Source organism: Scyliorhinus torazame, chromosome 5, assembly GCF_047496885.1.
Source record: "Scyliorhinus torazame isolate Kashiwa2021f chromosome 5, sScyTor2.1, whole genome shotgun sequence".
Taxonomy (NCBI): domain Eukaryota; kingdom Metazoa; phylum Chordata; class Chondrichthyes; order Carcharhiniformes; family Scyliorhinidae; genus Scyliorhinus; species Scyliorhinus torazame.
The window spans coordinates 88,520,091-88,581,038 of record NC_092711.1 but is presented as its reverse complement, the minus strand read 5'-3'; the positions used below and the strand labels follow the sequence as shown (position 1 = coordinate 88,581,038).

The window sequence follows — 60,948 nt, the reverse complement described above, 5'->3', positions numbered from 1 at the left end:
GGACATTCTGAATTCTACTTCACTGTATCCGAACAGGCGCCGGGGATTTTCACAGTAACTTCATTGCAGTGTTAATCTAAGCCTACTCGTGGCAATAATAAAGATTATTATTATCCATTTGTGCCTATAAGAATGGTTTTGTCTATTTATTTCCACTGTGTCTCACAATTTCAGACCAACTCCAAAAGAGAATTGGGGTCGTGCTTTTGCGCTTCTGTATGGTCCTTCAGTCCCAGTCGACATTCAACAACAACAAATAAATCTGAGCCATTATCTTCAATGGCGGGCATTCTGCCCAGCATGCCTCGCGGTAGAGACTGTCCCGGATACGGACAAGAGACCATTGCGCAGGCGCGGAACAGCCCAGTGTAAGGAACATGCGCAGTGGGAGTGATGGCGAAGGGGAGCAGCTTGTTTCTGGTTTCCACAGCGGGTAAGGTAACAGTGTGTCCGAGAGAGCAGTGGGCGCTATGGGTGGGCGGAAAGACTTGATAAACACTCAGTGAAGACCTCAATCCGCGAATAAGACACTCTCACCCCTGCGGCGCGCTTCCCCGGGCCGCTGTACTTCCGGCAGGGGCCAGGCCCAGGTTAATTGCCACCATCCTAAAGGAGCAGCAGGACGCATGCGAGGTGAACCCTGTCCTGTCAGGAGGAGGAGAGAATGTTGTGAATTTCTCTCCCGGACTGACGGCTGGATTCATCACGATCTGGATATTATTGACTTCTAAATTTTAGCATTGAGTTCCAGATCATTACCACTCACTTGGTGAAATGTATTCATCACATCCCCACCACCACCCATACGTCTTGCCCCCAAATCGTAAATCTGTCCTGAAATCATTGTATGGTCGGGTAATGGGGATGTTTCTTTATCTACCTTATCTAAACCTATCATAAACCGGTACACCTCTGTCAAATCTCCCCTCTGCCATTTGCTCCAAGGAGACAACCCTCTTATGGACTGGCTTGATTAACACTACACCCCTGCAAACATCACCCTCTGCCAGTGTTCATGTATAAGACCATAAGACATAGGAGCAGAAGTAAGGCCATTCGGCCCATCGAGTCCACTCCACCATTCAATCATGGCTGATTTCAACTCCATTTACCCGCGCTCTCTCCAGAGCCCTTAATTCCTCGAGAAATCAAGAATTTATCAACTTCTGTCTTAAAGACACTCAACGTCCCGGCCTCCACCGCCCTCTGTGGCAATGAATTCCACAGACCCACCACTCTCTGGCTGAAGACATTTCTCCTCATCTCTGTTCTAAAGTGACTCCCTTTTATTCTAAGGTTGTGCTCCCAGGTCCTAGTCGCCCCTGCTAATGGAAACAACTTCCCTACGTCCACCCTATCTAAGCCATTCATGATCTTGTAAGTTTCTATTAGATCGCCCCTCAACCTCCTAAACTCCAATGAATATAATCCCAGGATCCTCAGACGTTCATCGTATGTTAGGCCTACCATTCCTGGGATCATCCGTGTGAATCTCCGCTGGACCCGCTCCAGTGCCACTATGTCCTTCCTGAGGTGTGGGGCCCAAAATTGCTCACAGTATTCTAAATGGGGCCTAACTAATGCTTTATAAAGCTTCAGAAGTACATCCCTGCTTTTATATTCCAAGCCTCTTGAGATAAATGACAACATTGCATTTGCTTTCTTAATTACGGACTCAACCTGCAAGTTTACCTTTAGAGAATCCTGGACTAGGACTCCCAATTCCCTTTGCACTTATGAATTTTGTCACCGTTTAGAAAGTAGTCCATGCCTCTATTCTTTTTTCCAACGTGCAAGACCTCGCACTTGCCCACGCTGAATTTCATTAGCCATTTCTTGGACCACTCTCCTAAACTGTCTAAATCTTTCTGCAGCCTCCCCACCTCCTCCATACTACCTGCCCCTCCACCTATCTTTGTATCATCGGCAAACTTAGCCAGAATGCCCCCAGTCCCGTCATCTAGATCGTTAATATATAAAGAGAACAGCTGTGGCCCCAACACTGAACCCTGCGGGACACCACACGTCACCGATTGCCATTCCGAAAAAGAACCTTTTATCCCAACTCTCTGCCTTCTGCCTGACAGCCAATCGTCAATCCATGTTAGTACCTTGCCTCGAATACCATGGGCCCTTATTTTACTCAGCAGTCTCCCGTGAGGCACCTTATCAAAGGCCTTTTGGAAGTCAAGATAGATAACATCCATTGGCTCTCCTTGGTCTAACCTATTTGTTATCTCTTCAAAGAACTCTAACAGATTTGTCAGGCACGACCTCCCCTTACTAAATCCAGCACATCTCTAGCACTTTCTCCTTTGTGATGGCTACCATATTCAACTCTGCCCCCTGACTCTCCTGAATTGTTGGGATATTACTCATGTCTTCTACTGTGAAGACTGACGCAATGTACTTATTTAGTTCCTCAGCTATTTCCTTGTCTCCCATCACTAGATTACCATCGTCATTTTGGAGTGGCCCAATGTCTACTTTTGCCTCCCGTTTGTTTTTAATGTATTTAAATAAACTTTTACTATCATTCCTAATGTTACTGGCTAGCCTGCCTTCATAATTGATCCTCTCTTTCCTTATTTCGCTCTTTGTTATCCTCTGTTTGTTTTTGTAGCCTTCCCAATCTTCTGACTTCCCACTACTCTTTGCCACATTATAGGCTTTCTCTTTTGCTTTGATGCATTCCCTAACTTCCTTTGTCAGCCATGGCTGTCTAATCCTCCCTCTGATAACCTTTCTTTTCTTTGGGATGAAGCTCTGTACTGTGTCCTCAATCACTCCCAGAAACTCCTGCCATTGTTGTTCTACTGTCTTTCCCACTAGGCTCTGCTGCCAGTCGATTTTCATCAGTTCCTCCCTCATGCCCCTGTAGTTACCTTTATTTAACTGTAACACCTTTACATCTGATTCTACCTTCTTTCAAATTGGAGATTGAATTCGACCATATTATGATCACTGCCTCCTAAGTGCTCTCTTACTTTAAGATCTTTAATCAAGTCTGGCTCATTACATAACACTAAGTCCAGAATGGCCTGTTCCCTCGTGGGCTCCATCACAAGCTGTTCCAAAAAGCCCTCCTGTAAACATTCAATGAATTCCCTTTCCTTGGGTCCACTGGCAGCATTATTTACCCAGTCCACCTGCATATTGAAGTCCCCCATGATCACTGTGACCTTGCCTTTCTGACATGCACTTTCTATTTCGTGGTGCATCTTGTGCCCCTGGTCCTGACCACTGTTAGGAGGCCTGTACATAACTCCCATTATGGTTTTTTTGCCTTTGTGGTTCCTCAACTCTACCCACACAGACTCCACATCATCTGACCCTATGTCGTTTAGTGCTATTGATTTAATTTCATTCCTAATTAACAAGGCAACCCCACCCCCTCTGCCCACCTCTCTGTCTTTTCGATAGGTTGTGAATCCCTGGATGTTTCAATGCCAGTCCTGAACCCCCTGCAACCACGTCTCTGTGATGTAGTTACCTTGTGTACCTTGTGTCGCCCTATTTATTTATTTTATTTTATATTCATGCACTTAATTATCTGAATACTTTTCATTGTACCTAGGTACATGTGACAATAAACAAAATCCAACTGCAGTTTTTCCAACCTAACATTGCAACTATAATCCCTCAACCCTGGAACCATTCTGGTAAATCTCCTTTGCACTGTCTCAAGGACCCTCACATCCTCCATACTGTGTGGTGATCACTAGTTTGCACCGACCCAAATGTTCTGTCTTGCTGTCTGGTGATGTCATCACACACCCACAATTGCACAGTGACATCACCCCCACTCCCCGGGTGACTCCTCAATGGTGTCACTAACAAGACCAACAGCAAATATTGCCCAACCCCAGTTCGTGAGATTATAACGCTTGACCTTCTTGAACTGCTGCAGTATGTGTGGTGAAGGTGTTACCACACTGCTGTTAGATAAGGAGTTACAGGTTATTCCCCCAGTGATGATGAAGGAACAGCGGTGATATATGTTTAAATCATTATCCGCTACTCTGTTTATATTGAGCCTTTAATGTAATAAAACATTCCTCAATAATTCACAGAAATGTTATCACCGACATTGACACCGAGCTACGTAAGGAGATATTCGGGCCGATGGCCAAAAGTTTGATCAAAGAGGTAGGTTTGAAGGAATATCCTAAAGTAGGAAAGTTGGATTGAGAGGCGGAAAGAGTCAGGGAGGAAATTCCACAATTTATGGCCTTGGGAAAATGAAGGTGCAGCCACAAATGGTGGCACAGTTAGAATCAGAATGTACAGGAATTCGAGGAAGTGCAGATCCCAGAGGGTTGTGAGGCTGGAGGAGATTACAGCGGTCGGTCAGTGAGCATAGGGGTGATGGGTGAACAGGACTTGGTGTGAGTAAGCACACAGGCAGCAGAGTTTTGTTTGACCCCAGGATCACAGGGAGGATGAATCTGGGAGGCTGGCCGGGAGTGTGTAGGATAATATGTTTAGAGGTAACAGGAATGGATCGGAGTTTCAGCAATAGATGAACTGGGTTTAGGGTGCAGTTGGGTGAAGTTCCTGATGTGGAAATGGTGGTCATGGTGATGATGGGGATTTGTGCTTGTACACTCATCTTGGGTCAAATATTATTCTGAAGTTGTGAAGAGTTTGCGTCAACCTCACTCAGTTGCCAGGGAGAGGGTTGGAGTTGGTGTTCAGGGAGTGGAGTTTGTAGCGGGGACTGAAGACAATGACTTCATTTTCCCAGGATTTAAATGGAGGAAATTCCAGTTCCTCTTGTACTGGGTCAGACTAGTCAGGCTGCTGTGTGATTTTGAGGGGAACTTGAAGGTGATGGTGTTAACATACATCACAAAGGGGGACACATTGGCGTAGTTGTATTGTGACTGCACTTGTAATCCATAGACCCAGGCTAATGCTCTGGGGAAATGGGTTTGAATCCCACCAGGGCAGATGGTGGAATTTGAATTCAATAAAAATATGGAATTTAAAAAGTCTAATGACGACCATGAAACTATTGTTGATTGTTGTAAAAACCCATCTGGTAAATATCCTTGAAGGAAATCTGTCATCCTTACCCAGTCTGGCCTCCGTGTGGAAGCACCCACAGCAATGAGGTTGAGTCTTAAATGCCTCTGAATGGCTGAGCACTCAGCTCTTTCTTGGTGGTGGTAGAGCTTCAGAGTTTGGAGATTCTAAGTTCTGTTTGAGTTGAAGACATAAAGGACCGAGTCTTCTGTAGATCCAGACCAGGTGGTAGGTTCTCTTCCCTGAAGGACATCAGTGAACCAGTTGGGTTTTTCTGACAATCCAGCAGTTTTCATGGTCACTTTTCCCCAGAGCCGGCCCCACAAATGACCAGAATAATTCAGCTCAATTTCACAACCTGCCTTTGTGTTCTTGTGGGTTCTCTCTCACTCCCTATTTTCTGTTTAAATCAATTTCACAGGGTATGAGAAGGGGATTTGTTGGGAAACTCAAATCGAACATCGCATCAGGATCTGACAGTCACCCAATTTATTATGACTTTATATCATCGAATTTCGAACATGGAAGGAAAAAGCATCGTTCACAGTGGGGAGAAACCGTACACGTGTTGTGTGTGTGAACGAGGATTCAGTCGATCACCTGGACTGTCAAAACATAAATGCAGTCAGACCAGGCAGAAACCGTGGAAATGTGGGGATTGTGGGAAGGGATTCAGATACCCGTCTGAGTTGGAAACCCATCGACGCAGTCACACTGGAGAGAGGCCGTTCACCTGCTCTGTGTGTGGGAAGGAATTCATGAAGTCAAAGATTCTGGTAAAACACCAGCAAATTCACACTGAAGAGAAACCTTTTAAGTGTGGAGACTGCGGGAAGTGCTTTAAAGGTTCCAGCGAACTGATGTCTCACCAACGCGTTCACACTGACGAGAGACCGTTTAGGTGCTCTCACTGTGGGACTGGGTTCAAATGGTCATCTCAACTCACTGTACACCAACGCGCTCACACTGGGGAGAGACCTTTTAAATGCTCAGACTGTGAGAAGTGCTTTAAAAGTTCCGGGGAACTTATGCGACATCGACGTGTTCACACTGACGAGACACCATACAGGTGCTCTCACTGTGGGACTGGGTTCAGATGGTCCTCTCAACTCACTGTACATCAACGCACCCACACTGGGGAGAGGCCATTCACCTGCTCTGAGTGTGGGAAGGGATTCACTCGGTCATCCCACCTGGTTATACACCAGAGAGTTCACACTGGGGAGAAACCATTCACATGCTCCATGTGTGGGAAGGGATTCATTACCTTATCCAACCAGCTGATACATCAACGCACTCACACTGGGGAGAGGCCATTCACCTGTACCATGTGTGGGAAAGGATTCATTCAGTCACTCGCCCTGTTGATACACCAGCGCACTCACACTGCGTCGGGCCCATTCACCTGCTCCAAGTGTGGGAAGAGAGTCACTACCTTATCCAATCTGCAGACACACCAGCGAGTTCACACGGGAGAGAGGCCATTCACCTGCTTTGTGTGTAAGATGAGATTCACTCACTCATCCGCCCTGCTGAGACACCAGCGACTTCACGAGTAACGACAGTGATTGGAATTTGCTGTTAAACACATCCAGGACTGAACCATGTTCATTGGGGCCTGTTTCTGATGTTGTTAATAAACCCCAGCCCAGTTATAGTAGTTAATATTGTGAATCAAAGTGAAATAAGTAAACTTTCCATTTCACATGCATTGTGTTGAATCTTTTTAATATCTCGAAGACAAATTAGTTCCTGTTGATATGTTCTCCCTCTCCCCTGTCTCCTCCCTCCTCCCCTCCAATAAGTGCGAGACAATCCAAACAGCTGCCTCTGCTAGTTTCCTCACTTCTGCCAATCCACCTGGACAAATATCTCTCCGTGTCCAACTCCTCCCGCCAGCCTCCCCACACACAGTGAGTTCATACTGCAGAGAGAGGGTTTAAATGCTGAGACTGTGACAGGAGCTGTAAAACCCACATTCACTGATGGTTCACCAGTGCATTCACTCCGGTTCCACTCCATTCACCTGCTCTCAGTGCAGGAAGAGGTTCAGTCGATTGTCCATCCTGCAGCAACACCAGTGAGTTCACACCGGGGCGAGGTCATTCACCTGCTCCATGTGTGGGGAGGGATTCACTGCTTCATTCAACCTGTTAACACACTAGTGAGTTCACACTGACGGAAGATATTCTAAATGCCTGGATTGTGGAAAGTATTATAAAATACACTGACAAGAGACTGTTCAGAATCTCTCACAGTGGGACTGATTCAAGTGAACATGTGGATTCAGTGTCCGCCAGCGCACTCACACTGGGCAGAGACAGTGCATCTGTTCCATGTGTGGGAAGAGATTCGCTCAGTCATCCCACCTCAACACACATTCACTTGTCCACACTTTTCAAAGTTCTGAGTGTGGGCAGAGATTTAAAAGCAAATCGGATCTGCTGACAGACAAACACATTCACACGAGTAAGAGGCTGTTCACCCGCTGTGTGTGTGGCAAGAGATTCACTTGGTCATCTCACCCACTGAGACACCAGTGAATTCACGGTGATTACAGGGGTTGGGTTCTGCTGTTATTGCTGCTGTTAATCACATCCAGGACTGAACCAGGTTCATTCTGACAGTTGGAGTTTGTTTTTGCTGATGTTAATAATTCCAGTAACTGGAATGAAGTTTAATATTCTGGATTATTGTCAAATAAATCGGCTTTGTTTAAACCTGTTGTGTATTTTGTCCTTCCTACCTGAGTGGTTAACTTCACCTGTCTGGAGCTCAGAAAGGACAATCTGGGGGAGGATCACACGGCAGGACCAGAACTTCAGCCTGGACACAGTCCTTCAGGGTCACACTGAGAGGGACAAATGGCACTTTGGTCTTTCCCATCTCTCTTCAAAGTCATTTCAGATATAAAATTTATACCAAGTGTGCATAAAATCAGTGCTTAAATGTGAGCAGGGTTTAACTGCTGAGAGAGCAAAATACAGCATGATATATTCAATGAATATATGTTGGTAAGTAATATGAGTTAAAATAACTAAAGAGCTATGAAAACTGATTGGAGAACTTAAACTCTAAACAGTGACAGAAAGTGACTGCTTCTTTCCAGAAACTACAAGTTAAAGGTGAAACTAATTTCAGACACAAGGTTGAAGGATTGAAACCTCTCAGTTTTCTTCACACAAATGCCTCGAACCGAAGTATAACGGTTAATTATCAATGGCTGGTGTTTTTTTAATAAATACTTTTATTCTCCTTTTTCACATTTTCTCCTAAATTTACACTCACCAACAATAAATAATAATCAGTAATGAATGTAATGTCAATCCCCAGATCAACAACAGCAAACCCATCCTCCCACCAAACCCCCAAACATTAGCCCGCATGTGAACATAAACAAATGACAAAAAGGAATCAGGAATCACCCATAGTCACCATTATCACATACAGTCCACCAACCCTCCCAGCAGCCCCCCCTAATGTTCGATGTAATCTAATTCTCGAAAGTGCACAATGAATAACGCCCATGAATTGTCAAACCCCTCCATCCTTTCCCTCTGTTCAAATTTGACCTTCTCAAGAGTCAGGAATTCCAGCAGGTCCCCCCCCCCCCCCCCCCCCCCCCCGCCACGCCACGCCAGGGCACAGGGTGGAGAGGTTGGTCTCCACTCTAACAGTATCTGCCTTCAGGCTATCAATGAGGCAAAGGCTACAACATCTGCCTCCATGCCCACTTCCAACCCCGGCTGGTCCGACACCCCGAATATGGCCTCCCGAGGGCCCGGGTCCAGATTCACGTGCACCACTTTAGAGATTACCCTAAAATCCTCCTTCCAGTAATCCTCCAGCTTTGGACAGGACCAAAACATATGATCGTGGTTTGTGCCACCCCCAGCTCATACTTCGCTCCCAGCTCCTTCAATCCTGGAAACCGACACCCAAGAAACAAATCTTTTAATGTCCTAATTCCTTTCTCCTCCCATCTCTGAAAATTTCCATCCCACTTCCCTGGCTTAAATCTATGTTTCCCCCGAATTGGCACTTCCCTTGATCCTGCCCCCAACCTGAAATGCTGGCGAAACCGCCTCCAAATTCTCAACTAAGCTATTACTACCCGACTCCCTGAGTATTTCCCCAGGGCCGTCAGGAGCAGTGTTGTTGCTAGCGCCTTCAATACCGACCCCCGACCCAAACTCTCCTCCATTCTGACCCACTGGCAGTCAACCAATGGCTGGGGAGCTAATGGTTCCAGACCTTAGTTCATCCAACCTTTATGGGAATCGCAGCAGTTGCTATGTAATTACACCGTTAAAGTATAACTTTGTTCGGGCCATGGGATGGATTTCACTTGTCGACTTTGGCAGGAAGAATAGAAAAAACAATATTCTTGTGACCTTATGAGACAAAGTCCCATCTTCACACTGAGAATACCCTCCATTGTCCTGTGTGACACCATCACTGTGCTAAGTGGGGTCGCTTCAGAACACATCTCGCTAAAAACAGGATATCCATGAGGTGTGGGCCATCAGCAGACTAATATTCAATCACAATCTGTAACCTCATCGGCTGGCATATCCCTCACTCTACCATTACCATCAAGCCAAGGGACCAACCCTGGTTCAACATGGAGTGGAGGAGAACATGTCAGGAGCAGCAGCAGGTATTCCTAAAACAGAATCCATGATAAACAGCGGAAACAACAGGCTCTAGGCAGGGGTAAGCGATCGCAAAAACAACAGATCAGATCAAAGCTGCAGTCATAGAATCCCTACAGAATAGGAAGCCATTCAGCCCATCGAGTCTGCACTGAAACAGCACCCCATCTAAGCCCAAACTCCACCCTATCCCCTAACCCCACCGAGGAGCAATTTACCCAACCTGCACATCTTTGGACTGTGGAGGAAACTGGAGCACCCGGAGGAAACCCACGCACACACGGGGAGAATGTGTAAACTCCACACTGACAGCTGCCCAAGGTCAGAATCGATCCTGATGCCTGGCGCTGTGAGGCAGCAGTGCTAAACACGATGCCATTGTGCTGCTCTGCTACATTCAGTCGTGGATGGTGGTGAACAATTAAACAAATCAGAGGAGCAGGAGGTTCCACAAACAACAACATCGTCAATGATTGGGGAGACAAGCACATCAGTGCAAATGACTCTGTTTTGTGTTCAGTGATCCCCGGTATGTTACTGATAACTTCCCTGGATCCGAAGGCTAAGAGAGAGACTCTGGGAGCAATGGAGAGCTGGAACTAGTCCATGGAGTAACTCAAGGTGTCACAACTGAAATAATCTAGAGTTATAAAGGAGAAAAGTTCCCAAAATGCAGCAGTCTGTATCAGGACATGAATTAATCTCCTCTTATCCTGAAGAAATGAAGGTCTTGACTGTGTGTCTGAAACAATATTAGTTCATCTGACATTTATCCAGAGGATTAAACCCCAGCCCTCTCCCCAGTGTGAACTTGCTGGTGTGTCAGCAAGTGGGATGACTGAGTGAATCCCTTCCCACACTTTGAGCAGGTGAATGGTTTATCCACAGTGTGAACTCGCTGGTGAACCAGCAGGTGAAATGAGCGAGTGAATCCCTTCCCACAGTCAGAGCAGGAGAATGGTCTCTCCCCAGTGTGAACCCACTGGTGACTCAGTAAGTAGGCTGGACAAACGAATCCCTTCCCACATTCATCAGAACATAAGAACTAGGAGCAGGAGATTATAGGGATTCGTTATCAGAAATCAGTTATAGGGATTATTATCAGAAATAAACTCCAACTGTCAGAATGAAGAAGGTTCAGTCCGGGATGAGATTAACAGCAGCAATAACTGCAGAATCCAACCCCTGTGGACACTTGTCAACTTGCTGCTGTGTCAGAAGATGGGCTGTCTGAGTGATTCCCTTCCCACACCGAGAGAAAGTGAACGGTCTCTCCTCGGTGTGGCTGCGTTGCTGTCTCAGCAGGTGGAATGAGTGAGTGAATCCTTTCCCACACTCCGAGCAGGTGAACGGCCTCTCCCCAGTGTGAACTCGCTGGTGTGTCAGTAAATCAGATGTACAAGTGAATCCATTCCCACATTCGCAGCAGATGAATGTTTTATCCCCAGTGTGAACTTGCTGCTGTGTCAGCAAGTGGGATGATCGTGTGAATCCTTTCCCACACACAGAGCAGGTTAATGGTCTCTCCCCAGTGTGAGTACGTTCATGTTCAATGAGTGTCTGCGATCGTTTAAACAGCTTCCCACAGTGACAGCAGCTGAACAGACCCTCAGTGCGAACAACCTGCTGCTTGACCAGGTCCTCGGAGCTTTTAGAGTTCTTATCACAGGCTGACTGGTTAAACAGCTTCTCATCAATGTGAACTTGCTGGTGGGTCAGCAGGTGCGATGACTGAATGTATCGCTTTCCACACACGGAGCAGGTGAACGGCCTCTCCCCAGTGTGAACTTGCTGGTGTGTCAGCAAGTGGGATGATCGTGTGAATCCTTTCCCACACACAGAGCAGGTTAATGGTCTCTCCCCAGTGTGAGTACGTTCATGTTCAATGAGTGTCTGCGATCGTTTAAACAGCTTCCCCGAGTGAGAGCAGCTGAACTGCCCCTCAGTGCGAACAACCTGCTGCTTGGCCAGATCCTCGGAGCTTTTAGAGTTCTTATCACAGTCTGACTGGTTAAACAGCCTCTCACCAATGTGAACTTGCTGGTGGGTCAGCAGGTGCGATGACTGAATGAATCGCTTCCCACAAACGGAGCATGTGAACGGCCTCTCTCCAGTGTGACTCCGTCGATGCATTTCCAGCAGGGATGGGTATTTGAATCCCTTCCCACAGTCCCCACATTTCCACGGTTTTTCCATGGTGTTCATGTCCTTGTGTCTCTCCAGGTTGGATGATCAGTTGAAGCTTTGTCCACACACAGAACACGTGTACGGTTTCTCTCCGCTGTGAATGGTGTGATGTTTTTTCAGGCTGTGTAACTGGTTAAAGCTCTTTTCGCAGTCAGTTCACTTTAACACTCTCACTCAGGGGTGTGGATCTCTGCTTTTCCAGTCACCCTGATGTTTGAAAATGACAGAACCAACAAACATTTCTCCTTCCACATTCAAAGACCGATGATATTCAGATCTTGATGAATTGAGTGACTCTGTCAGATCTTGATGTGATGTCTGGTTTGAGTTTCCCATCTGCAAATCAGTGTCCTCTTTTACCTTATAAAAGACATTGACAGTGTCAGTATTACCATGACCGGGTGGGTCGCGGGCGGGTGTCGGGAGGGTCACTGTTATTAACGGCGGCTGCAAGCGGCCTTCAAAATGCCCGTATACATGTAAAGAAAATGCGACCGCATTGCGCATGCGTGCCAGATCATCGGTGCGTATGCACAAAACTATGCGAATGTGCTCCGATGATCGGGCACGCATGCGCAGTGCGGACGCTTTTGATTTACAAGTTTGGGGGGGGGGTTTATTCATTTTATTCATTTATTTTATTTATTTAATTTTTATTTTTTTCATTTATTTTATTCTTTTTTTTTACAAGTTTGGGAGGGTTTTATTTGATAAAATTTTGCAGGAAAAAAATGAAGAACTTTGAACAGATTGAGACTCCATACTTTCCGACACCGGAAGGCTTCACCTTCATCCAACAGGTTCCATTGGAGGAGCGTGTCTGAGGGCCAAATGGACCCAAAACCATTTCCTCCATTTTTGTCAGCAGCAAACAAAGGAAGAGAAAATGGTGGGTGGCTCAGGTCGGCCGGTTGGTAAAAATGGGTCCCCGTAAAAAGAAATTGAAGAACACTGATCTACAGTTTATAATCAAGAAATTAGGAAAACAAGATCACAGCTTAGAAATAGCTGGATTAGTCAGAAATCAGTTGCAATCGGCCAATATAGCTATGATTAGGAAGTGGGTGATGGGGGGGGGAGGGGGGGGGGGGTTGGTGTGGGAGCAGCTGGAGGTGGCGTCATGTAAAGGTACTAGTCTGGGAGCTTTGATAACAGCTCCTTCGCCGTTCTCAAAGACCCGTTACTCCACAAGTCCGGGGGTGGTGGCGACACTGTGGATTTGGGGACAATGGAGGAGGAAGGTGGAGGGAGCATTGGTTTGGATCCCGATATTCAACAACCACAGGTTTGTTCCGGGTAGTATGGATGGTGGGTTCCAGAGCTGGCAGAGGGCAGGCATCAGAAGGATGGGAGATCTATTCATAGACGGAAGCTTTCCCAGTTTGAAGGCGCTAGAGGACAAATTTAATCTGCCGCCAGGAAACGCCTTTAAATATCTGCAACTATGAGCCTTCCTGAAAAAATAGGTAGTGGCCTTTCCGAGGCTGCCGTCACTGAGGATACAGGACAGGGTGGTCTCCGGCACCTGGGTGGGGAAGGGGAAGGTGTCGGATATCTACCAGGAACTACAGGAGGCGGAGGAAACCCCGGTGGAGGAGCTCAAGGGCAAGTGGGAGGAGGAGCTGGGTGAGGAGTTGGAAGCGGGTCTGTGGGCAGAGGTCCTGGGCAGGGTTAATTCCTCCTCATCATGTGCCAGGCTCAGTCTAATTCAATTTAAGGTGGTCCACTGGGCACACATGACGGCAGTGAGAATGAGCAAGGTTTTTGGGGTAGAAGACAGTTGTATGTGGTGCAAGGCAACCCTGCAAACCATGTCCACATGTTTTGGGCATGCCCGGAGCTTAGAGAGTTCTGGCAAGGGTTCGCGAGGGCAATGTCCAAGGTGTTTAACACACGGGTGGTGCCGAGGCCAGAGATAGCGATCTTTGGAGTGGCAGATGACCCGGGAGTTCAGGGGACGAAAGAGGCCAACATCTTGGCCTTTGCCTCCCTAGTAGCCCAGAGACGGATTTTATTAATGTGGAGGGACTCGAAGCCCCCGAGTGTAGAGACTTGAGTTAATGACGTCTGGGTTTCTCAGCCTCGAGAAAATAAAGTTTGCCTTAAGAGGGTCTTCGCTAGGGTTCTCTCGGAGGTGGCAGCCATTCGTCGACTTCCTCGGGAAAAATTAAAATGTCAGCAGCAGCAGCAATCCGTAGGGGGGGGGGCGGTGAGTGCTTCATTGGGATGGTGTGGGAAGACTGGGTCGCGTGGGGTAATGTCTATTTAATTGTTATTCTATATTCTCCTTTTACACTATGTTAATATTCACACTAGTTTGTTTTGTTATTATTGCTTCTGTTGCTTTATTATGAAAAATTCTGCAAAACCTTAATAAAAATACTTTAAAAATAAAAGAAATCAGTTGTGAGAAGTCAATTATGTTGACAACACAGGACAGTGTCAGCCTGTTATCTCTGCCAAGGACATGTCCAGCACAAAACCTGAATCAAGATAAACTTGATTAGCTGGGGAGGATCTCAGGACCCATATGTAAAGCAGACACCTGGGTAAAGGTTAAAGAAATGAGCCACAAAATGACTTCATGGTTTCTGACTAAACTAGGAAGGATTACCAGTTTCTGATTGGCGATTCTGCGTTTTCGATCAACACGCCAGAGTGAAAAGACGCACCGACCTCCTCAGAAAACAATCACAGGACACAACCAATGAATACCCTTCGTCATTCAGTACTTCCCTGGAGTGGAGAGACTACATCTTCTTCGAAGCGTTCAACATGTCAACGATGACGACGAATATCACGCCAAGGCCATCCCCACACCCCCACTACTTGCCTTCAAACAACCGCCTCACCTCAAACAGACAATTGTTCGCAGCAATAAACCTTCAGGAGAACAGCAACACCACTCAACCCTACCACGGCAACGTCTGCAATTCATGCCGGATCATCGACATGGATATCACCATTACACGCGAGAACACCACCCACCAGGTAACAGTACATACTCATGTGACTCGGCCAACGTTGTCTACCTGATACGCTGCAGGAAAGGATGTCTCGAAGCGTGGTACATTGGCGAGACCATGCAGACGCTACAACAACGGATGAACGGACATCGTGCGACAATCACCAGGCAGGAATGTTCCCTTCCAGTCGGGGAACACTTCAGCAGTCAAGAACATTCAGCGTCTGATCTTCGGGTAAGCGTACTCCAAGGCGGCCTTCAAGACACACAACAATGCAGAATCAGGTAGCCAAGTTCCGCACGCACGAGGAAGGCCTCAACCAGGACTTTGGGTTCATGTCACATTACGTGTGACCTCCATCATACTGCCCGGATTTGCAGAATCTTATTACCTGTCCAGGCTTGAGACAATTGAGACCCAGAATCATCGAATTTACAGTGCAGAAGGAGGCCATCTGGCCCATCAAGTCTGCCTCTTGGAAAGAATCCCTTACCTAAGCCCACACCTCCACCCTATCCCCGTAAACTCACCTCACCTTTTTGGACACTAAGGGCAATTTATCATGGCCAATCCACCTAACGTGCACATCTTGGGACATGGGAGGAAACCGAAGCACCCGGAGGAAACCCATGGAGACACGGGGAGGACATGCAGACTCCGCATATACAGTGACCCAAGCGGGAATCAAACCTGGGACCCTGCCGCTGTGAAGCAGCTGTGCTAACCACTGTGCTACTGTGCCACCCAGAAATTATTGGTTTCTAAAAATGCTTCACTCCAACTACTAAAGGAACAGCTCAACATACAACAGGCCTACAGCGATACCCAGTCTTCCTACACATTCAATTTCCATAATAACAGCTTCAACTTGATCGGTATCTAATTTCTGTGTGTGTATGAGTCAGTGAGTGTGAAAGATACGAGACTGAGATGTTCAAACATCCGGGGAAACAGTATGATAGTAAATAACCTTCTTTCCTTTTAAAAATCACCAGTAAGTCTGCTCTGAAATGTTTCTTAAATTAAGACAAATCACTCTGAGGGTAAGAAAATATCACACAAATATCCTGATAATGGACTGGAAAGGACTACACAAATCCTGTGGGTAACAATGAGAAAATCCCCTGACTCATTCAACGTCCCCAGCCGAGCCTGGGGCTGAAGTGTAACCAAAAGTTGTATAACCCGTTCAGGTAGCGAGGCAGGGCTGCAGCTTCTCACGCTGAATGTATAAATGACTGAGTCCTCCAGGCTGCAAACATCAGCTGCAGCCTGGGTGTGGGAGGGTTAAAAACCAGTTGCGAACGATCAGTTCGCCCCGGCACTAGGACCCGGCTGGGAACAGAAACCTTGATGTTCCGCCCACGCTGTAGCGTCACCAAGACGCCAGCGCATGCGCTCTGCTCCACGCTGAACCAAGACGGCGGATGTTACCCAGGGCTTGGTCCCGGGAGAAAGACTCGGAGCAGCAAACGCGGGATCTGCAGGTTCGTATTCGAGGTTTGAAGCCTTCACCAGACATTTATAAATTTTACCCGTCTATCCGCCGACTGCATGGCTCCCTATACGTTTCCACATCCTTACCAGCTGCTGATGATGTGGAGATACCGGCGTTGGATTGGGGTGAGCTCAGTAAGAAGTCTGACGCCAGGTTAAAGTCCAACAGGTTTGTTTCAAATCACTTGCTTTCGGAGAGCTGCTCCTTCCTCAGGTGAATGAAGAGGTATATATATATGGCAGCACGGTAGCATTGTGGATAGCACAATTGCTTCACAGCTCCAGGGTCCCAGGTTCGATTCCGGCTTGGGTCACTGTCTGCGGAGTCTGCACATCCTCCCCGTTTCTGCGTGGGTTTCCTCCGGGTGCTCCGGTTTCCTCCCACAGTCCAAAGTTGTGCAGGTTTGGTGGCTTGGCCATGATAAATTGCCCTTAGTGTCCAAAATTGCCCTTAGTGTTGGGTGGGGTTACTGGCTTATGGGGATAGAGTGGAGGTGTGTGTTTGGGTAGGGTGCTCTTTCCAAGAGCCGGTGCAGACTCGAAGGGCCGAATGGACTCCTTCTGCACTGTAAATTCTATGATATGATTCTGGAACCTACCTCATCATTCACCTGAGAAAGGAACCGTGCTCCGAAAGCTAGTGATTTGAAACAGACCTGTTGGACTTTAACCTTGTGTAAGACTTCTTACTGAGCTCACCCCAATCCAAGCATCTCCACATCATCTTTGTTCAGGACGCCGGAGGTGGGGGTGTTGTGAATTTCTCTCCTGGACTGCTGTGATAGATTTTAGAAACCCCTTTACTGGGGGTTAGAAGGGGAGGATTTAGATACAGCAAACTCAAACCAAGAGAAATGTTTGTCTCTTTTGCATTTAGTTTCTGGACTGACAGTGATGGTTTTTGTAAACCTCCATTTAGAGCGTATTAGAAGAGGATTTGCAGACACGAAACTTGAACCAAGTTTCACATCAAAATCTGGCCACATTATTTGATTACTCAGCACCTGAATGTAATTGCCCTTTTAGCATAATGATTGAGTTCCAAATCATTGACATTCACTGTGTAAATCTGCCATCCTTAGTTGGGTGATGTTATTGAGGTGGAAATAGTCAATAATGATGATGATGTTGATATCTGGTTGAAAGCTCAAGTTTAAGGTGAAATATTTAGTCTGGTTCGGACTCTGGCAGTTCAGAGGAGAAGGGGTGAAGATAGTGGCTGGCGGGAACTGTAGACAATATGAAAATGGAGGAAATTTCTGTTCATCCAGTATTGGATGTTGAACAAGTCAGGATGGTGTGTATGTTGGAGGAGAACTTGGTGGTGATGGTGTTCACAACCACCTGCTACCCTGGTCCTTCTAGGTGGAGGAAGATGGGAGTTTTTGGAAGTTATATCAAACGTCTTGTTGAGTTGTAGATATATAAAATATCTCTACTTCATTCCTTGCCTGCTCCTCCCCTCTCCTCTCTTGCTCTCTTCTCCCAGCGAGACCAGATAATTGTGTAGGTCCAGACCAAGTGGCAGGTTCCCTTCCTTGAAGGACATATGAACCAGTTCATTCATGGTCACTTTTTCCAAGTGCCAGCCCCACAAATGTCCAGATTCATTCAGCTCAATTTCACAACCTACCGTTGTGTTTTTATTGCTTCTCTCTCACTCCATCTTTTCTGTTTTAAATCAATTTCACAGGATATTAGAAGGGGAGGATTTGCAGTCGGGAAACTGAAACCAGTTTATTGTAACCTGTATACTACCATATTTGAAACATGGAAGGAAAATGCGCCGTTCACAGTGAAAAGAAACCGGACACATGTTCTGTGTATGGACAAGACTTTAGTCCGTCATCTGGTCTGACAAAACATAACTACTGTCACCACAGTGAGAAGCCTTGGAAATGCGGAGACTGTGGGAAGGGCTTTAATTTCCCATCTGAGTTGGGGAATCATCAGCGCAGTCACAGTGGGGAGAGACCATTCACCTGCTCTGAGTGTGGGAAGGGATTCACTTGTTCATCCACTCTGCTGCAACACCGACAAGTTCACACAGACGAGAGACCTTTTAAATGTCCAGTCTGTGGGAAGTGTCATAAAAGTTCCCGGGAACGGACTGGTCATCAACGTGTTCACAGTGACGAGAGACCGTTCAAGTGCTCTCAGTGCGAGACTGGTTTCAAGACATTATCTGTCCTCGCTGTACACCAGCGAATTCACACTGGGGAGAGGCCATTCATCTGCTCCACGTGTGGGAAAGGATTTGCTCACTCATCCCACCTGCGGACACACCAGCGAATTCACACCGGGGAGAGACCTTTTTAAATGTCAGGACTGTGAGAAAGGCTATACAAGTTCCTGGGAACTGATGTTTCATCAACGTGTTCACACTGGGGAGAGGCCGTTCAGATGCTCTCACTGTGGGACTGGGTTCAGGCGATCATCTGATCTGATTGTACATCAGCGAGTTCACACTGGGGAGAGACCCTTCAACTGCTCTGAGTGTGGGAAGGGATTTACTCGGTTATTCACCCTGCTGGAACATCAGCGCATCCACAGTGGAGAGAGGCCGTTCACCTGCTCCAAGTGTGGGAAGGGATTCACTCGGTCATCCCACCTACTGACACATCAGCGAGTTCACACTGGGGAGAGGCCATTCACCTGCTCAGAGTGTGGGAAAGGATTCACTCAATCATCCCACCTGGTAACACATCGGCGCATTCACACTGGGGAAAGACCGTTCACCTGCCCTGGGTGTGGGAAGGGATTCACACAGTCAGCCAACCTGCTGCTACACCAGCAACTTCACAAGTGACTGTGATTGAATTGTTCTGTTAATTGTATCCAGGAGTGAACCATATTCATTGGATCTGTTTCTGCTGGTGTTAATAAACTCCCGTTATAATGGTTAACATTTCACATAAAAGTCAAATAAATCAGCTTTTATGTTAAACACAGGGTGGTAATTTTTAAAATAATCTCTAACAGATTAATTCCCTTTGAAGGGTTCCCCAGTCTCCTCCATCCTCACCTCACCTCCAATAACAAGTGTGAGGAGCTGATGGAGCTTCTTTGTCACTGAGATTGAGACAATCAGATCAGCTGCCTCCGCTGCTTCCCTCCCTCCCACTAACCCACCAGACCAAACCATTTCTCTAAGTCTGAGCCCTGAACCTGCATCTTTCTCCACTTTCACTCCTATCTTCAATCTTCCTCAGAGCTGATCTTGTCAGAGATCTGCCTTCCACTCTTTAGACCCCATTTGCACTCAACATCCTGACCATGTTAGCTTCTCGGTGTTAGCTGATATTGTTAACATTTCTCTCTCTTTTTTGATACTGTCACTCTCACCTTTAAATCCACCATCATCACCTATCCTCTTAAAAAAGAAAAACTTTTCCTACTGTCGTTGCAAAGTACCGTCCATCTCGTATCACTTTCCTCTCCAAGTCCTTGTGCTCTGTGTCCCCCAAGGATCGGTCCTCGGCCCCTCCTATTTCTCATCTACACGCTGCCACAAGGTGACATTATCTCAAAGCACCGTGTTAGTACACTGACAACACCCAGCTCTACCTCACCCCCATCCCTCTCCATTGCTCCACTGTTACTAAATTATCAAACTGCTTATCCCACATCCAGTACTGGATGAGCAGAAATTTCCTCCAATTAATAATTGGGAAGACCAAAGCCATTGTGTTCGGTCACCATTAGAAATTCCGTTCTCAGGGCAGCACGGTGGCAGAGTGGTTGGCATTGCTGCCTCACAACGCCGAGGTCCCAGGTTCGATCCCGGCTCTGGGTCACTGTCCGTGTGGAGTTTGCACATTCTCCCTGTGTCTGCATGGGTTTCACCCCCACAAACTAAAGATGTGCATAGTAGGTGTATTGGCCATGCTAAATTGCCCCTTAATTGGAAAAAATGAATTGGGCACTCTAAATTTATTTTAAAAAAAAGAAATTCTGTTCTCTAACTCCCGAGTCCATCCCTCTCCCTGGGAACTGTCTGAGGCTGAACCACACTCTGCACAATCATAGAATCTCTGCAGTGCAGAAGGAGTCCATTTGGTCCTTCAAGTCTACACTGGCCCTTGAAAAGGGCACCCTACCTATGCCCACTGCCCGCCCTATCTGCGAAACCATCTAACCTGCACATCTTTTGGACCCAAGGGGTAATTTAGCATGGCCAATCCACCTAACCTGCATGTTTGTGGACTGTGGGAGGAAACCAGAGCACCAGGAGGAAGCCCATGCAGACACGGAAAGGATGTGTAAACTCCACACAGACAGTCACCCAAGGCTGGAATTGAATCCGGGTTCTGGTGCTATGAGGCAGCAGTGCTAACCACTGTGTCACCACGCTAAGATGAGATTCCAACCACATATTCACACCATCACTCATACCAGATATTTCAAAATCCATAATGTCGCCTGTATCCACCCCACCCCAGCTCGGCTGCTGCTGAAACCCACATCCATTCGCCAGTTAAAATTCCTGGTCAACCTCACATTCAGTCCGCATTTCCCCCAACTAGAACGTGTCAGCGTTCACTTCTCTACTGCCCATGTGCTCTCTCACGTCAGGTCCTGCTCACTTACTCGCCCTGTGCTGGCTGTAAGATTCCACAACCAGCATCTGACGAGTGACTGATTATCAGGTTGTTTTGGTGGTGTTGAAGCAAAATGTTGCTCCCACTGCACCAGGAGAACTCCGGTGTAAACAGTGTCTGCAGTTGCTGAGCTCTCCTGAGATGGGAATGGAGCTGCCAGGGCTGCACTGAACCTTAAGAACTGCTGTCTGGGTTCATTCCTCTGAATTCACTGACTCCCTGCTGAACCTTAGGAATAGAGTAGACCTGAACAACTTACCAAATGCTCAACAAATTGCAAATGATTTCCCAGTTGTAGAGTAAGAACCAATTTGTACAGGGCAAAAAAGGTAGTAAAGGGAGCAAACACATCCTTTACCCTTCACCGAATTCCCCCACTCACCAGACTCTCGGGGTTACACTCAGTTTGCCAAGGCTGCACTAAAGAACCTTGTATTTATAACCAACTCTTTCTGCAGTAAAATAGTTAAACTTTGACTGTCAATCTTATTTAAATATGCCAGAGCAAAATCTCCAACTTAAGTCAGCTGTAAATGTGATAGAAAATACTGGTGTTCATTTTGCATCTTTTACAAGCTCACAACATCCCAAAGTGATTCAAATCGAGGATGTATTTGGAATGAGACAGCATGGTGGTGCAATGGTTAGCACTGCTGCCTCACGGCACCGATGTCCCAGGTTCAGTCCCGGCTCAGGGTCACTGTCAGTGTGGAGTTTGCACATTCTCCCCGTGTTTGCGTGGGTTTCACCTCCACAACCCAAAGATATGCAGTGTAGGTGGATTGGCCACACTAAATTTCCTTTAATTGGAAAAAATGAATTGGGTACTCAAAATTTATTTTAAGAAAATATTTCAAAACATTTTTTTTAAAAAGGATGTATTTGGAAGGAAGAATGAGGAGAGGCAAAGTAAACTAAATGGTACAATTTTAAACAGAATACAGGTAGAGTGACCCGGGAGTGAATATAAACAAATATTTCAATGCAACAGGACAGGTCCATAAGACAGAAGAGCAGAATTAGGCCATTCGGCCCATCGAACCTGCTCTGCTATTGAACACAATTGTGGCAGATCTTGGTCTTCCATTCCCCTTTCCCGGCAGCTCCCCATGTCCTTGACTTCCTGAGAGACCAAAAATCTCACCATTTCATCCTTAAATATATTCAATGATGGATCATCCACAACCTCTTGGCTAGATAATTCTATGCATGAGAGAAAGTTAAAAGAATGAGGGAAAGGGAGAGAGAGTGAGAACAGAGTGACAGGGGGCAATGGAGAGTCATTTTCTCCACTGACACCTGAATCACAATTTAACAGAATCTCTTAAACCCTTAATCTTCACCACCTGGATGGACCAGGACAGCAGATGTATGTTAACATCATCACCTGCAAGTTCCTTTCCAAGCCACACGCTGTTGATCTTGTCTGACATCCAGTGCTGGATGAACAGAACTTAAATGTTGAGAAGACTGAACCCATTCCCTTTCATCCCCGCTACAAACTCCACTCCCGTGTCACCAATTCCATCCCTGTCCAATGTCTGAGGCTGAAGCAGACTGTTCACAACCATGGTGAAATATTTCACCCCGAGATGAGCTCTTGACCACAGATCCACATCATCACCAAGATTGCCGATTTCCATCTCCGGAACATAGCTCAACTCCACCTTAGTCTCTGTTCATCTGCTGCAGAAACCATCATCCATTCTTCTGTTACCTCAACCAAATTATTCCAACGCACTCGCAGCCAGACTCCAACATTAAACAACCTCCTCCATCCCATCCAAAGCTCTACTGCCAATGTGCTTACTCACACCAGCCCCTGTGCCCACTGATCTACAAATGCTTCCTTTTAAAAGGCACAAAGTTTAAATTTCTCATTGTTAATCCATGGTAATGATCATCCTGATCACTGTAATCTCCTCCACCCCCCTTTGAGATCTCTGCACTCATTTAATTCCAGCCACTTCAGCATTCCTGATTTTAATCCCTCTGCCATTATTGAGTTGCCAAGGTCTCAATTTCTGGAATTTCCTCCTTAAAACTCTCCCACTCTCTAACTCACTTTCCTCCGTAAAGATTGTCCTTAAAATCTAATATCTCCTCATGTGGCTCAGTGTCAATTGTTATTTTGTCACGTTTCTCTGAAAGACGAAAAGGTTGTATTCCGTTCAAGTCATGATATAAATTCGAATTATTGTCACAGCCCTGGACATATATTCTGCCCCATAAATAGGAATTTGTAACTCAGAGTGAAGCAGTTTGCTGTACATTCTGGCATGAAGACACATTTCAAAAACGTTGCCCCCAACAATGATGGCGACTGAGCCTGCGCTCTGCTGCTCGTGCCCCAATAAAGATGGTGGGTGCGCGTGCGCAATGAGCTGTCACTGATCCAAATAAGGTGCCGAGGGCGCATGTGCACTGCTGCGAGGAACCCAATATTGAGACGGCGCATGCGCACCGCTCCCAGTACCAAATAAAGATGGCGGCCGCATAGTCCTGTCTGTGAGAAAGCTCCAGGCCCCGCTCAGATCCCCAGGTACCGGTGATTTATTTTTCCGGATTTTCGGTTTATATAACATGTTTATGAAGCGTGCCTAACGACCCGCATGATCCAGCTCTCCCTCCGTCCCGCCATTCCCACCTTCACGAGTTGCGCATCCGAGAAAGAACCTTTTCTGCGTCGCCATTAATCACACTGCGCATGCTTACTCGGCCAGTCCTGCCCACATTCACTCCGATTGGTTGGAGGACCAGTCACTCCCGAACGGTCCCCCGTACCCGCCCACTCTTCTCCTATTGGTCGCACGTTGCCGTCAATCATTGCCCGAGGATTGTGAGGTGTCAGGTGAGAGGTCAGTGTTGGGTGGGGTTTACAAACCCCAGTGGGGCTCCAGAGCCGAATGTGTAACAATGAACATTCTCCACTCTCACTGTCCGCCGCTTCCGGCTTCTCTCCACAAACAACCTCACAGAGACCAGGAGGGAGACACTGACCCAGTGACAATGTCACTGCATTAGTCACCCAGAGAGACAGGAAAATGTTCTGGGCACATGAGCTCCAATCCATTAAATTAATAAAATCTGGAATTTAAAGTTCGTTTCAGTGATGGTGACTGAGGCTCCACTGAGAAAATCTCCAATGTCACTGGATTATGTCAAAAATGCTAGTGACATCGAAACAAACCTGTTGGACTTTAACCTGGTGTTGTAAGACTTCGTACTGTGCTCACCCCAGTCCAACGCTGGCATCTCCACATTATGTCAAAAAGGCAGAAAGTAGGAAATTAGTTAGTTTAAAGCCTGTTTTGGGAAACTGTTGGAATCCATGATTGAAGAAGTAGTAACTGGACATTTGGAAGGTCAAACTGCAATCCATCAGAGTCAGCGTGGTTTTGTGAAGGGTAAATTGTGTTTGACTCATTTCTTGGAAGATGTGGGCAGCACGGTAGCATTGTGGATAGCACAATTGCTTCACAGCTCCAGGGTCCCAGGTTCGATTCCGACTTGGGTCCTTGTCTGTGCGGATTCTGCACATCCTCCCTGTGTGTACGTGGGTTTCCTCCAGGTGCTCCGGTTTCCTCCCACAGTCCAAAGATGTGCAGGTAAGGTGGACTGGCCATGATAAATTGCCCTTAGTGTCCAAAATTGCCCTTCATGGTGGGTGGGGTAACTGGGCTATGGGGATAGGGTGGAGGTGTTGACCTTGGGTGGGTACCGGACACGTGTGTGTGGACAAGCTCTTTCCGGAGCCGGTGCAGACTCGATGGGCCGAATGGCCTCCTTCTGCACTGTAAATTCTATAATTCTATGTAACAAGCCAGGTGGATAATGGGGTCCTGTCGTTGTATTTTGACTCCCAGAATACCTTTGATAAGGTGTCACACAAAAGGTAATAATCAAGGTAAAATCCCACGGGGTTGAGAGATATTAGCTTGGATAGAGGATTAGCTATCCAGCAGAGAGTGGGGATTCGATTTATTGACACACGTACTGAAGAAAAACGTTTTCCCCAGAGGATGGTGATGGTCTGGAATGCCCGAACAGGCGCCGGAATGTGGCAACTAGGGGCTTTTCGCAGTAACTTCATTGAAGCCGACTTGTGACAAGCGATTTTCATTTCATGCACTGCCTTAGGAAGGTGATAGAGACGGATTGCCTCACATCCTCTAAAAAAGTACCTGGATGAAGACGGGCCCGTCATAACATTGAAGGCTATGAGCCAAGTGCTGGCAAATGGGATTAGGTAGGTGGGTCAGGTTTATCATGTGTCGATGCAAACTCGATGGACCGAAGGGCCTCTTCTGCACTGTTGCTGATGAAAGTTTGGTGGCATCTCAGACAGCATACATGATAGAATAAAATTGCAAGAAGATATTGACAGACGAGGTGAATAGGCCCAATTGTGACAATCTAAACAACTGTGAGGTTATCTGTTTTGAACCAAAAAAGGATATAACTCAGTACTTTCTAAATGGAAGGAGGTTAAGTACAGTGGGTGTCCAAAGAGACTTGGGGTTCATAGAATCTATGGTATGGAGACCGGCCCTTCGGCCTTAACTGGTCCATGCCAACCAAGAAGCTCATCTAAGCCAATCCCATTTGCCTGTATTTGGCCCATATCCCTCTGAACCTTTCCTATCCATGTATCTGTCCAAATGCCTTTTCAATGTTGTCAATGTCCCTGCCTCAACCACTTCCTCCGGCAGCTCATTCCACATACGTACCATCCTCTGTGTAAAAACGTTGCTCCTTAGGTTCCCACTAATTCTTTCCCCTCTGAACTTAAAGCTATGCCCTCTAGTTCTCGATTCCCCAACCCTGAGAAAAAGTCTGAGAGCATTCACCCTATCCATGCCACTCATGAACTTATACACCTCTGTAAGATCACCCCTCAGTCTCCTACGCTACAAAGAAAGTGGTCCTGGCCTATCCAATCTCTCCATATAACTCAGTCCCTTGAGTCCTGGCAACATCCTTGTAAATCTCTTCTGCACTCTCTCCAGTTTAATAACATCTTTCCTATAGCAAAGCAACCAAAACTGAACACAATACTCCAGGTGCGACCTCACCAATGTCCTGTACAACTGCGAAATAACTTCCCAACTTCTATACTCAATGCCCTGACTGATGAAGGCCAGCACGCCAAAAGCCTTCTTCAGAGAATTTACAGTGCAGAAGGAGGCTATTTGGCCCATTGAGCCTGCACCAGCCCTTACAAAGAGCACCCTACTCAAGCCCACCTATCTGCCCTATCCCTATAACCCAGCAACCCCCACTTAATCTTTTTTTTGGACACTGAGGGCAATTTAGCATGGCCAGTCCACCTAACCCGCACATCTTTAGACTGTGGGGGGAAACCAGAGAAGACACACAGACACTGGTAGAACATGCAGACTCCGCACAGACAGTGACCCAGCTGGGAATCAAACCTGGGTCCCTGGAGCTGTGAAGCAACTGTGCTAACCACTATGCTACCATGCTGCCCTATCTACCTGTGACTCTACCTTTAGAGAACCATGCAGCTGAGCTCCAAGATCCCTCTATTCCATGATACACCCAAAGGCCCTACTATACACTGTGAAAGTCCGACCTTGATTTGACTTTCTGAAATGCAACTCCTCACACTTATCTGTATTGAACTCCATTTGCCATTTCTCGGCCCACTTTCTCAGCTGATCGAGAGCCTGCTGCAATTTTTGATAACCTTCCTCAATGTCGACAATACCACCTATTTTAGTGTCATCTGCAAACTTACTGATCATGCCTTGTACATTCTCATCCAAATGGTTGATATAGATACAAACAGCAATCTCCTAGTTACTAATCTCCTCGTTACTCCCCGACTTAGTTAATTACTCCAGTTTCTCAAATTTAGAACAGATTCCCAACCAGCCAATCAGCTTTATTCTGAGGTAAATTATTTATATTTACTCTTCTGAAGCTCCTCCTCCCCGGATTCGGGCCAAATCCGCTCCCTGCCGACTAGGCCGTATAGTCCCGAGGTAAGTTATTTATATTTACTGTTCCAGAGCTCCTCCTCCCCGGATTCGCACCAATTCAGCTCCCTGCGTTGGTGAGATTCATACATGGGTGTCTTGAAAATCGTTGGGACAGTAACTATCCTGTAAGGTAATGAGTCATTTTTCTTCCCAATTGGCCGAGGAAGGCAGTGTGTCACAAGGATGGATGTGTTGACCGATTAATGGCTGGAGGATGGGGGCAGGTCATGTGATCAAAGCTCCAGGAATACATTTAATCAAAGTTGATGAGGAGAGAATGTTGTGAATTTCTGTCCTAAACTGACAGTGAGGTTTCTGTAAATTTACAGGATAATGGAAGTGGAGGTTTAACAGACGGGAAATGCAAACCAAACGTCACATCGCGATCTGACAGAGTCACTCAATTCATTAGAAACTGAATTTCAGCAGTATCTGGGTGTGGAAGGTAAAAGGTTTGTCTGTTCTGTCTGTGAGGGAAGATTTCAGGTCTCAGTGTGACTGGAAAAGCCCCGAGATTCACAAACCGTGGTTCGGCCAAACCTGGAGAACTGTGTTCAGTTCTGGGCAACAAACCTGAGGAAGGATAGAATGGCCTCGGAGGGAGTGTAGCACAGATTTACCTGAGTAATATCTGAACACCCCGGGGTTAAATTACAAAGCTAGATTCACAACAGAGTCAGAGACATGATGCCAGATTTCAATCGGGTGGATAAAGAAACTCTGTTTCCATTCACTGATCGTACAAGCAGTCGGGACACAGATTTAAAGTTTGGGGTAAAACCTGGATTGAACCATACAAGATCCTGAGGGGTCTTGACAAGGTCCATTCGGCCCTTGTCGAATTCGGCCCATTGAATCCATGCTAGCTCTCTGGAGCAATCCAGTGAGTCCCATTCTCCTGCTCTATCCCTGTATCCTCGCAGGTTTATTTCCCTCAGATGTCTATCCAATTTCCTTTTAAAATAAAATCATTCGTTGTGTCTATTTTCAAACTCCCTCATAGGCAGCAAGTTTCAGGTCATTGACGCTCGCTGTGTAAAAATATATATCTCATATATGTTGGGGCAGCACGGTAGCATTGTGGATAGCACAATTACTTCACAGCTCCAGGGTCCCAGGTTCGATTCCGGCGTGGGTCACTGTCTGTGCGGAGTCTGCACATCCTCTCCGTGTATGCGTGGGTTTCCTCTGGGTGCTCCGGTTTCCTCCCACAGTCCAAAGATGTGCAGGTTAGGTGGATTGGCCATGATAAATTGCCCTTAGTGTCCAAAATTGCCCTAGGTGTTGGGTGGGGTTACTGGGTTATGGGGATAGGGTGGAGGTGTTGACGTTGCGTAGGGTGCTCTTTCCAAGAGCCGTTGCAGACTCGATGGGCCGAATGCCCTCCTTCTGCACTGTAAATTCTATGATAAATTCTATGATATCACCTCCTATCTCCTGTACCTTTTACATACAAACTCGGAACAGGCCACTCGGCCCCTCGAGCCTGTTCAGCATTCAATAAGATTGCGGCTGATCTCATTCTAACCTCAACTCCACATTCCTGCCTACCCCTGATGGCCCTTCACCTCCTTGCTCATCAAGAATCTATCCAGCTCTGCCTTAACAATATTCAAGGACTCTGCTTCCACTGCCTTTTAAGGACACGAGTTCCAAATTCTTACAACCCTCGAGAATAAAAAAATCCTCATCTCCATCAGAAATGGGTGACTCCTTATTTTGCAACAGCGATGCCCTCGTTCTCGATTTTCCCACAAGAGGAAACATCCTCTCCACATCCATCTTGTCAAGACCCCTCAGGATCTTGTATGGTTCAATCCAGGATTTAACCAAAACTTTAAATCTGTGTCCCGACTGCTTGTACGATCGGTGAATGAAAACAGTTTCTTTGTCCACCCGATGGAAACCTGGCATAATCTTGTGTCCCTGAATCAAATCTCCCCTCAACCTCCTTTGCTGGAACCATTCTGGTAAATCTCCTCTGCACCTTCTTCAAGAACCTTCACATCCTTCCTGAAGCGTGGTGACCAGAGCTTTATAAAGATTCATAAGAATTCCTACAGTGCATAATCATAGAATTTACATTCGGCCCCAGGGGTCTGCACCGGCCCTTGCAAAGTGCACCCTACTTAGGTCTAAGCCCATGCCTCCACCTTGTCCCCGTAACCCAGTCACCCCAACTAACCTTTGGGGCAATTTAGCGTGGCCAATCCACCTAACCTGCACATCTTTGGACTGTGTGAGGAAACCGGAGCACCGGAGGAAATCTATGCAGACACGGGGAGAAAATGTAAACTTCAGAGAGGCAGTCACCCGAGACTGGAATTGAATCCGTGATCCTGGAGCTGTGAGGCAACAGTGCTAACCACTGTGCCGCCCCATAGCCCCACCTGCACATCCCTGGACACCAAGGGGCAATTTATCAAGGCCAATCCATCTAATCTGCGGGGGGGAATCTGGAGAACCGGGTGGAAACCAACGCAGACACGGGGAGAAAGTGCAAACTCCACACACACAGTCACCAAGGCCGGAATTGAACCCGAGTCCCTGGCGCTGTGAGGCAGCAGTGCTAATCACCGTGCCACCGGAAGCCTAGCTTCCCTGTTTCGGTATCAATATTTCTAATTATGAAGCTCAAGATCGAATTTGCTTTGCCAACTACTCTCGTCAATATGTCTTGTAGAGATACAAAATCCCTCTTCACCTCTTTCTCTCTCCTCCCAAAGAGGCCAGTTGGGTTTTTATGACAATCCCGCAGTTTTCATGGCCACTTTTTCCCAGTACTGGCCCCACAAATGACCAGATTCATTCAGCTCAATTTCACAACCTGCCTTTGTGTTTTTGTGGGTTCTCTCTCACTCCCTATTTTCTGTTTTGAACCGTTTCACAGGGTGTTCAAAGGAGAGGCTTCAAAGTCCGGAAACTCAAACCAAGCATCACATCAGGATCTGACAGAGTCCTCAATTTATCATATCCTGAATATCATCGTACTTTGAACATGGAAGGAAAAAGCATTGTTCGCAGTGGGGAGAAACCGTACACGTGTTGTGTGTGTGGACGAGGATTCACTCGATCATCGGGCCTCACAAGCCACAAACGCAGTCACACTGAGGAGAAACCGTGGAAATGTGCGGAATGTGGGAAAGAATTCACTTACCCATCCAGGCTGGAAATTCATCGACGCAGTCACACTGGGGAGAGACCATTCACCTGCTCCAAGTGTGGGAAGGGATTCACTCGGTCATCCGGCCTGCAGGCACACCAGCAGTTTCACACTGGGGAGAGACCATTCACCTGCTCCTGGTGTGGGAAGGGATTCATTCAGTCATCCGACCTGCGGAAACACCAGCGAATTCACACTGGGGAGAGACCATTCACCTGCTCTGAGTGTGGGAAGGGATTCACTCTGTCATCGGCCCTGCAGAAGCACCAGCGAGTTCACACTGATCAGAAACCTTTTCAATGTCCTGACTGTGGGAAGAGCTATAAAAGTTCTGGGGCACTGATGCTCCATCAACGTGTTCACACTGACGAGAAACCATTCAGGTGCTCTCACTGCGGGACTGGGTTCAGACGATCATCTCACCTCACTGTACATCAGCGAAGTCACACTGGGGAGAGGCCGTTCATCTGCTCCCAGTGTGGGAAGGAATTCACTCAGTCATCCAACCTGATGAAACACAAGCGAGTTCACACTGGGGAGATGCCGTTCATCTGCTCCCAGTGTGGGAAGGAATTCACTCAGTCATCCAACCTGCTGACACACCAGCGAGTTCACACTGGGGAGAGGCCATTCATCTGCTCCCAGTGTGGGAAGAGATTCACTGAGTCAGCCATCCTGCAGAATCACCAGCGAATTCACACTGGGGAAAAACCATTTGCCTGCTCCTGGTGTGGGAAGGAATTCACTCAGTCATCCATCCGGCAGAGGCACCAGCGAGTTCACACTGGAGAGTGACCGTTCACCTGCTCCAATTGTGGGAAGGGATTTACCGCTTCATCCCACCTGCTGACACACCAACGAGGCCAGATTAACGGCTTTCAAAAATCATCTTGACAAACACATGGATACAGAGGGATATTGCAGAAGGGTTTTGGCCAAGGTTGGTATCATGACCGGTACAAACTTGGAGGGCCGAAGGGCCTGTTCCTGTGCTGTATTGTTCTTTGATCTCTGTGCAGTGATTGAATTTTGCTGTTCCTCACATTCAGGACTGAACCATGTTCATTTGGGTCTCTTTCTGCTGATAACAAACTCCAGCCCATTTACAGGTGCTAATATTCTGGCTAAAAGTCAAATAAATTAGATTTGTATTAAATACGCAGTGTGTTGAAGCTTTTTAATATCTCTGACACAAGTTAGTTCCTTTTGAAGTACTCTCGCTCTCCCGTCTCTTCCATCCTCACCTCCAACAAGACGTGTGAGGAGCTTGTGGAGCTTCTTTGTGACTGAGATTGAGTAAATCCGATCAGCCGCCTCTGCTGCTTCCCTCCCTTCCACGAGCCCACCGGACCAAACTGTCTCTAAATTTCATCCTTTCCCGAGCCCTAAACCCACATCTTTCTCTAGTTTCTCTCCCATCTCCCCTCATGCCCTCTCTGAGCTCATCTTGTCCATGAGACCCAGCTCCTGCTCCATCTACCCTCTTCCCACTGAGCTACTGATCAGCCAACTACCCTGTGTCCATGGAAATTGTCAACATTTCTCTCCAGGTACTGTCCCTCTGTCCTTCAAATCTGCCATCATCACCCCCTCCTCAATAAAACAAACCCTTAACCCTGCCATCCTGACAAATTACTGCCCCATCTTCAACCTCCCTCTCCTCTCCAAACTCTTTAAACATGTTATCACCTCCCAAATCCTTGCCCATCTTTTCCAGAACTCCCATGTTTGAATCCCTCCAATCAGGTCTCTGCCCTGTTGAAATACAAGAGACAAACAGAATCTTACCCGGAGAGAAAGACAGACAATCCGGGAGCTTGGATCCAACACGGATATGTTCATAAGACCAGAAGCAAGGGTAGCAGCACAGTCATTATCGAGAGACAACAATACCTGCTGGAGACAGACAGCTAAACAACATGAAACACAGTGCTAAGATCCCTTGACTCATATACCTGAGACAGGAAGGAGAATTGGAGATGGACTGGAAGAACTGAAAGACTCCAGACACATTAACCAAAAACAGATGGAATATCTGAGGGGACAACAGGCCGAATCAAGGAAGTTCTACCTGCTCCTTAATATACCAAACACATAAAGATTATTATTATTGTCACAAATAGGCTGACATTAACTCTGCAATGAAGTTACTGTGAAAAGCCCCTAGTCGCTACACTCTGGTGCATGTTCAGGTACACAGGGAGAATTCAGACTGTCCAATTCACCTAACAAGTACGTCTTTGCGGACTTGTGGGAGGAAACCCACGCAGACACGGGGAGAATCCGAACAGACAGTGACCCAAGTGGGATTTGAACACGGGACCTGGCGTGGTGAAGCAACAGTGCTAACCACTGTGCTCCCATCAGGGAAATACTACAAGACAGACCCATTGGATCCGACTGAGAGAAAAAATTATACAGAATCATAGAATTTACAGTGGAGAAGGAGGCCATTCGGCCCATCGATCCTGCACTGGCCCTTGGAAAGAGCACCCAACTTAAACCCAATCACCGTAACCCAGTAACTCCACCTAACTTTTTTTGGGACACTAAGGGGCAATTTAGCATGGCCAATCCACCTAACCTGCACATCTTTGGACAGCGAGTACAAACTGGGACAGCTGGAGGGAACCCACACAGACACCACGGGGAGAATGTGCAAACTCCACACAGTCACCCAAGGCCAGAATAGCTGAAGCATCAACACACTGTTCCTGGTAGTCGATGGTACAGTGGTTCAATAAATATAATCAGTGGATTAAAAGGGTGTGTAATATAGAATAAAAGCAGAAAATGCTAAATTAACTCAACAGGTCTGGCAGCATCGAAGAATCCCTACAGTGCAGAAGGAGGCTATTTGGCCATCGAGTTTCCACCAACACTACAAAAGAGCACCCCACCCAGGTGCATTTCCCCCGCCCTCTCCCTGTAACCCCACTTCTCCTTTGGACACTAAGGGGCAATTTAGCACAGCCAATCCACCAAGATCCCACAAACAGAAATGTGACTGTGACCAGAGAATCTGTTCAGTGATGTTTGTTGAGGGATGAATATTAAGCAGTAAACCAGGGCGAACTCCCCTGCTCTTTGGAATAACATCATGGGAACTTTTACACCCAACTGAGGGCAGATCGGGCCAGAGTTGAAGGTCTGATCTGGAAGACGGGACCTCTGACAGTGCAGTGCTCCCTCAGGATTGCATCAGATCATCAACCTGGATTTGATGCTCATGTTTAGAATCATAGAATCATAGAAGTTTACAGCATGGAAACAGGCCCTTCGGCCCAACCAGTCCATGCCGCCCAGTTTTTACCATTTAAGCTAGTCCCAGTTGCCCGCACTTGGCCCATAACCCTCTATACCCATCTTACCCCATGTAACTATCTAAATGCTTTTTAAAAGACACAATTGTACCCGCCTCTACTACTACCTCTGGCAGCACATTCCAGACACTCACTACCCTCTGAGTGAAGAAATTGCCCCTCTGGGCCCTTCTGAATCTCTCCCCTCTCACCTTAAACCTATGCACTCTAGTTTTAGACTCCCCTACATTTGGGAAAAGATGTTGACTATCTACTTTATCTATGCCCCTCATTATTTTATAGACCTCTATAAGATCACCCCTAAGCCTCCTACGCTCCAGGGAAAAAAAGTCCCAGTCTATCCAGCCTCTCCTTATAACTCAAACCATCAAGTCCCGGTAACATCCTAGTAAATCTTTTCTGCACTATTTCTAGTTTAATAATATCCTTTCTATAATAGGGTGACCAGAACTGCACACAGTATTCCAAGTGTGGCCGTACCAATGTCTTGTACAACTTCAACAAGACGTCCCAACTCCTGTATTCAATGTTCTGACCAATGAAACCAAGCATGCCGAATGCCTTCTTCACCACCCTGTCCACCTGCGACTCCACCTTCAAGGAGCTATGAACCTGTACTCCTAGATCTCTTTGTTCTATAACTCTCCCCAACGCCATACCATTAACTGAGTATGTCCTGGCCTGATTTGATCTGCCAAAATACATCACCTCACATTTATCTAAATTAAACTCCATCTGCCATTCGTCGGCCCACTGGCCTAATTGATCAAGATCCCGTTGCAATCCTAGATAACCTTCTTCACTATCCACTGTGCCACCAATCTTGGTGTCATCTGCAAACTTACTAACCATGCCTCCCAAATTCTCATCCAAATCATTAATATAAATCACAAATAACAGTGGACCCAGCACCGATCCCTGAGGCACACCACTGGTCACAGGCCTCCAGTTTGAAAAACAACCCTCTACAACCACCCTCTGTCTTCTGTCGTCCAGCCAATTTTGAATCCAATTGGCAACCTCACCCTAGATCCCGTGAGCTTTAACCTTCTGCAACAACCTACCATGCGGTACCTTGTCAAAGGCTTTGCTAAAGCCCATGTAGACAACGTCTACTGCACTGCCCTCATCTACCTTCTTGGTCACCCCCTCAAAAAACTCAATCAAATTTGTGAGACATGATTTTCCACGCACAAAGCCACGCTGACTGCCCCGAATCAGACCTTGCCTCTCTAAATGCTTGTAGATCCTGTCTCTCAGAATACCTTCTAGCAACTTACCTACTACAGACGTTAGGCTCACCGGTCTGTAGTTCCCAGGCTTTTCCCTGCTGCCCTTCTTAAACAAGGGCACAACATTCGCTACTCTCCAATCTTCAGGCACCTCACCTGTGGCTGCCGATGATTCAAATATCTCTGTTAGGGGACCCGCAATTTCCTCCCTAGCCTCCCACAACATCCTGGGATACATTTCATCAGGTCCCGGGGATCTATCTACCTTGATGCACTTTCTGGAGGTGGATTTGAACCCACAACCTGCTGACTTTAGAGATAAGAATGTAACCACTGATCCACACTAACACTTGTAAATTAAAATGGGAAGAATGTCATTTGAAATATGAAGGTCTGATGATCAACCCAAAGGAATATGAGAAAATGCAATGCTTAAAAATGATATAGAGAAGTTAAAGCAGAAGTTTCTCAAAGGGTTAACAGCAGCAAAAGGTTTCAGACTGCAGACAGTTATTATCACACAGGCTTTGAGATGACACCTCACAACAACTCGTGCTGTAACCCAATACCTTTCTTAAAGTTAGAGACATTCTAGCAAAGTTAAGTTTTAAGTTACATAAAGGGAACAAGTCCCTTTGATAGAAGGTAATTATTTTAGCAAGCAATTGATTGGAATTGCCAGAGTCTTAAATTTGAATTACTTGAAATAATGTTTATTTGTGAAAGATAGAAACTTAATGACACCAGTTAAAAGTGGAAATCTGGAGATGACAGTTGCCTTTGCTATGGTACAATTTCTTCCCAAAAAGCAACCAACACTTTTGTAAAATAGTAAAATAGAAAGAATGTCATTTGAAACATTTGAAAGGAATATGACAAAGTGCAATGCTTAAAAATGATAAGGGGTTAAAAAACTGAAATACAACAAAATAATTAGCAGGAAGCTTCCCTGCCAGTGTTCTGACAAGCTAAGGTCAGATGTATCACTCTTTAAGTAAAAGTCTGACAAGCTAAGGTCATGTTAACACCACATTAAAAAGAGGTGTACTTACGCTTCAGCAGAATTAAACATGTGTTAAGAAATGGACAAAATATATAAATCAATAAGCAGAAGATATTACTTCAGGAGAAGGCCATGTAAACAGTAAGGCTGCTAGAAGGGTAATAAATACCCTGAATCGCTAATTGCCAGCATGAGCTTTTACAGCTACTTTAGTGCATGGGGACTGCAGTACTGAGGAGCCGAACAGAGAATCAAAACTACTGAGAACACCCACAGATAAGAAGAGAGATTGTCAAGGGGGTCACGAAGGTCTGATCAACTCGAACGGCACTCCAGAAGCAAGATCTTTTACTTCTTTGTAGATATAGGTTATACCAGGAATAACTTGAAATATTAGTTTGACCCTGAATAGCACCTAAAAGTCTGCCTTAAGGAGTGAAACTCCTTGTACACCACTTAAAGAACCTTTTTGACTCTTTGTGGTTTAGGGGGAGATTTCAAAGAAAAGTGGGGATAGAAATACACACCTCATCATTACTCTGCATTATTTCAGTTCTCAGACCTTCCGCTACTCTAACGGACAAGTGTCCGGGAGTCACAGATTATCCAAAAAGGGGGTTGAAATCATAGGTGAATATAAAGCAGTTGATTAAGAAGCAGCAGTTTAGATATAATGCATCAGCTAAATAGACAGAAAAGGCATGTGACCCTGGATCAGGTGGGAACAGTTTACTGGACCCACATCAGGGGGATGGTGATCTCTGTGGCTGGAGGTGACAGTCTCCTTGAATTGTTTCCCCCCCCTTATCTGCGTGAGTTTCCTCCAACAGAGTGCTCTGGTTTCTGTCCATAGTCCAATGATGTGCAGGTTAGGTGGATTGGCTATGCTAAATTGCCCCTTAGGGCGGGGTTGCAGGAATAGTGCAGGGGATTGGGCCTAGTTAAGTTGGTCTTTCAAAGGGTTGTTGGTGAAGTGCTGGGCCGAATGGCCTCCTACAATTTTATGAATCTCTGAGCGGCACTTTTCAAATCACTGGATGGGATTCTCAGTGAACCAACATCATTTGCTCAGAGAGAGGAAGTTTGTGTTGCAGCTGATTAGAAGCAGCACAGATATTCTGCAGACACACAACCACATTCTCATACACAGAACCACAGACACACACACTAATACAGGAATACTTCCTGTCACATAGGTAGACAGTACCATCAACCTGACTAATACGCGGGTTGACCTCCGGTTGCGGCTATGCGGAGCTAAGTCGCACGTTCGGCAGCTCCCGCCAGAAACGGACTTTTGGGCTCTTTTGAGGGGCCCCAGCGGCATTTGTTCGACGGTTCCCAGTGTGGGAAGGTGACAGTACGATTTCCCCGGCACTGTATGGATTGGACCAGGAGTGGAACGGTGAAAAAAGTAATTTTGGTGCAGCGAAAAGTGCAAGGGAGGAAAGCCAAGATGGCGGCGGGTGGAGACCAGGCAGCGTGGGTGCAGTGGGCGCAAGAGCAGCAGGTGTTTCTCAAGCGCTGCTTCACGGAATTTGAAGCAGAGCTGCTTTAGCCGATGAAGGCTTCGATCGACAAGCTGATTGAGACCCAGAAGGCCCAAGGGGCGGCAATCCGGGAGGTGAGGCAGAAGGCCTCAGAGAATAAGGACGAGATATTGGGCCTGGCGGTGAATGTGGAGGGAAGAAATGGCAGGAGAAGTTCGAGGACATGGAGAATCGGTCAAGGGCAGGAACACAACATTAGTGGAATTTTAAAAACTCTTGAGGTTTTTGTCCCTGGTTTAGCTGCTATGTGACACTGTGCTGAATGTCCAGCAATAGACCCCGTCCTCCACACTGAGCGCGTTTATATTGAGATAACCATTTTATTTAGACTTGTTGGCAGCCGCCAGATATCGTCCTGAGATCTCTTTCTTCATCGCCAATATGTTAATGATGATCAATTTCGGCGGCTGTGCTGCCAGAGCATGTGGTACATAGTCGGGTCTGTATATTCGCAATCGAAGCGCACTGAACCCCCTTCTGATGCGGATATTGTCACCGGTGACTGAGGTACTGGATCTGCGCAAAGTCCGCCAATCATGCCATTGGACACCGCCCCTCAGTTTCCCAATAAATGAAGCCTGCCCATGATCTGCATTTACTTTTCTCATGTTAGACTATAAGTGTTCATATACTTTAAAACTGCTGTGACTTCTGTGAAATTCCAAAGCAGGAACCATGCTCTCCCGATGTTCTTCACTTATCCTCTTGGTCTTGTTACCCAGTGAGTCTGTATTTTAATAGTCAGTGTCTGTCGCCAGGGTTTTCTTACAGACATTTAACAGATTCTGTAATGTGTTGCAGGAACCAATGGCAGATATGCAGTGACCCAGAATCCCCCTGAATTAACCGTTCTGGAAGAACAGACCGTCACATTGGACTGCAGTTACTCGGCAGCTGGTTCTCGAAATCTGCTCTGGCACATGCAGTCTCCCGCAGAAGCACTCAGTTATTTATTCATTATATATAGCACGGGATATACATCTGAAGATTTACCAGAAAGATTTTCTGCTGTTTGGCACGACGGAAACAAAACGGTCACTTTAACTACCGCCAGTGCTCGTCTATCCGACAGCGCGGTGTATTTCTGTGCCATGGAGCTCACACTGCTGCAGGTCGAGGGGGTCTCGTACAAAAAACCCACACTGAGAGATCCAGTTACTGATCAGCAGAGGGCGCGCTCGCACTGATACACAGAAACGAGTCGACAGCCTGGGGGGGTCTCAGAGCCATTAATAAAATAACAAAACACAACACTAAACAAAAACAATTGAGCAGGCACAGAATAATTATATTAATTACTTCTAACTAGGATCCATGCTGAAAATTAATTTCATAAATCAAAGTATGTTGTGTTCACTCACATTCAGCCTTTTTGTGAGCTTCCCTGTCTATCTGAATTAATGTGCAGTCCTTTCTCAATCTTCTCTCTCCGTTTCTGCGTCACTTTGACCACAGCCGGTGCACATTGTCTATTTGTTCAGAGTATATTGTTAGTTTAGACACCGTTGGTAGAAAACGAATACATTATTGCCCTTAGTGTTGGGTGGGGGTACTGGGTGATGGGGATAGGGTGGCGGTGTTGACCTTGGGTAGGGTGCTCTTTCCAAGAGCCGGTGCAGACTCGATGGGTCGAATGGCCTCCTTCTGCACTGTAAGTTCTCTGTTCTATTTCACAGGCTACAATGAGGAGCGCGGGATTACTGCGCCAATCACAACGCCGATTCTCCGAGCACAGTCGAGCAGTGCTCCCACTCGGTGTAGGTTTCTGTACGAGCTCTCCATCTACTTCTAACACTGTGCCTCACGGCGCAGAGATAGGTGGCAGTGTCTGTAACTCGGGCTTCTCTCACAGTCAGGACACTGAGTTTGTTTTCTCCCCCGATTGAGGCAGTGATCCTGGCGGGTTGATCGGTTTCTCTTGTGGCCAGCACAAGATGCTGGGGTGGCTGATTTGGCTGCTGCCTGTACCAACGCACCATGTTCGTCACAACGGCGCTGGTGCAGTTCATGGACACGATTCCCGCTTCATTAACACCCATCCGCCGAGGGAGCTGCAGCAGCTCATCTTCTGCAGTCACAGCGGTGCAGATCAGAGTGAAAAACAGCAAAGAGACTCTGTAAACTCGGACCATTATCAAATCACCTGAAATGTCGGCGGAAGCAATTCTCCTGTGTGTTCAGATTGGCACCAGGAAACGTAAATTAAGTTAATATGAACGAAAAATGAGCCAAAGACCCAGTTCAGATGCAACTCAGAGGCTTCCTCCAGTCGAAATGAAGAAAAAGAAACCGTATCTTGGGCTTTACCGCTTGAGGTTTTAAACGAGCAGCGGCTCACACTGCCACTGCGTTCACACAGGGCCGCCCACATTCAGAATTTCGAACCGATTCGCACTGCCCTCTGGCGGTGAGTGCTCCTGCAACTATTCACGCGAACTCCACAGCTACAGTTCAATTGATAGCTGCAATTACAGAGCTAACTCATGCCTCTGGGTAGTGGTAGGGCTGGGGGCGGGGGTGGCGATGCGCTGCCGGGGTTTACTAAGTTATGAGGGATTTAGATAGTTCGTAATTCATAAGATATCGGAACAGAATTAGGCCATTTGGCCCATCGAGTCTGCTCCGTCATTCGATGATGGCTGATATGTTCCTCATCCCCATAACCCCTGATCTGCACATTAATCAAGAAATCCCCACGTTGATCATGAACACCATATTTGTGCCTGGCATGCTGTTACCTCCTGGGCTACAGACCAAGAGCTGGATGGTGAAAACAGGCTGAGTAGTTTTTTTCTCAGAACATAAGAATGAGGAGTAGGCAATTTAGCCTCTCGAGCCGACGCCACCGCTTAATACGACCATGGCTGATCTCATCTTGTTGCATAAGATGAAGATGCATGGCATTAAGGGGAAAGTAGGAGCATGGATAGAGGATTGGTTAATTAATAGAAAGCTAAGAGTGGGGATTAATGGGCGTTTCTCTGGTTGGCAATCAGTAGCTAGTGGTGTCCCTCAGGGATCAGTGTTGGGCCCACAACTGGTCACAATTTACATTGATGATTTGGAGTTGGGGACCAAGGGCAATGTGTCCAAGTTTGCAGACGACACTAAGATAAGTGGTAAAGCAAAAAGTGCAGAGGATACTGGAAGTCTGCAGAGGGATTTGGATAGGCTAAGTGAATGGGCTAGGGTCTGGCAGATGGAATACAATGTTGACAAATGTGAGGTTATCCATTTTGGTAGGAATAACAGCAAAAGGGATTATCATTTAAATGATAAAATATTAAAACATGCTGCTGTGCAGAGAGACCTGGGTGTGCTAGTGCATGAGTCGCAAAAAGTTGGTTTACAGGTGCAACAGGTGATTAAGAAGGCAAATGGAATTTTGTCCTTCATTGCGAGAGGGTTGGAGTTTAAGACTAGGGAGGTTCTGTTGCAATTGTGTACGGTGTTAGTGAGGCCACACCTGGGGTATTGTGTTCAGTTTTGGTCTCCTTACTTCAGAAAGGACAGTACGAAGTCTTACAACACCAGGTTAAAGTCCAACAGATGTGTTTCGATGTCACTAGCTTTCGGAGCGCTGCTCCTTCCTCAGGTGAATGAAGAGGTATGTTCCAGAACTACATATATAGACAAATTCAAAGATGCCAAACAATGCTTGCAATGCGACCATTAGCAGGTGATTAAATCTTTACAGATCCAGAGATGGGGTAACCCCAGGTTAAAGAGGTGTGAATTGTATCAAGCCAGGACAGTTGGTAGGATTTCGCAGGCCAGATGGTGGGGGATGAATGTAAGGTGACATGAATCCCAGGTCCCGGTTGAGACCACACTCATGTGTGCGGAACTTGGGTATAAGTTTCTGCTCGGCGATTCTGCGTTGTCGCGCGTCCTGAAGGCCGCCTTGGAGAACGCTTACCCGGAGATCAGAGGCTGAATGCCCTTGACTGCTGAACTGTTCCCCGACTGGAAGGGAACGTTCTTGCCTGGTGATTGTTGTGCGATGTCCATTCATTCGTTGTCGCAGCGTCTGCATGGTCTCGCCAATGTACCACGCTTCGGGACATCCTTTCCTGCAGCGTATGAGGTAGACATTGTTGGCCGAGTCGCACGAGTATGTACCGCGTACCTGGTGGGTGGTGTTCTCATGTGTAGTAGTGGTATCCATGTCGATGATCTGGCATGTCTTGCAGAGATTGCCATGGCAGGGTTGTGTGGTGTCGTGGTCACTGTTCTGAAGACAGGGTAGTTTGCTGCAAACAATGGTTTGTTTGAGGTTGCGCGGTTGTTTGAAGGCAAGTAGTGGGGGTGTGGGGATGACCTTGGCAAAATGTTCATCGTCATCAATGACGTGTTGAAGGCTGTGAAGAAGATGACGTAGTTTGTCCGCTCCGGGGAAGTACTGGACGACGAAGGGTATTCTGTCGGTTGTGTCCCATGTTTGTCTTCTGAGGAGGTCAGTGCGGTTTTTCGCTGTGGCGCGTTGGAACTGGCGATCGATGAGTCGAGTGCCATATCCCGTTCGTACGAGGGCATCTTTCAACGTCTGTAGATGTCTGTTGCGCTCCTCCTCGTCTGAGCAGATCGTGTGTATACGGAGAGCTTGTCCATAGGGGATGGCTTCTTTAATGTGTTTAGGGTGGAAGCTGGAGAAGTGGAGCATCGTGAGGTTATCCGTGGGTTTGCGGTCCCATTCCAAGCATTGTTTGGCATCTTTGAATTTGTCTATATATGTAGTTCTGGAACATACCTCTTCATTCACCTGAGGAAGGAGCAGCGCTCCGAAAGCTAGTGACATCAAGACAAACCTGTTGGACTTTAACCTGGTGTTGTAAGACTTCATACTGTGCTCACCCCAGTCCAACGCCGGCATCTCCACATCTTGAGAAAGGACGTACTGGCACTGGAGGGTGTGCAGAGGAGATTCACGAGGTTAATCCCAGAGCTGAAGGGGTTGGATTACGAGGAGAGGTTGAGTAGATTGGGACTGTACTCGTTGGAATTTAGAAGGATGAGGGGGGATCTTATAGAAACATATAAGATTATGAAGGGAATAGATAGGATAGATGCGGGCAGGTTATTTCCACTGGTCAGGGAAAGCAGAACTAGGGGGCATAGCCTCAAAATAAGGGGAAGTAGATTTAGGACTGAGTTTAGGAGAAACTTCTTCACCCAAAGGGTTGTGAATCTATGAAATTCCTTACCCAGTGAAGCAGTAGAGGCTCCTTCATTAAATGTTTTTAAGATAAAGAACGATAGTTTTTTGAGGAATAAAGGGATTAAGGGTTATGGTGTTCGGGCCGGAAAGTGGAGCTGAGTCCCCAAAAGATCAGCCATGATCTCATTGAATGGTGGAGCAGGCTCGAGGGGCCACATGGCCTACTCCTGCTCCTAGTTCTCATGTTCTTATGTTCTCCGGAACCCTTCAACTCTTCTGTCCAACCCCTCCTTAAATTTACTCACTGTCCCAGCTTCCACCGCATTCTGGTGTAGTGAATTCTACAGGTTCACAATCCTTTGGGAGAAGTAGTTTGACCTCAACTTATTTTACTCCAAATCGAGAGTTGATTATAATCCTTAAAATTAATCATCGTAGATTTCCTCACCAGATAGACCGCACTCATTGATTGAGTGACTGTTTGTTCAATCGGATAATGTATGCTCTGACTGTTAGCATATTCGTGCAGACAAACGAGCAGAAGGAAATTGCAAAGACCCCGGAGCTTCCCCCCCCCCCCCCCCCCCATTTTCTGCTCTCGTTCTGACACGTCATGCATACCGTTTGCTATTTGGTAGATTGATGTAGCAATTGTAAAGAGGAGGAGGTTTTAGTACAGTGACTGGCGCCTTTTCTTCCACTGTGGGCTTTAGCACACAGTAATAAACAGCGGTGTCTGCGCTCCCTGTGTGTCCAATAACCAATTTGCCCTGTTTATCTGCAGTGGAAAGGTCCAATTCGAATCGGCCCTCTCTCTCTTTTCCAGCCGATATTCGCCTTATTATCCACTCCAGACCCTGACCAGACGTTTGTCTGTACCAATACATTTCGGATATGCTGGACATGTCATAGCTGCAGTTTATCTGCACCGAATCTCCGCTCTGGACTGTTCTCGCAGTGGGAGTTTGGAAAACTTGGTCCAAGCGACATCGACCTGTAAAAACGTTCAGACAATGAGACACTGGACCATCACCGATATAAATAAACATTCTGTGCAGTGATGGAGTAAATTTCCTACACCTACAAGTTAGTAGTACCAGAATGAAAGGCAGCAGCTTCGTTTGCACCGTGTAGCACATTGTTCAATAAAAATGGCAATAAGAAAACGGAGCACAGCTCAGATCAGAGGAGCACGAAGTCAATCAGCGTCTTCAATATCCGGCTAATGGAAGAGGCACCGGATAAATGTTCAGACACGTTTTTCCCTGCGACTTGATTGGCTAGAATCAGACTGCCGGTATATGGAGGTGTTTTTTTGCAGAGCTGCTCACTTCTCCTTTGGCTTACACGTGAACAAGTTAATTATCTGTGCACCAGAACATTGTGTGATTGCTGTGAATTTAATCGATAGAGGTGGTACGATAAACGCATGATCGATAACATGTTGGAAATATTTATATGGTTTATTTTCGCAAATATCATTAATTGCTCTTGTTGTTCCCACAGGTGCAGTCTTCTCCAAACTCTGATGTCACTTCCCATTTCAGTTCTATTTCTGTAATTTGGAGGGCAGCGGTTCCAGGAGGCAGCTCATCGCCAGTTTCTAAAGCGATGGGATATCAATGATGCGGCCAGCGAAGCCTACATCCTTGAATGAACAAACAAGCAGATTCTGTTCAAGTCCTTCAGATACCACTGCTTGTCTATTACTCCTCTTTTCTATCCTCAAGACAGTTAAAGTGATCAGAACTAAACTCTGCTCCTCAGAATCTCTGACATTTGTACCACAATAACATTGGCTAGTCGGCATCACAGCCTCCTCGTCATAGACTGTCACCCTTGAGAGATATTGTCCCCTTGTATTAGGACACACTGACCATAGGGTTTTCCTAAGGAACTTGAGATCTAAGTTTATATTTTAGTGACATTTGGGCCGTGTGCGTATTAGCAAAATGGAAGGTAAACACAAGAACAGATCAGAAACACGAGCAAAAGAAACCATCGTATTTAATTAATAATCTTTATTGTCACAAGTAGGCTTACATTAACACTGCAATGAAGTTACTGTGAAAAGGCCCCAGTCGCCACACTCCGGCGCCTGTTCGGGTACACGGAGGGAGAATTCAGAATGTCCAATTCACCTAACAGCACGTCTTTCGGGACTTGTGGGAGGAAACCGGAGCGCCCGGCCGGAGGAAACCCGCAGACACGGGAACAATGTGCAGACTCCGCACAGACAGTGACCCAAGAGGGAATCGTATCTGTGGCCCTGGTGCTGTGAACGTACAGTGCTAACCACTGTGCTACTTTGACCCCCCCCCCCCCCGCGATCCTACACCCTCGGCCAATAGGATGATCGCTATTCGGATTGTGACCTTAACTCCACTTTCCTGACGACCCCCATGAACATTCACTCGCCTGAAGTTCAAACAAATCATTGGAAATCAGAGTCAAAAGTAGGTAGAGGCTGGCGGAATGTTGAAAGTGAGGATAGTGCCTCGTATCCGCTTTGAGCAGGGAGAAAGGACAACCCGCGAATCAACTTCTCGCATGATCCTTCGGAATGTTCCGACAGGTTGGAAAATATTTTCACAAATGCAAAGAAACCGAGTGGATCAGATTGCAGAACAATTTCTCTACAGGCTTTATTCGTTAACGCCTGTGTACGGTGCAGTTAAATGTACCTCGACAGACACCACCGGATATCAACAACGGCGTATCCATCTGTGTTTGTGTTGGTGTATGTGTGCTGTATATCTGCTTGCGTGTGTGTGCGTTGTGTGTGTATTTGTCTTGTGTATATGTGTGCTCGCGTGTGTGCGCATCCGGGTGCAATATGTATTCATCAGTTTACATCGGCACTTATGTCTGGGCAGTCACGTGCCTGTGTGTGCGTTTGTGTGTCTCTGTTAGCGAGTATGTGGTCGAGTATGCATATCATTGAGTGCAGATGCAAGTGGCTGTATTGTGTGTCTGCATGTACCTGTGTGGGGTTCTCGCGATCAGCTTTCCCCACTACTATACGAGCGGCTTGTACTGGGCACAGGATGGCGCTACTTCATCACTTGTTAAATACTTTTCACGCCAAACACAGTCGAGTGTCCGTGCATAACTTTCAAATCTATAATCAGTTCGTGTATCTTTTACCCATTCGTTTTATATTTCCCGCATTATTTCAGTTCAACTATTTGACGGATCACTTCAATTCCATGCAGCGTCAATTTTCAACTGAATGAAAGGACAAATGCAGCAATATGTGAGAGAGACATGGAGAAGTGATACCGAGGAAAGAGGATGAATCAGCAAGAGGCCTGGAGCGAAAGTAAGTCAGTAACATATCGTTGGACCGAAAGGGGAAACCGGAGGCTCCGGAGGAAACCCACGCTGACAGTGTGCAAACTCCACAGCAGCAGTCACCCCAGACTGGAATTGTAGCCGGATCCCTGGCGCTGTGAGGCAGCAGTGCAAACCACTGCGTGTCGGTGTGTGATTTCTTTGTGCGTCCAAGGTGGTTGTATCTGTGTGTTTCCGTGTTTGTCTGTGTACTTGTGATTTGTTCTTATGGATATGTGTCGGTCTGTGTTTGTGGGTGTACATGTCTTATTTTGCGCTTGTCTGTGCGTGTATTTTGTGTGTATCTATGTTTTCGCATGTTTGTCTGACTGTATCTTTGTGTGCGTGCGTGCCTGTGTGGATCAGTGTGTGCGTTTGTCAGTATTTAATTGTGTGTCTTTGTTTTGTGTGTGTGCGTCCGCGTTTTTGTGTGTGTGCCTGTGTGTCAGTGTTATGACTATGTGAGTGTGCCTGTGAGTGTTGGTCTGTCTTTGTGTTTCTGCGTGTCTGCATTTTGTCTGTGTGTGTTAATGTGTGTGTGCCAGTACGTGTGGGTGTATATATGTGTATCTACCTGTGTTTGTACTTGCCTTGGTGTGGTTTTGTTTGTATTTGTGTATGTTGGCATGTCTCTTTATCTCTGTGTCTTAGTATGTGAGTGTGTTTTTGTCTGTCTGTACCCTATAATGTCTGTAGGTGCGTGTGTATGTCTTTGTGCATGTGTGTGTATGTGAGTGAGTGTGCCGGTGTTTGTGTGTCTATGTGTGTTTGTGTATGTGTGTATATGTGTATGTCCGTGTGTCCATCTGGGTGTCTATATTTATGTCCATGTCTATGTGTCTATGTGCGTCTGTCTGTGCCTTCTAGATGCGTCTGTGCCTGTTTTTCTGTGTTTGTGTGTGGTTTTATGTGTCTGTGTAGTCTCTGTGCCCGCGTGTCTATTTTTGCGTGTGAATATATGTGAATGGCTATTTGTCTGTGTGCGCGGGTGTATGTGTCCCTGTGTATGTTTGTTTTTTCCTGTGTGTTGCTTTATTTGTGTGCTTGTTTGTGTGTATCTGTATGCGTGTGTTTGTTTGCCTGTGCTTCTGTTTGTTGCGTGTTTATTTCTGCATGTTTATGTGTCTGTAGGTGACCGTGTATCTGCGCTTGTTTGTCTGTCTTTCTGTGTCTGTGTGTGTGTCTGTTTTTGTGTCAAGTACGGGTGTCTCAGTGTGTGAGAAAGTGTGTGCGTGCCTGTCCAGAATAATAACCTTTTTTTATTGTCACAAGTATGAAGTTACTGTGAAAAGCCCCTAGTCGCCAAATGCCGACAGCTGTTCTATGTGTGTATCCATGTGTTTGTGTGTGAAAGTGTGTGTGAGTGTGCCTGTATTTTTCCATGTATGTGTGTGTCTGAGTGCGCATTTCAGCGTCTGCAGCTGACTGTGCAGCAAGAGAAGCGGCGAGAAGCGCGATATCCTCAGGCGGACTTCGGGGGGAACAGGTGAGAGTGGCTGGGTTAATTACAAATTAGTGACACTGATTGGTTGACAGTGCGTGTCTGGGTTTTTTTTTAATCAGCCAATCCCCGCCGTGAGCAGCACCCTCAGTGCCTGAATAAGGGCAGTAATCCGTTGTCTGTTTGTACTTTTAAACATGAGAATGAAAGGTTCCGCAGTTTGAACCATTCTGTTCTGCTAATCGGACTGCGCAGCACACACCATGTGCTGCGTATATCCTTTGCTGATAATCATGGTTCTGTTACCCGGCGAGTCGACTGTTCAATACGCCTGTGTGCATTGATCAGGTTTACTCCCAAATGTTTAACACAGTCTGTTCTTTATTTCAGGAACAGAGGGAAAGGATACAGTTTCCCAGGATCCGCCTGATGTGACGGTTCAGGAGGGCGACACAATAATATTGAACTGCAATTACTCCACAACCGATACCTATCCCTACCGCTGCTAGTACATCCAGTACCCCGGGGAATCTCCGAGATATTTGCTGAACAAGTACGGCAAGACAGGGGGAGATAAGTCGCCACATTTCCTCGATCGGTTTTCTGTTCATTTGGACCTGGAAGAGAAAACAGTTCCTTTAAGTATCACCGGGGTCCGTGTCTCTGACTCTGCTGTGTATCACTGTGCTCTGAGACACACACTGTTACAGAGCCACAGTCAGTCCACAGAAAAACCGGCAAGGCACTCTCACATCCCCACATTGACTGTGAACTGATATCATGTGAGGAATCACAATGTGTGGATCAGCTTTGCTAAATATCTGTTTGTGTTAATTCAATCCAGCATCTTTCTGCTTGCTGCCGCCGCTCAGCAGATTATTTTGAGGGAATCTCGGGCGCTGACAAAATAAATACATTAAATGTCACTCCGCTATCCCACCTCAAAGACTGATCCTGTTCAGTGACCAACATTGTCTTCACTGAAGTCATCGTTCCTGTTGTAAGGAGAACAATTTCACCCCCACCTCCCTCGACATTATTATCATTAATCAGAAAACAAAGAGCTTTGCTGTGAATTGCTGGATTGTGACACAAGGGACGTTGATAGGATGTCATCAGCTGTTTGTGTCACAGAATCCCCACAATGCAGAAAGAGGCCATTCGGCCTATCGAGTCTGCAGGGATACTCAGAAAGACCACCTTACCTAGGCCCAATCGCCCGCCCTGTAACCTCACCTAACCTGCACATCAATGGGAGGAAACCGGAGCACCGGAAGGAAGCCCACACAGAATGAGGCCGGGTCCCTGGCGCTGTGAGGCTGCAGTGTTACCCACTGTGCCACAGTATTATTTTTGTTAGAGTATATGAAATATATGAAAAATATAATTGTTCTGTATTTTCTATGATCGGGGAGCCGATAAATCACCTTGTGGGTGTTTAGCTCCCCTTCTATAACTTGAATAAATACGTTCTGAACTGAAACTATTTCCGTGTAGTCTGGTCAGAGGAACACTGTCGGTGTGAAGATTGATATTCACAACATACAATCCGTGACAAATATACAACAGCAGAGGGATACAGCAGAGATATTAATGTCAATTTCCGGCACTGATGCCACATTAAATATCTCACAGACTGGACATCTGCATGGGCGAACCGTGGGCTTTCTGCACAAACTGTTCCTCGATGTGAGGGAACACTTTTAGAATAATTTACCAAACACGCCCTCCTGTGGAAGTTCATCGCCTTCTACTCAATAGGACGGATCCCAGAATACCCAATTTCGAAGGGAACGATTTACACTCGGTGAGAATTTCAGGTTCAATTTCACTCTGTTTGCCCCGCCCAGCTCTGACGTCATGAATCTGAGAGCAAAGAAACTGCGAGTTGATTGGATGATTTGAAGATAATGGTTGATGGGCTATTCCCTGCTGTCTCTGTCAAGAACCGACCAATCCGCAAAGAGGCTGGATATGAGTCAATCTCTACCCAGTTCTTGAGTGAAAACTATTTCAGGTGGAAGAAGCCTCTTCAAACCCGCCATCATCTCTGTGTGAACATGTTCACTGTTACTTTGTCCTTTATCTTCACAGCTGCTGCTGTCTTAACTGGTAAGTTCGAATGTTATGTAACTCTGCGTTTCACATCTATCTCATACTTTATATTTAAGAGGTCAGTATAGACAACACAGAAATATCTACACCTTAATCCTAAGTGCAGAAACAATCATTCAGACCGATCTGAACTTAACGCTGAAAACTCTTCTGGAAATTCGCATTCTCCCCCCACTGCCCCTATTCTTACCCCGCTGGAAAGTGCTGAAAGTTGTTCAAAGGGCTTTTTGTTCTGAACAAAATCCCTCCTCCTTGAGTCACATTTTGTGGGGAAAGTCTTTCTGCTTAACACTTCTGATTTAATTCCCAGGTAAGTGTTGGGAGTGATCGGCTGATAATGGGGATAGCAGTGGAGCGACGTTGTTTAATTTAATATCGCTCTGGGCTCTTACAGAGTATTGCCGAGGAGATTCGGTTTCACAGACACCAGCTGAAACCTCAGTACATGAAGGAGGTGACATTGAACTGTTCTGTAACTTCACATCTACAAGCAGCGACGTTCCTTACCTGTATTGGTACCGCCAGTATCCCAGCGGCTCCTTGGAGTACTTGTTGCAGAGGAACAGATACAGCGAGAAAACGGAGGGCATTCCTGGGGACCGCTTTTCAGCTAAGCTCGATGAATCTGTTCGGACCGTCCCGCTGAAAGTCTCTAAGGCACAACTGAGTGACTCCGCGGTGTATTACTGCGCACTGAGACCCACAGACACACAGAACCCGCTGAACCTGGACAAAAACTGTCAAAGCGTTAATGCACATAACAGCACTTCAACGATGTTGTAATCAGACAGGGTCGAAGATCTCCCACCAGCGTCCCACCTTGCCGTTATACCTCTTACATTTAAGAATAATAACAACCGCTTATTGTCACAAGCAGACTTAAATGAAGTTACTGTGAAAAGCCCATAGTCGCCACATTCCGGCGCCTGTTCGGGGAGGTCGGTACGGGGATTGAACCCGCGCTGCTAGCATTGCTCTGCATGACAAGCCAGCTATTTAGCCCATTGTGCTAAGTCTCTTATGTGGTCATCATAGAATTTACAGTCCAGAAGGAGGCCATTCGGCCCATCGAGTCTGCACCGGCTCTTTGAAAGAACACCCTACCCAAGCCCACACCCCCACCCTATCCCCATAACCCAGTAACCCCACCCAAAACTGAAGGCAATTTTGGACACTAAGGGCAATTTAGCATGGCAAACCACCTAACCTGCACTTCTTTGGATTGTGGGAGGAAACCGGAGCACCCGGAGGAAACCCACACACACGGGGAGAATGCGCAGACTCCGCACAGACAGTGACCCAAGCCGGAAATCGGACCTGGGACCCTGGGGCTGTGAAGCAATTGTGCTAACCACTATCCTACCGTGCTGCCCACCTGAATATAAATTATACTCATTCTTAATAGCAAAATATACCAGTACAGTTAGCAGTGTGCGTTTGTGTAGCATCAATTTATAAAGAAATGCTGTTGGTGAATGTCCAGGCTTGTGCAACACTTACCAGGACATAAAACAATAATCAAATTAATTTAAGAATGAAATGTTCCAGCTGCTGCCTGTCGGTATTTCCCGTTCTGAGCTGCACAATGAACAACAACAAACCACACCAAGCATACTCAAATATTAACTTATATTCCCCTCTGTTCAACTGGTGTGGATGCTCTTTGTCGACAAGCTGCAGGCTTTGTGTATATTTCCCTCTTCTGCGTTCATTCCCCTAGAATTGATATTCTGATTTTCTGTTTTCATCAAGTGTCCGAACGGTGTCAAGTTATGATCATATCCACCAGAGGGCGACATGGTCACACGTTTCCCGCTGCTCCCTCAAGGCTCACAGTTGACCGCATGGAGAGGGACACTGCGATTTGCTCAACTATAGAAGACGTGTCTAAATAAAGGAAGAACATTCAACAATAGCTTTAAGAAGGAAATGTAAAGGGAATTACCGGGGTATATAGAAAATGCTGTTTTTGAAAGAAGAATAAGGTCACGATTTCAAAGTGTCTCGGGCAATATAGATGGTGTGGCCTCATCCCTGACTCGAAGATTCTAGATTCTAGTCCGTCAAGTCCTTCCCGATATATTTCTTCTCAGTGACTTGCACAGTGAGCAGGTGCAGGGTGGTCACGGTGTAGGGAAGGTTCAACCGTCACTATTTCCTCTCCATCAGTTCCGAGTGCAGCTGAGAGTCACCGCACACTTCACTCAATATTGAGACTGCGGTATCCCCGCCCACAGCTTCCGGTTGCTGCTCTCATTCTGACCCAATTGTGTTACTGGAGAGATTGCTGCTGCTGGTTCATACCTCTCATTGGCCGGATCAGCAGTGCAGTGGGACGGGGATCTGTATTTCTGTCTCTGACAGAGGATTTCTCTCATTGTAGAGTTACAAACTCAAGGAGGATCATGATGCACCGTCTCGCTTCGCTCCTCATTGTTATCTCACTTCTCAGTAAGTATTTCCTTCCCAGTAACACTCCATTCTCCTCCTGACTGCTGTAACCCAGATGTTATTGTTGGTAAAATGACAGTGATTCTTTTGCAAATTCTTTTATTGCTTAATATGAGTCTGGCTCTGATTGTCATTATCGCTGTCACTTCTGTTAGAATGGAGCCATCAAGACACCGTGGAACAAAAGGAACCTGAAATAACGGTTACAGAGGAACGTAATGTCACATTAACCTGCACCTTGAAAACAAGCGATTCTAGCCCTACTGTGTACTGGTACAGTCAGCAGCCCGGGAAAGCTCCAATGTTCATGCTCCGTCTTATTGGACTGAATGTGCAAAGGAACACCGACCTCAATGATCGGTTTTCTTCTACGTTTGATAAAAAAAACAAGACTACCGAGCTAACGATCAGTAACACAATCATCTCCGACAGCGCCGTGTATTTCTGTGCCATGCAGCCCACACTGCTGTAGAGATATGCTGGATCCCGTACAAAAACCCACACTGGCAGTTCCAGCTGCTGCTCATGGGCAGTTCAGTTTCCATAGTGACAGCTACAAAATTTGTAAGAAAACAACTCAAAAACAGCAAGAGGTGAGGTCCACTTGCACAGTTATTCTAGTTGACAATTGCAGCTCGCTTCATAACAGATATAAGATTGACGAATCGATCTATGATCCCTTAACTCCTGCTTCTTGTTCATATCCTGGTGCACAGACTCACTCACTCAGTAAACTATCAGGTCTCACTGAACTATAACAAATGCAGCAATTTATGTACATGTCGAGCTTTTCAAATCATTACATGTCCCAAGGAGTTTCAGAGGAACATTTAGGTCGTATGGCCAAAAACGTGGTCAAAGAGTTTGGATATTTGGGGTGGCACAGTGGCTAGCACTGCTACTTCACAGCGCCAGGGACCCAGATTCAATCCTGGCCTTGGGCGAGTCTGTGGCGTTTGCATGAGGTGCCCGTGTCTGATTTGGTTTCCTCCCTCAATCCAAAAATATGCTGCGGATAAAAACATGCAGAACAGGTGGATTAGGTGGATTTAATAAACCTCAATCAGTTCCCCCATCAGCCTTTTCTGGTCCAAGGAAAACAACCCCAACCTAACCAGCCTCTCTTCATAGCTGAAACACTCCATCCCCGGCATCATGCTGGTGACTCTCCACTGCACCCTCTCTACTGCAATCAAATCCTTGCTACAGTGTAGTGACCAGAACTGCACATAATACTCCAGCTGTTGCCTAACGTGCGTTCCTACAGCTCCATCATAACCTCCCTGCTCTTATATTCAACGGAAAATAAACTCAAATATTTCATAAACCTTCTTAACCACTTGACCTCTACCTTCAGGGGTCTTTGGATCCGCACCCGGGTTCCCTCTGTTTACTGTAATTCCTAGCGTCCTACCATTCATTATATATTCCCTTGCCTTTTTAGTCCTGCCAAAATGTATCACCTCGCTCTTTTCACAGTCCATTTGCCACTATTCTAAGGTTTTCCTCCTCACTATTAACCACATTAACGACTTTCTCGGAATCCGCGAACTGACTGATCATACCTCTTGCCAGCGTCCTTGGGTTACACGGAATGTGGAGCTGAGGCCATGGTCACCTTAGCCATGATCTAATTGAATTGTGGAGTAACTCGAGTGGCCGATTGACCGACTTCCTGCTCCTAAGTCGGATGCTTATATGGCAATGAACCCGAATGAGTGTTTGTTAACCTTCAATGGTGTGGCGAACCCTATGCCGCAGCCGGTTCGCGTTACTTGTTATCAGAAAAATAGCACATCTTGCTTCATTGCAGCAGAGAAATGCATTCCTCCGATTGCCAGCGACACTCCAGTGAAAGGCAAGGCCAGTAGTATTGGGCAGCCAATATCTGGATATAAATGTGTACGTGGCAAACCCGGAAGTCTGTAACTCGTGGAATTAACCTAATGACAGGAATGTTCCAGCACTCGGAATCGCAGACACACAGAACCACACAGTTCAGACGAGGCCCTTCGGCCCCTCGTGTCTGCACCAACACGCGAAAAACACCGGACCGACCTACCTAACCCTATTTGCCAGCACTTGGCCCATCGGCTTGAAAGTTATGACGTGCCATGTGCTCATCCTGGTACTATTTGAAGGATGTGAAGCAGACTGCCTCTACCACCCTTCCAGGCAGTTTATTCCAGACCGTCACCACCCTCTAGTTAAATAAGATTTCCCTCAAATCCCCCATAACCTCCTGCTCCTCATGTGATGTGCTCAGAATTTAGTTTTTTTCAGAGACCAGATTGTGCGGAATTATTTCCATCAGCTGAAGGTTCAATGTTTTGTAAAGAAGACAGGGGCAGATGGATGATATTTCCTGTTGTGGGTGCTTGTGGGAAAAGATGAATCAAAGGACTTTGATTGGCTCAGCACAAGGAGCTCAGGGGAGCCGAGCAGCGACACCAAGGAACGGACGGGATTCAAACCCGCGATTTTTGGTTTACGAGACCAACTTTTGGCCACCGCACCGTGTGGAGGTGAACGATATTAATTGCCCTGTGAGTTGTCACCATTTGCCAAAATTGATGAGAGAAGAATCAACAGAACGTTTCAAAAGTTATTGTCAGGGCGAAAAGGGCCAATAGAAATATATCTTACAAATAGGTGCAGGTAGCGTCAGTTGACCCCCCCCCCACCCTCCCCCCCCCCCCCCCCCCCGCCTCCCCACCCCCCGGAACTATCGCGGGGAACCGCCTCTCGATCTCCTCGTTATGATCTCCCTACTTAGGATTTCCTTCACTGCAAAACCCCCATTCTCCCCTCACTGAGTAACCGGATATTCTTGTTCATTAAATGATATTGAGATGGTGCGGGTGAGCGTTATGTTGGTCGATATGAGGCTGATTCTGAATTTTGACATTTGAATTGTTTTCTGTTTGTTTTTATCAGACTGGCACTGGAGCGGGTCCAGCGGAGATTCACACGGATGGTCCCAGGAATGGTAGGCCTGACATACGATGAATGTCTGAGGATCCTGGGATTATATTCATTGGAGTTTAGGAGGTTGAGGGGAGATCTTATAGAAACTTACAAGATAATGAATGGCTTAGATAGGGTGGATGTAGGGAAGTTGTTTCCATTAGCAGGGGAGACTAAGACCCGGGGGCACAGCCTTAGAATAAAAGGGAGTCACTTTAAAACAGAGATGAGGAGAAATTTCTTCAGCCAGAGAGTGGTGGGTCTGTGGAATTCATTGCCACAGAGGGCGGTGGAGGCCAGGACGTTGAGTGTCTTTAAGACAGAAGTTGATAAATTCTTGATTTCTCGAGGAATTAAGGGCTATGGAGAGAGAGCGGGTAAATGGAGTTGAAATCAGCCACGATTGAATGGTGGAGTGGACTCGATGGGCCGAATGGCCTTACTTCCGCTCCTATGTCTTATGGTCTTATGGTCCAGCATGTTCAGAGGTTATTTCCTCTCAACAGGACACCGGCAGTCCGTCAGGAACAACAATCCTGGAATTTACCGAGGAGACGGTGCATTCCTCAGGGAATGCTGCACTCTCAGAGTTTCTGGCCTCTGGATGATATGTTAAATTGAGGACACTGCCTTCCTCCGGAATGTATCTCTGTGCGAAGCAGACACAGTGAAACACATACCAATGGAGGTATTCACATCGCATGGCCACCATTTCCAAAAAAAGAGCAGGAGAGACGCCCTGTCCAATATCCATCCACCAATCACAATCACTGTAACAGCGAGACGGTTAAATATTATTGTATGGGATGATATGCTGAGTCCAATTATCTGCTGGGTTTTCTACATTTTGTTGTAACAGTGATGGTGAAATACTTTGGAACCTGAAGCTCTATAAATATTCTAATTTTCATTCTCGAAACTGCCCCCTTCCATTGCTTTATTTTGGCAATAAATTTATTAGTGCTAAAAGTGTAAGTTAGAATTGAAAAGTTGAGATCTCACCTCGATTTCAGGCTCCATTTCAGACTCGCCGTTCATCACAGTGTTTGCCTAACGCTCTGTTATGCTGAGTGGTGACAGTTTTTGTACACGTTCAGCCCAGCTCTGTGTCTCTGTGGGTCTCAGCGCGCAGTAATACACCGCGGAGTCTGTCAGCTCTGTATTAGTCACGCTCAGCCGGACGGTGCGGATTGTATCATTGAGCTCCGCTGAAATACGGTCCCCTGGAGATCTCTCGGTATTCCCGGTGAATTTACTAATCTGCAGCAGGTACTCCATGGATCCGCTGGGATACTGACGGTACCAGAATAGGTAAGGATTGCTCGTGCTTGTAGCTGTATAATTACAGAACAACTGAACATCATCTCCTTCATTCACTGTGACTGAAGCCGGTATCTGTGAAACGGAATCTCCTCGACAATGTCCTGTAAGAACCCAGAATGATTATAAATTAAACAATGCGAATTCACTGAGTCTATACCGCAGATTCGTCCCATCATCCTGAATAATAACCTCAGAGAATGATCAGACGAGACAATAGAAATATATTTTCCACAGCTTAGTGGTTGCAACGGGAAAATGTTTGGACGGATTAAATAAATCTTCTAACACAAAGATTCCGTTCTTTCTAACGAGATCCGGTCCTCACCTTCAGTCACTGTAACTGGAAGCGCAAAGTACTAACGGTCTGTGTGTTTGACAGTCTGCTGTTTGTCAAGGTCATTCACTGGCACCAGAGGAGCTTCAATCTCAACCCAACTCTTCCGCTCTCATCCCCTCGGGAAATGTGCCGACTTCCAGCAGTGTTCCGTGCTGGGACCAGCGAAATTCGGATGACCTTTCGAAGTTGGCGTCAATCTATTTGTCCGACCACCCACACCCACCCCCCTTGCAGTGCGCCTGACAGAATATCATGTGTAGAAAAGCTGTGACATAAAGAGTTGAGCAACTTGTGAACTTACCGGTTAAAAGCGAGACCGCTGTGAGGAATAAATACAAAGTAACAGGTGACATGTTTGCAGCGAGATCGTGGCAGCTTTCAGCAGAACTGGTTGAGGCTGAAATTGTTTTCGTCAAGAGTTGAGAAGAGGTTAAGTCACATCCGAGTGCCTGCTGATTGGTACATTGCTCACAACGTCATCGAGTCACATCCAATTGCCTGTAAGCTCCTTTTCTCTTCAATTCAACAAATCTTCTCACAGCTCATTGGACTCCAATTCATCCTGATGGCGCAGATCGAAAGCCACAAAGTGAATTTGTTCATCTCCATGCTAAATAGGTTGACAGGAATAGGCTTATTTATTATGTGAGGTGGGCAGTTGTTTCGTCCAGAGCTGGAACAAATGAAATTCTAATGAATTTGGTGGGCATTGTTGTAAACAATGGGTGTTTGGATGAGAACTCTGTATTTTGCATGAACATTAGGCCTTGCGAATCTGATGATATACTGAGCCGTTGTTGCTCTCTTTGTTTGGCTCTTAATTTGGCTTTGTTTAATTATGTTTGCTCAAGAGTCGCCAGGTATCTTTCGACACCGCCACAAGGTTCAGAACCGAATACTGATCAATGACACGATACACCAGTTAGTATGTTCAAAAGCAATGCTCATTCATTTACACACAGTCAAATCTACTCATGCATAAACTCTACAAACTAGACTACCACTATTACTAAAGCCTATACTTAGCTTCGGGTGCCCAGTCAGTGAGAGGAACAATGGCCGTTGCTCGGTTCTGAGGCTGATGGGTTGAGTTGTTTACAGTGTAGCCACTAGGAGTGTCAATCTCGTAGCGTGCATTGACATGGGACTTACTTGGTCTGGTGCAGCTGCTAGGCTCGTCTCTCTCTTCGCTGAGAGCCAAAGCCAAAGAAGGAAGATTCTCCCTTGGGGAATATCTTTTATACTGAAAAGGGCTCCGTGCGCTTTTGGGCGGGCCTTGAACTTTTATTTTTAAAATAATTTTTATCAAAGGTTTTCATAAAATATCAACAACAAAATGAGAAAGAAAAAAGAACCCAACAGGGTTAAGTACAAAACACAATCTAAAAAAGCAACCCCCCAAACTCCTCCCCCACCCCCCGTACCTAAATAATAAATTAACATTAACACCCCGACTTAAGACAACAGGTGTATACACCCCCTCAGACCCTCCAGTGTAAATAACATAAACAAAAATAAAGCAAACCCCCCCCCCCCGAGCTGCTGCTGCCATTGGCCAATGTCTATCGTTCTGCCAGAAAGTCTAAGAACGGTTGCCACCGCCTAAAGAACCCTTGTACCGACCCTCTCAAGGCGAAATTCACCCTCTCCAATTTAATGAACTCTGCCATATCGCTGATCCAGGGTTCCACGCTTGGGGGCCTCGTATCTTTCCACTCAAGGAGAATTCTTTGCCCGGCTACCAGGGATGCAAAGGACAGAATTCCGGCCTCTTTTGCCTCCTGCACTCCCGGCTCCTCTGCCACCCCAAATATTGCGAGTCCCCAGCCCGGTTTGACCCTGGATCCGACCACCCTCGACACCGTCCTCGCTACGCGCTTCCAAAATTCCTCCAGCGCTGGGCATGCCCAGAACATATGGGTGTGATTTGCTGGGCTCCCTGAGCACCTAACACACCTGTCCTCACCCCCAAATAGTCTGCTCATCCTTGTCCCGGTCATGTGTGCCCTGTGCAGCGCCTTAAACTGTATGAGGCTGAGCCTCGCACACAAAGAGGAAGAGTTCACCCTCCCTAGGGCATCTGCCCACGTCCCCTCTTCGGTCTCCTCTCCCAACTCCTCCTCCCACTTACCTTTCAACTCCACCACCGAGGCCTCCTCCTCCTCCTGCATCACCTGGTAAGTTTCCGAGATCTTCCCCACTCCCCCCCCGCCCCCCCGCGAGAGCACCCTGTCCTGTACTGTGTGTGGCAGTAGCTGTGGCAATTCCACCACCTGCCGTCTGGCAAACGCCCTTACCTGTAAGTACCTGAAGGTGTTCCCGGGGGGGGGGGGGGGGGGGGAGGAGCCCGTACTTCTCCTCCAGCTCACCCAAGCTTGCGAACTTCCCGTCCACAAACAGGTCCCCCAACCTTCGTATCCCTGCTCTGTGCCACCCCGAAAACCCTCCACCTGTTCTTCCTGGGGCGAACCGGTGGTTCCCCCGTAATGGGGTCCACGCCGAGGCCCTAACTTCCCCCCTATGCTGCCTCCACTGCCCCCAAATTTTGAGGGCCGCCACCACCATCGGGCTCGTGGTATACCTCCTTGGAGGGAACGGCAGCGGCGCCGTTGCCAGCGCCCCCAGACTCTTACCCACACGGGACGCCGTCTCCAGCCTCTTCCATGCAGCCCCCTCCCCCTCCATCACCCACTTGCGCACCATTGTCGCATTGGCGGCCCAGTAGTACCCATAGAGGTTGGGCAGCGCCAGCCCCCCCGCTATCTCTACTCTGCTCCAGGAACACACTTCTCACCCTCAGAGTCCCTCGCGCCCACAGAAACCCCATTATACTCCTGTTAACGCGCCTGACAAAAGCCTTCGGGATAAACACGGGGAGGCACTGGACCAGGAACAAAATCCTTGGGAGCACCGTCATTTTGATTGACTGCACCCAACCCGCCAGGGACAGCGGCAATGCGTCCCACCTCTTGAACTCCACCTCCATTTGCTCCACCAGCCTTGTAAAGTTAAGCATATGCAGGGCCCCCCAGCTCCTGGCCACCTGGACCCCCAAATACCTGAAGCTCCTCTCCGCCCTTTTTAGTGGGAGCTCGCCAATCCCCCTCTCCTGGTCCCCTAGCTGAACTACGAATTGCTCGCTCTTCCCCATATTGAGCTTGTACCCCAAAAAGTCCCCGAATTCCCTAAGGATCCTCATTACCTCTGGCATTCCTCCCACCGGGTCCGCCACATACAGCAGCAGGTCGTCCGCATAAAGCGACACCCTATGCTCCTCCCCACCCCGCACCAACCCCCTCCAGTTCCTCGACTCTCTCAGTGCCATAGCCAGGGGTTCAATCGCCAGTGCGAAGAACAGGGGGGACAGGGGACACCCCTGTCTCATTCCTCGGTGCAACTGAAAGTACTCGGACCTCCTCCTATTTGTGGCCACACTCGCCATCGGGACCTCATACAACAGCCTAACCCACCTGACAAACCCCTCCCCAAACCCGAACCTCTTCAGCACCTCCCACAGGTACCCCCACTCTACCCTATCGAAGGCTTTCTCAGCGTCCATCGCCACCACTATCTCCACCTCCCCCTCCCTCGCCGGCATCATGATAACGTTCAAAAGCCTCCGCACATTCGCGTTCAACTGTCTCCCCGTCAGAAACCCCGTCTGGTCTTCATGGATGATCTGCGGCACACAATCCTCAATCCTCGTGGCTAAGACCTTCGCCAGCACCTTGGCATCTACATTTAGCAAGGAAATCGGTCTGTAAGACCCACATTGCAGGGGATCCTTGTCCCGCTTCAGGATCAAGGAGATCAGTGCCCGGGACATCGTCGGGGGTAAAGCCCCCCCCCCCCTTGCCTCATTGAAGGTCCTAACTAACAGCGGGCCCAACAGGTCCATATATTATTTATAGAACTCGACCGGGGAACCGTCTGGCCCCGGTGCCTTCCCCGCCTGCATGCTTCCTATCCCTTTGATCAGCTCCTCCAGCCCAATCGGGGCCCCCAGTCCCGCCACCAGTCCCTCTTCCACCTTTGGAAACCTCAATTGGTTCAGGAAACGACCCATCACTCCCTCCTCCCGTGGGGGCTCGGATCGTACAATTCCTCGTAGAAGTCCATGAAGACCCCACTTATGCCAGCCCCACTCCGCACCATGCTCACTCCCCTGTCCTTAACTCCCCCGATCTCCCTAGCTGCGTCCCGCTTCCGAAGCTAGCATCCGGCTTGCCTTTTCCCCATACTCGTAGACCACCCCCTGGGCCTTCCTCCACTGCACCTCCGCCTTCCTGGTGGTCACCAGGTCGAATTCGGCCTGGAGGCTGCGCCTCTTCCTCAAGAATCCTTCCTCAGGTTCTTCCACATACCTCCTGTCTACCCTCACCATCTCCCCCACCAGCCTCTCCCTCTCCCCCCGCTCCCTCCGCTCCTTGTGGGCCCTGATGGAGATCAGCTCTCCCCTCACCACCGCCTTCAGTGCCTCCCATACCATCCCCACTCGGACCTCCCCATTGTCGTTGGTCTCCAAGTACCTCTCTATACTTCCTCGGACCCGCTCGCTCACCTCCTCGTCCGCCAACAGCCCCACCTCCAAGTGCCACAGCGGGCGCTGGTCC

At 47.1% G+C, this 60,948-nt stretch overlaps 2 protein-coding genes, 1 long non-coding RNA gene and 1 gene segment (V, D, J or C); 3 read left to right on the top strand and 1 right to left on the bottom strand.

Annotated features, from left to right (window-relative positions):
* The first annotated feature begins 355 nt into the window (after nt 1-355).
* Nucleotides 356-7,748, top strand: LOC140418832 (uncharacterized). Of its 3 annotated transcripts, none has more exons than XM_072502458.1 (3): nt 356-433; nt 4,074-4,149; nt 5,450-7,748. In XM_072502458.1, exon 3 carries the CDS (start codon nt 5,523-5,525, stop codon nt 6,585-6,587), a length of 1,065 nt encoding a protein of 354 aa, XP_072358559.1. In that variant the 5' UTR covers nt 356-433; nt 4,074-4,149; nt 5,450-5,522; the 3' UTR covers nt 6,588-7,748. The 3 variants fall into 3 exon arrangements, with proteins under 3 accessions (XP_072358559.1, XP_072358561.1, XP_072358560.1); XM_072502459.1 differs by having other exon boundaries at nt 410-438; XM_072502460.1 differs by lacking the exon at nt 4,074-4,149 and having other exon boundaries at nt 383-433.
* An 8,496-nt stretch (nt 7,749-16,244) lies between these two features.
* LOC140418831 (uncharacterized) lies at nt 16,245-19,280 on the top strand. Its single transcript, XR_011945364.1, has 2 exons — nt 16,245-16,323; nt 18,027-19,280. It is a non-coding gene; the product is annotated as an uncharacterized lncRNA (long non-coding RNA).
* Nucleotides 19,281-23,384: 4,104 nt separating this feature from the next.
* LOC140418830 (uncharacterized) lies at nt 23,385-38,562 on the top strand. 4 transcript variants are annotated; one of them, XR_011945363.1, is made up of 4 exons: nt 23,385-23,476; nt 27,269-27,384; nt 29,830-31,042; nt 38,012-38,562. XR_011945363.1 is itself a non-coding variant. In XM_072502455.1 (3 exons), the coding sequence occupies exon 3, from the start codon at nt 29,938-29,940 to the stop codon at nt 30,895-30,897; it is 960 nt and encodes a 319-aa protein (XP_072358556.1). In that variant the 5' UTR covers nt 23,385-23,476; nt 27,269-27,384; nt 29,830-29,937; the 3' UTR covers nt 30,898-31,258. The 4 variants fall into 4 exon arrangements, 3 of the variants coding, with proteins under 3 accessions (XP_072358556.1, XP_072358557.1, XP_072358558.1); XM_072502455.1 differs by lacking the exon at nt 38,012-38,562 and having other exon boundaries at nt 29,830-31,258; XM_072502456.1 differs by lacking the exon at nt 38,012-38,562 and having other exon boundaries at nt 27,269-27,391; nt 29,830-31,258.
* Nucleotides 38,563-55,725: 17,163 nt separating this feature from the next.
* LOC140417778 (T cell receptor alpha variable 9-2-like) lies at nt 55,726-56,688 on the bottom strand. The segment is given in 2 exon segments: nt 55,726-56,099; nt 56,637-56,688. Coding segments are annotated over 2 exon segments (426 nt in total).
* Between the last annotated feature and the right edge of the window lie 4,260 nt (nt 56,689-60,948).

Bases quoted from the DNA above. Each gene is read 5' to 3' on its own strand.
- LOC140418832 (XM_072502458.1), top strand. From the start codon at position 5,523: ATGACTTTATATCATCGAATTTCGAACATGGAAGGAAAAAGCATCGTT.
- LOC140418830 (XM_072502455.1), top strand. From the start codon at position 29,938: ATGGAAGGAAAAAGCATTGTTCGCAGTGGGGAGAAACCGTACACGTGT.